The 72,089-nt window shown below is 40.7% G+C and overlaps 2 protein-coding genes across 3 annotated transcripts; one reads left to right on the top strand and one right to left on the bottom strand.

The window, feature by feature from the left end:
* The first annotated feature begins 16,194 nt into the window (after nt 1-16,194).
* On the top strand, nt 16,195-27,196 carry LOC141616901 (putative LRR receptor-like serine/threonine-protein kinase At1g53430). 2 transcript variants are annotated; one of them, XM_074434063.1, is made up of 24 exons: nt 16,195-17,223; nt 18,371-18,545; nt 18,731-18,802; nt 18,904-18,960; nt 19,090-19,161; nt 19,232-19,303; nt 19,405-19,476; nt 19,552-19,623; nt 21,351-21,422; nt 21,530-21,601; nt 21,677-21,748; nt 21,853-21,924; nt 22,021-22,086; nt 22,168-22,227; nt 22,316-22,354; nt 22,452-22,501; nt 22,664-23,025; nt 23,715-23,913; nt 24,001-24,135; nt 24,255-24,367; nt 25,264-25,474; nt 25,562-25,799; nt 26,180-26,330; nt 26,500-27,196. In XM_074434063.1, exons 1-24 carry the CDS (start codon nt 17,121-17,123, stop codon nt 26,917-26,919), a joined length of 3,027 nt encoding a protein of 1,008 aa, XP_074290164.1. In that variant the 5' UTR covers nt 16,195-17,120; the 3' UTR covers nt 26,920-27,196. The 2 variants fall into 2 exon arrangements, with proteins under 2 accessions (XP_074290164.1, XP_074290162.1); XM_074434061.1 differs by having other exon boundaries at nt 18,920-18,988.
* A 2,976-nt stretch (nt 27,197-30,172) lies between these two features.
* LOC141616902 (uncharacterized) lies at nt 30,173-37,249 on the bottom strand. The gene is made up of 7 exons (XM_074434064.1): nt 35,929-37,249; nt 34,975-35,214; nt 34,489-34,578; nt 32,254-32,403; nt 32,021-32,145; nt 30,779-30,908; nt 30,173-30,467 (listed from the first exon to the last, which is right to left on the bottom strand). Exons 1-7 carry the CDS (start codon nt 36,526-36,528, stop codon nt 30,342-30,344), a joined length of 1,461 nt encoding a protein of 486 aa, XP_074290165.1. The 5' UTR covers nt 36,529-37,249; the 3' UTR covers nt 30,173-30,341.
* Nucleotides 37,250-72,089: the final 34,840 nt, after the last annotated feature.

Consider the following 72,089-nt stretch of genomic DNA (forward strand, 5'->3'; position numbering starts at 1 on the left):
TTAGTTTTGAATGAAATTTGCAAGAAATTTGAACTAAAAGAATGAAAGAAGATAGGTAATGAGTAGTGAATTCTATTTACGGACTCTTCACCGTCCGTAGGACAGTGACCCTCTGCAGCCCACACAAGGTGCCTACTCTCCCAGTCTCGGCCACGCAGAGCTCCTCTCGGTGACGACCCCCTCTCCCGATGTTGGCTCGTCTCGGGATCTCCTCCTCCTCGACGGCCTCCTCCTCGTGAAACTCAGCAGCCATCACCGCAGCGGTGAAGGCCTGCTCTAAAGCCTCCTCAACAACGGCAGCGTCTATCTCCATGGGAGTCCTCCCAGAAGAAGAAGCCTCATCACCTGCAACATTAAAGTAAATTCAGGGCGCGTCACATGACGACAAGCCTTTGTTAAGGGGTTTCGAGCCTTGAAGCCCCGAAAACACCCCTTTCCGGCCATCTTTGGTCATATTCCCGCCAACCCAATCACTCATGTGATAAATTGGGTCAAGTCAAGTCCAAGTCAAAACCTAGTTCCGAGTTCAAGTCGAAAATTCAAACATTTCGCTATAACGGCGATTATGCCCTAGAAAGGTGTCCTGAAAAGTTGTCACAAACCAAAATTCTGAGATGGTAGGAAGTTTACCCATCATCCAGGGATTCCAAATATCAAATTTCATCGCAAATGGGCAATCCTAAGGCCATTTTCGAAGCAATTTCTGTTTAGTCAGAAACGTCTCAAAATTCATTCAAAGGCTCAAAACTCGATGAAAATTCGAAGCAAACACATGGTTATGTTCCTAAAATCACCTACTATCCATTTCTAGCATCAATTTGGCAAAGCAAATCCATTTGGGGGAAAAGCCCCAAATTTTCGATCAAAAGGGTCGAAAACCCTAATTTTCGCGGCTCAAAATTCAACAAATGAAGACGATTAATGCAAGATTGGAACACATACCTCGATTAGTCATCTTTAAAGCAAGCTTTTGGATCAAACCTTGACGGAAATGGTGAAGATTTGAGAGAGAAATGCAAGAATTATATTTCGAAATAATGAAATACAATTCCTTCTGATTTCGCGTTTTTACGCAGAAATAGCCAATTTGGGGAAAAGACGCAGCAAGTGCTGCGCCTCTTCCTTGTGTTCCCTCCATACGGATTTTCAAAAATTCGTTATGAGTTCGTTATTTGTGGGCCCATCTTTGGTGCGCCTCTTCCTCAACGCTATTATATTCTTTTGGTCCGTTTCGATGATTTGCTTTCGTTCCGGCCCGCATTATATCCAGCGCAGCAGTATTTTGCAGTATTGCTCAAATCCTTTTATCCAGCGCAGCAGTATTTTGCAGTATTGCTCAAGATCATTATATCCGGCGCAGTAGTATTTTGCAGTACTGCTCATTCGAGATTTCTCCCACGACGATCAAGATGTTCCTAGTCGTCAATATTACCCAGTAAGAGTTTGTTTGAGACCGACGCAAGCAGATTCAACCTCAAGTTTCGCCAGAGTTCGCTTAAGACCGACGCAAGCGGATTCCCCAGCAGTTTCTACTGACGTCCTGCTGTTTTCAATAGTTCTTGTTTCCCCGCAGAGTTCGACCAAAGATCCCTGTGACCCCTAATGTCTTCAGACACCAAGTTACCTTCGGACCAAAGAGTTTTGCCGAAGCGTCTTCAGTCCCGCTTCACCCAGGGGTATCTCGGTATGGTCTCTTCTCATGGGCTGGCGAGCTTCCTTACGTAGTCTAATGGACTTTAAACGACCCTCCCCGATAGTCGACAGACTCTAAAATGTTCCCGACGACAGGTCCTTGGCTCAGACCCCTTGAGCCGCCTCGCGTCGCCATAGTCGTCAGGTTGTAATCTTCGATTGACCTGATGGCTATACTTTGACTTTCGCCTTGTCCAAGCCTCAGTCAAAGTGGGGGCTCTGTAGACACCTCGTTTCTGCACCTCCCGCAAACCACCCGGTGATGATTGGGCCGCATGTTCGATTCGCGGAACGATTTGTGACAGTTCGTAAGATTATCGTCAAGTGATTGCTCAAATATTAATGTCGACCTCATAGTTGTCATCTACGTCCTGATACGGTCGTTTTGGCAGTAATTAGAGTACATTCGGAGTCCGGGTCAAAAACCGTCTCCATTTTTCGATAAACTGTTAAATCCCGAGTCGGAATGTTCTGGAATGTTCCGGATATTTCTATTCCATATTTCATAAATTTTATCTTTTGGCAAATAATATCCCGTAAATATTCATAAGATAATCGAATTATTTCCGTCCTACCATAACTCAAACGCGGAAATCTTTCTTGACGGGGAGGAAACCTCACGGGAATAGACGCAGCAGGTGTTGCGCCTCTTCCAAGAGACGCAGTGGTTGCTGCGCCTCTTCCCAGGCCCTTCTTTGCATGATTTACGTATCTTTTTCATATCTTTCCGAGATTCACTTCCAAAGAGTCTCCGAAACCCTATTCCTCCGCGTGATTAGTATAAATAGGAGCCTTCGTTCCTCATATTTCTCACGCGAGTGTCCGCCCTTCTCTTCTCCCTTTGCATTCTAGACTTCGTTCTTACTAATTGGTGCCTACGTGCTTGGACTTCCGACCACGTAAGCTCGGATCTTTCCGGGTACCAGCCTCTCCGTTGCATGACCGACCAATTTGACCAACTATACTCAATCAACTTAAATTAATCAATCGTTTTCCTCTTACGAGGGCACTCTCTTTGCATTCGCGTCGAGCATCACTAATCGATATCTTAGTACATCTCGTTTCGCCAACATGTAAGTCTGAGGGTGTATAATCCCCTTTTATTTATTGTATTTTAATTATTGTATCATAATTGTAAGGTTTACGTCGAAAATACCTCATTAAAACCGATTTCTAAAACCGTCTTTAAAACCTTTTTTTACGGATTTTCAGAAGACTGACAGTCGAGAAAAGACGCAGCAATCTGCGCCTCTTGAAGGAGCGAGTTCTGCTGCGCCTCTTCGTGAGGCCGCATGCATTCTCGCTTCTTTTCTTCTTCTTCGTCCTCTGTAATCGTTCTTGTTCGTATTTGATTTGTATTTGTTTGTTCTTTAATTCTTCACATGATAGTTTAATAATCACATGTATATAATTCATCATTCATTAATATGTTTTAATCATCATAAATCCGACTTAAATCCCAAATAATCCAATATTTACGGGTTTTCGTCATTAAATTCAAACCCGGATTTTAGAGATTCAATTTAACCATATTGGGTTTCTGGGATTCGCCCTTGATATAGTTTTCGTTTGTTTATTCACATGTTTGTCGTATATTCGTTGTACATTCATCATGTTTAGACTAGTTAATTGATTTCAACAGAGGACTCATTCATTAACATCATTCAACCTTGTAATTAATTCGTTATATTCCGTCTCATCCGTGTTTTATCGCTTTTATGACCATCATTCACATGTAATTAATCTGTTAAACACTTCCATCCGAGTAAATAATTTTAATCCATCCTTAAATTTACCAATCGACATTAACGGTTTGCAGTTCCGGCTTCACAGCCAGAACTCACCCTTGGAACAGACGCAGCGTCTATTGCGCCTCTTCCGAGGGCGCAGATCTGCTGCGCTTGCTGTTCGAGATGGGTTACGCCTCGAACTCCTTTTTCGCCTTGACGTAATTAATTAGGCTACGTATTAATTAACTAATATCCGTATCATCACGCTAATTCCTGTTCGTTAATTTGTTATTTTTATTCTTTTAATCCGTTTTCTCAAATTATCCGTTTTAAAGGTATTTTCGACATAAATCGCCTATCCAATGTAATTATTGTAATTTTCATTATTATATTTCTTTTATTGTATTTCTTTTATTGTTTGTATGTTTCCACATGTAAATGAGCATTAAATCCAACTTCGACATCAATTGTATGCTAATTACGTGTTCACCGACTTAGTTAATTCTCACATGTTAGGATTAATCTATGGATGTTGCATTGCATGCATATAGCCGATGATATATCGAGTACGAATAAACTCCCTAATCATTAGTAGAGGCCGCTATCGAGGCGGGCGGGATTAGGTGTTCGATCAAAAGAGCTTCCTAATACGTACCCTCACCCCTTACTCCAGATCTCCGTGAGCACCCGTGTTCATTGGCATCCACGAGAGTCATTCTAGACATAGAATGCTAAGGGTAACGATTGCTTAGTGTTCATGTCACTACTTTGTGTCTTGACATGACACGAGGTACTCGAACGGTTCCAATTTCCCATAAAAATTGGTGGCGACTCCATACAAAATGCAAACGCTTGTTTTCGATCCTCACCAAGCGCCCCCGTGGGCGGCCCGCTGTCCACACAAAGGCTGATTTTTCAATCAGTGGGTAATTTCTTTCGGCGGGCAACAGTGTATGGCTGACAAAGTTGATTGGGTGTTGCTGCTTGTCTTCTTCTCTGATGATTACGGCACTGACCGTGGTCGAGGTAACTGCTATGTATAGATATAGTGTCTCCCCCAGCATCGGCCTGGACAGGGTCGGGAGAGTTTGAAGATGAGCTTTCAGTTGCCTGAAAGCTGTGCTCTGTTCCTCCCCCCAGCTGAAGTCTTTATTCCCCTTCAATACTTTGAAGAATGGGGTGCTTTTGTCGGCTGACCGAGAAATAAAGCGGGCAAGAGCCGCCATCCTCCCGGTCAGCATCATAACCTCTTTTCGATTCCTCGGCTCCGGCAGGTCCAGTATTGCTTGGACTTTCTCGGGATTGGCATCAATTCCCCTGGCGCTGACAAGTACGCCGAGGAACTTACCTGCCCGGACACCGAAGTTGCATTTCATTTGGTTAAGTTTCATCTTGTATTTTCTAAGTGAACAAAATGTCTCGCTCAAGTCGGCCAAGTGCTCGCCGTCAGACTTGCTTTTTACAATAGCATCGTCGACGTAAGCCTCGATGTTTCGCCCTTTTTGATCTTGAAACACTTTGTCCACCAGCCTAGTGTAAGTTGCGCCAGCGTTTTTCAAACCGAACGACATCATTTTATACATGTATGTGTCGTGTATGGTGATGAATGCGCACTTAGGCATGTCTTCTTCGGCCATGAATACCGATGGTACCCGAAAAGGCGTCGAGCGAAAGGCTCAAGATAGTGTAGCCTGCCGTTGCGTCTATTAAACTATCTATTCGAGGCAAGGGATAACAATCTTTAGGACATGCTTTATTAAGATTTGTAAAATCCACACACATCCTCCACCCCCCGATGACTTCCTCACCATTACAACATTTGCTAGCCACTCGGGGTAAGTACAAGGCATGATAAAGCCTGCCTCTAATAGTTTGTCTACCTCGGCCTTGATGGCCTCATCTTTCTCGGCCGAGGAGTTCCTCATCTTCTGCTTGACAGGGCGAGCGTTGGAGAGCACGTTCAGCTTGTGAATGATCACCTCTCGGCTCACTCCTGGCATCTCGGCGGCTGAGTACGCGAAGACGTCTTTGTTCTTCCTCAGCAGGTCTAGGAGATCGGCTCGATTTTGGCTCCGGCCGACACCGACGATTACGGTGCGTCCCGGGTCAATTTCCACTTGCTCGGTCTCGGCCCCCTCGACCATGCAGACGTTGTTGGTGCTCATCGATCACCCTCCGCCGTCGTAAGGATGGGCTCTTCCCCTTCTCTGATTTCTTCGCCACTTTGAGAGACTGCATGTTACACCCTCTGGCAGATATTTGGACATTGACAATTTCGTCTTTCTCGTCCTTTGAGACGAGCTTTTGTGCCTCCCCCCGGTCCGAGACATACATCAATGTCAGGGCCCGGATGGACATTACAGCATCGGCCTCGCTCAAAGTGACTCGGCCTATAAGAACGTTGTAGGCAGACGAACCATCAATGACCACGAACTCAGACCAAACATTTTTGGCCGTATCCTCCTGGCCAAACATCACCGGCAACTTGATTGATCCCAGGGGTACCAGGCCGGCCCCCGAGAAGCTGTATAGTGGGTTGGTACAGGGGCTCAGGTCCTCAATCTTCAGACCGAGATTGAGGAAGCATTCCCTGAACATGATGTTTGTGTAGGCGCCTGTATCAATTAGGCACCTCTTAACCAAGTGGTTGGCTATGTCAAGGTGGACCACCAGCGGGTCGCTGTGTGGGGCTACGACTCCTTCGTAGTCTTTCTTTCCGATGGTTATATCGGGGACGGTGGAAGCGGGGATCGCTGTGGTGGGCACAAAGTTGATGGCTTGGTAAAGCTCATTTAGGTGCCGTTTGTGCCCATTAGCTGACCCTCTGTTCTCGTTACCTCCGATAACCACCGGATCACTCCTATCCTCCGGAACACCGATTTCCTATTCGCCCGTCGGAGCTCGATTCCGCAGCCGAGCTATATACTTGCTGAGGGCCCCCTTTCGGATCAGCTCCTCGATGGCGTTCTTCAGATGCCGACAGTCGTCGGTCTTATGGCCGGGCTGGCCGTGGTAATCACAAAATTGGCTTGCGTCGCCCTCCGCCTTTGTCTTGGGGGGCCTTGCCCACTTCTGCCCTTCATTCTTGCTCAGGGCAAAGACCTCGGCCGGTGATTTGACCAGGGGGGTGAGACCGTGGTACCGCTTCTGGGTGTATGGTCCCGAACTCCCCCCGGCGCCTGCCGAGTTCTGTTTCCGGTTAGATCTTTCAGGTTGTGACCGATTATTGTCACGGCGACCTTCGTCAGTGTTCTCCCGGCGGCTCCTCCTCTCTGGTTGCCCAGCTTCGCTGTGGCCTACCCAGGTCTTGTGGTAGTCCTCCACCTTTATGGCTCGGTCGGCCATCTTTCTGGCGGAGGCTAGAGTGAGGTCTTCGCACTTGATGAGCTCATTTTTGAAATCGCCCCTCGGCAGGCCTTTCATCAGTGCGAAGGCCGCCAGTTCGGGGTTTAGCTCACGAATCTGCTGAACCTTAGCGTCGAACCTCTTGACGTAGCTCCGGAGGGACTCGTCATCCCCCTGTCGGATAGTCAGGAGATCCGATGTCTCCACGGCCCTTCGCTTGTTGCAAGCGTACTGGGCTATGAAATTATCCCTGAGGTCGGCATAACAGTACACCGAGCCATTAGGTAGCCCTTTGTACCAACTCTGGGCCATCTCGTGCAGGGTTGTTGGGAAAACTCGGCACCATATCTCATCAGGCTGCTCCCATACCGACATGTAAGACTCGAAAGCCTCGGCGTGGTCGGTTGGGTCACTGTCCCCTTTGTACGACAGGGACGGCAGCTTCAACTTGGTCGGCACCGGGACTTCGAGGACGTAGTCATGGAGGGGCTGTCTGACCACGTGCCGAATGACACGCGGCGATCGGCTCCTCGCATTCCTAGTCCGGCTTCTCTCCCCGTAGCGGGAAGGGCTTCTTGTTATCCGACTCTGGTGAGTCGGGCTCCTTTCTTCGTTTCTTCGGGGGTGGCCTCGTTGTTGCCGCGGCGACGCTGTCCTCCCGCGAGGTGGGGATGGACTTTGGTCTGCCACTGACACCACGGGCACCGCCGGCGTCCTTGCATGCTCAGCTCCTTGTATTGCTCCGTTCAAGTTGATCGGAGTCACTTTATGGGCCCTGGTCACTGCGGGTGTCTTGCGTCACCGTCGTTGCGGCGGGGGTGATCGGCGATTACCCATCAGGTCCGGAGGAGCAGCTTCTCGGTTTGGCTGCATCGACCACATGTCCCATGCGGTGACATGGCCGTGCGGGCGCGGTGTTTCGGTATTATTGGCATCCTGTACGCGGTTGAATTACTCGGCGGTGGGGATCGCCCAATCTAAGTGTGGATCGTGTCATCCTGATAGAATGCGGTTTCGTCAGTCACGATTGCTTCTTGTTGTTTCGACATCTTCTTAGCTTGTTGGGTGGGTTTTTTTTTTTTTTTAAGGGATTTGACTAGCTTTTAGTATGGCTTTCCCACAGACGGCGCCAATTGTTCCGGGTGTGATTACGGAGCAGATTTGTTACCACGTAAGCTTGTAGAATGATGACTTTGCTTGACTCTTCCTTTCGGCCTCTCCTGAAACAATGAACAAACTGAGGGCTCGGCTTGGTACCGAGCGAACTCACTCCGATGCTCAAGTCAGTAAACTTAAAGGGATTAAGTTGTATGTTACTTGGCACAAAGTATATTGTAGAGAGATAAGGGAGTTTATACCAGATTAGTATGTTTAATCGATTATTTTCGGATCCTTTCCTCAATGAGGGTTGAGGAGTATTTATAGTCTTTCACCTTTTGTCACGTAGTGGCCAAGTGGCAGAGCAGGTGGAAAGACTGTTCTACCCTCGGCCGAGGGACCCATGGCAGGCCGGAGGGCCCTGTTGACTCCATGCCGAGGGGTCTTGGATGTGAGTACGCGGATGTGTATCCCGGCTGGCTGATTGACCAGCCGAGACCCAAGGGACAGGCCGACAGGCTGCGTCGGCTAGGCTGTCCAAGGTGTTGACTTGCTTTGGATATCTTTGACCTTGCTCAATATGTTGACTCGGTCAGCGGGTCCAGAATATGCCCCATCACATTGCATTTTAGCTAATGAAGTATGCCCTAATCTAGCATGTAGTAATTCAACTTTAACATGCTGGTTACATTTGGTAACATTGGAACAACTACAATTATTTAGTATAGGTGGAGCAATTTTATTAGAAATTCTAGTAGGAGATGCCTTAGCATGAGACTTCAACTTGTACATGCCCCTTTCTTGTAAACCAACTGCCACTTGACAGCTAGAAAAAGGGTCATGTATCACACAACGATCCACAAAAAAATGGATCAGTAATCCAGAAGTAGCTAGTAATTTGCCAACAGAGAGCAGATTGTGCTTAAAAACAGGCACATAAAGAGCATTGGATAACACAATGCCATTATCCAAATGTATATCTCCAGATTGTGTGACAGTTTGCATAGAACCATCAGGTAAGCCTATTTTAATAGGTATAGCTAGATTATGCAGATGAGAAAATAATGCAGAATTTCCTGTCATATGATCAGTGGCTCCAGAATCTATAATCCAATCAATAGGGGATATAGCATGGAAAGATTGAGCCAAAGTAATACCTGCAAAATTGACTGGCACATCAGAACTATCAATAGGATTATCCTGTCTTGCTTGAGCCATGAACATCATTTGATTATAAAAGGTCGTCAACAACTCAGGATCAAACTGGACAGGAACACCAGATGCACCAGGAGCTTGCTGAGAAGAACAACCAGGAACAGACTGATGAGAGGCACCAGGAACAGGAACATAACCAGAAGAAGACTGATAACCCCTAGAATTTGAAGCCATATGTTGTGCTGGAGTATTAGCAGGTCTGGCTTGAGAATTACTAGAGACATTTCCTAAAAACCTGGCCATAAACCGTTCCCTAAGTGCAGGATGCTTCACAAAACAAGTATCAATGGTGTGTCCTTTCTTCTGACAAGCTGTACACCAACGCTCATCAACTTTAGGCTTCTTAGAATCCTTAGGATCTCTCTTCCAAACATTCCAAGGTGCTTACTAGCGAGCCATGATTTCGTAAGAATTCATAGCACTAGCATCTTGAGATGAATTCAAAACATTTGAGATTAACTTCTGACTTTCAACCTGCTGAACGATTGCATAAACCTTGTTGATAGGAGGAACGGGATCCATGGACAGAATGTTGGTGCGTAGATTCTCATAGGCATCACCTAATCCCATGAGAAAGTTAATCACCTTCTCTCTGGTGATAATTTCAAGCAATTTCTTGTATAGATTGCAAGTGTACTTCGCCATAGCTCCACAATCACACTCAGGGATCTCTTCTAACTCCTCAATATCATCCCAATGTCGTTTGAGTTTGTTAAAATACTCAACAACAGACAGATTTTCCTGAGATGTATTCCTCAACTCTTTCTTGAGTTGATACAGCAGCGGAGCATTTGACTGGCCATATCTCTCACAGATATCAATCCATAACAGTCTGGCAGATTTACAGGCCATAAAACCTTCTCTAAGTTGTGGAGAAATGGAATTGATTAACCAGCAGCGAATCATATTGTCACACCTCAACCATTGAGCATACTTTGGTGAAGTTATACCAGGATTTGGAACAGCGCCAGTGATAAAACCGCGTTTGTTCTTCGTGTTCAACGCCATCATCACACCTCTACCCCAGGAGAGGAAATTATTACCAGAGAAAAGTGTAGCAGTAAGTGTCATATTCGCATTATCAGAATTAGACAGGAAAGCAGGATCATCATAAAGATTGCTATATGAAGCGTCGCCATAAATTTGCTCATCAGTCGCCATTTTTGAGAATTTTTGAGCTTTGTTTTGAACAGATTTTGATTAAGGATAACAAAATAAGAGGAAAAACGAAGGATTTGTGAAGAAAAAACAAAGAGAAACAACGATCAAAGACGATTATGCGGAAGAATGATGAATCAGTATGCAGAGACAGGCGATTAAACCTGCTCTGATACCATGTGAAAAGGTATCAGTTGAGATGATAACATCATATATACAGAAATGTAGTTGGACGCCATTGTTGAGCTTCAAAGCTTTTACAGAAATGTAGAGAATTATAGAGAAAAGCAAAGGTAAATAAAAGTGAGTATTGTATTGAATTAATTATGTAAGTTGTACAAGTGTTGGTATATATATACACAAATGAACTAACAAACTATTCCTAACAAACTCTGTAACAAACTCAGTCAAAGTTTGTTACAAGTAGTCAAAGTTAGTTACAGCCTCTAGAAAGATCTAGAAACATCTATCAAAATATCTGGACTGATGAAGGTGGCTGCATCTTGACATTATACAGAATGGAGCTCGAGTCTTGACCTTGATGCTGCTGGTGGTATGTTGCTGCCAGAGTGCCTGATTCACACTGGAATAGAACGTTGCGCATAAAAGGGGGATACTTCTATAATTTTTGCAACCCACTGCAGATTATAGTATTAGAAACCTATCAATTCCGAGAATTGAATTGAAGAGTTGCATCAGACAGTGAAGTTTGTGTAGAGTTACCATATGCTGAAATCATATTTGTGCAGAATGCATAACTTTGTGGAACCTCGGTACTACAACGATACTTCATACAACATTTCTTATTTCATGCGACCAGTTTATGGCGATCTATAATTTCATTACTAATTATGTTTCCATTACGTTTTTTTTTCTTTTTGTCCGCAGAGGTTCATTAGTATCGGCAGGCAGTGTTGTTTGCTTGTTAAGAGGCTCCATTGATTTCATCAGATATCTTACTGGGAACGGTACTTGATGTGTCGTAATTTTATATTATTTTCACCCTTCTTTTAGCTCGATTTTACATGACAATTGCACTTTATAAAATGATTTTATGAGCTAATTCCGTGTTCTAGGTGTTTTGCATACATTATTGTGTTTTTGTAGAAAATGAAGCAATTGTCAGATTTTTCCTATCATTATGGCATTCACCGAGAATCACGAGGCTACTTGAGAGGAGTCTTGGCCATGGAAGGAAGGAGCTATTTTGATGCTGATATTAGCTAAACAGCTAAGCGAGGCGATGAATACAAACTGGCAAAACAATTAAGGACTTCAAGCTCAGACTCAAAATCTCCAAGTCCACAAAATAAAAACGAAGCCGTCCAAAATAAAATGAAAGCCAAATATTGAATAATGTTGACAAGACCATCATTTTACAAATGATAAAATAAAGAAGTATATTCGTAGAAGTTAGTGCATTGAACATCAAGTCTTGAAGCATTCAATTTGATGATGTTACATTGAAGGATTTTTACGAGCAAAACGCATGCAACATTTACATGGGTGAAGAGTTATTCTGATAATTACAACATGAAACATCTCAAATTAATTCTTTAATTCATGAAACATTCTTTATTTGAAGAAACTTCATGCACTAAAAGCACAAAACCGTAGGAATAATTTTATATGTAATGTTTTTATATTAATTATTTGTTCTAAACGTACATGTATAATTAAATTTGAAAGCTCAAATATAATGGAGGTGATTTGCTTTTGAGAAGTAAGAAAAACATAGAGACATAGACATCAAATAATAAAATAATTAGTTCCAAATTAAATTCTATCCATTCTCTCATTATTTACATCAATTACCTTTATTATATTTTAATATTGTTTATGCTATTATTTGACCAATTTAAATATTGCTACCATGTTCATATTTATTCATCTTATTGTTGTTAGTCTACTCATAATTATGTGTGAGTAATTTCTTAATCTAGGGGAGGGGAAGCCATGTTTGATTAGCCATTTACACATGTTGAATTAGAGAATTATATTATCAAATTGTTGCTTATAATACATGCTTGTTTCATATTGTTAATCTTTGATTGTTGGCCATAATCGTTGATTAATTTGTTATTCATTTCCTAAGAGCGAAAGTCGGGAATTGAATTAGGCAAAGTATGTTTTAATAGTTCGATCTAATTTGTGCGAGAGCTCGTTAGTAATCGTTCTATGGTTGGGTAATAGACCGAGAGGAAATTGCTAATAACCTAAACAACATTTGATTTTATGTTCGTCTTATTTGACATCAATTTATGCTAATCTACATGTGTGACCCCATTCCCCCTAGATCCTTATTCATAATTGTTTACAACTTATTTTTCATCATTGCTTTTACTTTAATCAAATCAAACCAAACCAAATCGTGACCGACCTTGATAGAATTCTACTCATAGCTTGTCATATTGCATCCACCGTCTCCCTGAGATCGACCCCTACTTCCCTAACTACATTCATTTGTTGTTAGCTATGCCTAGGGTATTTTATCTTTGTTAGGTACGCGATAAGCCTACCAGTACTCAACTACTCATCATCGACTTCATTGTTATATTAAAATTTCAATGATATTCTCTTAGATTTCAACACATATTTGTGGGCTCAAAACGTCACTCCCCCGCAGGCATGGCATACCAACAATGTTACTTGAGTTCGCAACTTTGAGAAATTTGACTAATATATTATATTTCATGTTATATAATTATGAAATAGGCTGAAGAGGCAAAAGTGGCAATGTTGGGGCTGATAATTGTAGCAAGGCAGATGGAGGTTTGTTCATTAATTAGAAATATTGTAGCAAGGCAGATGGAGGTTCGTCTATTAATTAGAAATCGAGTTCCAACAGCTGATCCAAATGCTTATTAGAGCACAAAGTACCACGGGAAATTAAGTGTAGATAATTATGTGAACAAACTCAACAATCCTAATTTCTATCATATTCTATCGCCGTGTTGGTGTACAAACGAGATTAATAAACATACTTCCATACAAATTTTACAAATTATACTCATATATACTCCATATGAAAGCTTGGTTAATTGTACCACTCGACATTAATAATAATACAACTTGAAACCTAGATAAAGAATTTGTAGTATTATACCCAAGATCGAGTACAAGCGTGAGTATTCTGCTCGATGTTGATCGATTCAGTGCATAGAACTATTAACTTTTATGAATTTATCAATAGTAGTATTTCATTCGCTTGAAAAATTTGATGAATGATAAAAGATAACATAATGTGAAGGATTATTTGTTGACCATGGAGATTAGAGATAGAAATAAGTAAGAATAGATTTTTTGAGCTATTAAAGTAATTAGACAGTAATCCAAAACCCAAAAAAAGTATCATAGAGAATAAAACTCTTTGCATATCGTATAAGATCAGATACAACTTGAGTAGAAAATCGTAAACTAATGACCATGAGCTTTGTATCATTATAATATAACATGTTAATTTTAAAATATATAAATTATGACTTAGAAAACTTTAGTTCATGCTAATTATGCCAATAAAAATCAACCAATTTGGTAATTCTTAATAGATTACAATTTCAGAATTTTTGTGGGCATGCAAACAACCACACTTTTTCCCCATTATATACGGTGTATATCAATCATCATTGTAAGCCTTTCAAGAAAAAAATGAATGGTTTATGACCGTTAAAATATTGAGAAGATAAAAAATTTTATAATCTTATAATTCTATATATTTTAACCTCCTTACCTTTATTAACCACTCTTACCCAATTATGTACGAATCCATTTTATAATTGTGTTAGTGTAAAACCACCTTATACAAGACTTACTCTAGGTTACAAGTGAAAGTGTATGGAATAAGACTATAGGAGATTAAAAAAAAATATGTACTTTAACAAACCAACATGTATATATTTCCATTATAAAAACATGTATAAACATCTGTTGTTACTTGTTATACACCAATTATTTGTCTACCTACGTTTCATATTGTTCAAGTCCATTTCGTTGATCACGTTACTAGAAACGTGAGGATAGTGAAATTATTAATTAGATAGAATTTGTTTTAAATAGATAAATAAATACAATTATTGGGGATAATTGTATATAATAATATTTGAAAATTTTAATTAGGAGGATAAAAAAAAAAAATTGGAGTCTCTATGTCAAATTAAGTATATTTAGAATTATTTTTTACAATTTTGATTTATGGTTGACTTTCCTATGTTGTTTTTTAAAAATAATTCAACAAACAATTTTGTTTAGTAATACTAATTGAAAAACTAAGAGAGAGACCTACAGCCTTATACCGTGAAGAGTATCTAACCTGTTACAAAAATGGTATAGTGCAGCTAATACATAAAGGGATTCTAACTTTTCTGATGTCCGACTTTCCGTTATTGGTTAGTTTTCCTTAAGACGAATAGTATCATTTCACTCGAGAATATAAGACAACACATCTTAAGTAGGGCGTTTGCCGTACAGATTCATAACATAACTTTAAACAAGTGAAGATTTATCAATTTGTTACTAATATATATCGTTCACTTTTGTAGGATTCAGTGCGTTGAGAATTGGTAACTACACCCTATATATACGCAAGAGTGGTACTCTTTCCGTTTCAATAATTTAATTGTTTTTTTTTATTAAAATAGCTCTCACAAGTAAGAAAAAAGACAAATAAATGAGTAGGACAAAAGGGTTATATAATTAATTCTTCATAAGTTGGGTCAATGGTGAATTGGTGATGAGTGACGATATTGAGTTCTTTATGTTTTTATTGGAGTAAGTTTGAGAATAAAGCGATTTTTTGCCAACTGAATAAAAAACTATTATATTCTTCACAAATACATTAGATTTTAAAAACCTGAAAAGAAAAATAATACAAAATAGAATTTGGCATGGCCATTAGTTATTTACTCAAGAGAAGAAAAAATCTCTAAGTACACAAAATCTATAATGAAAAAAATTTGATCTTAATGTTTTTTATTCCACAACAATTAAAAGAGAGTCAAATTTGAAACCCGTGCAACGCACGGGCACAAAATCTAGTATATAATATTGGATAGTTTTTTCGATTTGATTTAATGCATATATGTAATATATTTATATATAAATATATAATCCTCTTAAAATTGCATGTCTAAGTAGTAAAAGTAATTTCGTCAATAAAGAAAAGAATGGTAGTAACATTGATATAGTTATATGATAGTAATCACTCATTTGAATAGTAAAAGTAACAATATTATCAACGAGATTAGTGAAAGTGGTAGAAACAACAACGGGAGTAGTGAAATAATCAATATTAATGCAGCAATAGTGAAAGTAACAATAATTACGGCGGGAGTAGTGAAATTATCAATATTAATGCACGTAAAGAGTGACAAGAACAATAATTACGGCGGGAGTAGTGAAAGTAACAATGATTACGGGCAAGTAGTGAAATGTTATTACTATTGTTTCATTAATAAGAGTAAAATATTAATAGCGGGAGTGGTGAATTTGTCTCAAAATTTATTTCATCGTAATTTTAGGATATGTCATAGAAAAGTATATTAATGATAAATTTATGGGTTATGCAAATATTTAGTGAAAAAAAATAATGATAAGTAGATGTAGCCCGGGCGAAGCCGAACACCAATACTAGTTTGGAAAAATAGTAAACCAATCTTTTGATCCAAGGCCCGATCAATATACGTTCATAAGCTTAAAAAATGAAGGGTGCTGATTTTTGCAGTACACATTTTACTCATCTCAGTACACAGTTGACAGTTATACCCCTCTCATTTTCCCTCTCTAATGTATTCTCTCTAATTTTACACATCAATTCTTCTCTAATTTCACATCATCCTATTTTCGGTTACTCTTGTCCTCGCTACGACAGAGGGTCGCCGGCGCCAGGTTGCAGGTGGGTGGGTTACGGTGGTTGGTTGCTTGTGTACTACTATCAGAGTATTGCACTGTAAGTATACTACACAAGAGTACTTCATTAAAAAAATAAAAAAAGAAAGAAAAACAAACCCATTATCAAGGAATAATAATAGTGTACTGCACAATGGAGAAGGAAAAAAACATAAATCTACCACACAAACTGCTATCGTAAACTACTTAGTCTAAACCACAAATAGCACCACCACTGGCGGCCACTTGCACCGGATACTGGCCAACTTTCGTCGGCCAACCAACAACGTAACCATAGTCAAACAACCACGGTATCTTTCAAACCTATCCCTTCTGAGTTCTGATCCCGAGTTTCCGCAACGAAACACCTACAATACCAATAGCACCGCCATCGCCGAACCACCACCAACATCACCATCGGCGCGCCCTGCCCATGTCTCCGGCGACATACAAGTAGATGATGTACAACGTAGTACATAATTTATAATGATTAACGAATAAATCATTAATTAATTTTAACATAAACCCTAACTAAAAACAAAACTATAACAAAAAGTCGATTTAATTATTAATAATGGACTAATGAATTAAATACCTTCTCTATATTCGAATTATTGTTCATAATTAAAGAATGGATTTAGCAATAGAGATAAGTTAGAGAGAATTAGGTTTGAACGGTTTTTAGTCAAGTGTAGACAAATGGAAAGTTTGAGGTAAAAAGTATTGTAATGAGTAAAAATTGTACTGCGAAAATAAATTACGAAAATGAATTACTAGTAGCTTACCATTAATGTGGCTCTAAGATCTGTTTGCTTCAAAAGAAGACTTAAGGCAGTACTTGGTATAATATAGTCAAATCCTGCGTCATTTAAAAATTTTAAAGGAGGAATTTAAAAACACCCCCATCAGCTTCACAAAATCACAACTTCTCCAGCGCGTTAAAAATTGTGTGTGAAATGGAAACAAAATGAAAGGAAGCTCGATCCAAGAGTAGCAACAATGGCGGTGTCATTTCAACCTCACTTTCTTCTCATAAATATGTTCATATTGTTGGTCAATAAATTTGGATCTAATTACGCCCAACTTATTCCTCAACATGAAGGTATGTATAAGTATTATGTAACTCCTCTTCATTCCCACTTAATATTATTATTACTCCTCCCTCTCAATCATTTGTTTACGATTGATTCTTTCTGGTAAAGAATAAAAAAATAAGAGGGACACTATCTGTTTTCAGCTTGTGTTTTCAGCTTGTGACGGATAGTGTCCGTCTTTAATGAGAATTTGTTAGCACCAAAAAAAAAAAATGAGAATTTGTGAATAAATAATGAGAGTTTTTTTTATGACTTTACCAATTAGATTAGATGACATCTGTTGAAACTCACTAACTACTATTGTTAGGTAGGTTGTTTGGTTACCCCAAATCACATGAATTGACTTACATGTTGGGAATTAAGTTATTATAGAGAATAAAGGTAGTTACAGTAAATTAATTTAGTGACATAGTTGATCACATGTCAGTTAACCACCATTGAAGTGAGTGATATGACGTTGACGTTGACTTTGACATTGGTGGATAGTAAACCACTGAGCCTAACTCATCATAGCTCAAGTGTTTGAACCAACTCTGAAACATGTAACATGACCTTTAGCTCCCGCTTTATACTTCAGTGGAGAGTAGAGAGGCCTCTCCTTCTCAAAGTTACTGAGAGACCATTCGACTTTTTGAAATCAAAATGACACCTAAAGTAACAGAGGAATGCAAAAAAAAAAAAAAAAAAACATGGTTTTGCAATAACTCAGTGAGTGAGAGACTGTTTCTTACAAATTTTTGTATATTTGAGTGGGCAATCTGTCTTCACTTGATTGTAGGTGAATCGGCTGTTTACATAAATTAACTTTCTGAGGGTTGTCAAAGGTAGCTGGTACATAGATGTTTATATGACTGTTACGGCCGACATTTGACAAGACTAGTCAGACCAGTACAGTCCATTAGGGGTATATGACCGACATAAAACAGGCCGCTATTAATTGTGACGTGGGACAAGCCACTGCATCATAGTACCCAACTGCGATCTAATACCATGTCCACAGCTCACGTGTGGGTGGGTTATGTCTTTCCCCAGCATGAGAAATTTGTGGTCTAATTTCTACAGTTTTTGTAGTTTGCACTCTTTTGTTCCAACATGTTTACAAGTAATGCTACTGTGCCAACATTTGTTTTAACAGTCTTACCTCTTGCTTGACAGTGGAATCTCTGAAAATTATATCCAACAAATTGAAAAATACATATTGGAGTGTCAGCCAAACTTCTTGCAGTGATGGAGGTCGCAGTTTTAACAAAACATTTGGTGCCTACATTCTTAGCAATGTCACCTGTGACTGTTCTTTTAAACGAAACACTGTTTGCCATGTTACACACATGTATGTTCCCGTACTTTTGCAGTTTTATCCTCTATACTTTACAGTGAACTCAGACAGGTGCTTTATACCGAGTATTACATTTTCATTTGGATGCTTCTCACTCTTTTCCTTGATGAAAGTTGCTTCACTTTCATGTGGCTTATTGATTATTTTTCCCTCTGTTGGATTTTCCTTCCGGGTTACAGTCAGTTGAAGGGTCTCAATCTTACCGGAGATTTTCCCGAGGAATTCAGGAACCTTAATTATTTGCAAGAAATGTAAGTAATCAAGTGTTCTACTAGCCGGTCGTTGTGGATATACGTCATTTCTCCCTGGTTGATTTATGGAACTATTAACTAAACTGCTAGACATTGACAAGGTTCATCTATTCTCAGCGATCTCGCCATAAACTATATTTCTGGAAGGATTCCCAAAGGTCTATCAAATATTCCACTTGTCATCTTGTATGTTTATCTTCCACTTGCATTGTAATCTGAATAGGTGCCTTTTAATATGTTTTGAGAGGTTGTCTACTAGGTGTAATGTGTTTCTGTATGAACTACAGGTCGCTGATGGGGAATCGTATCACTGGTCCAATTCCGGATGAAATTGGGAAGATACCCACTCTTGAACAATTGTAAGTATGCACTACATTCTGTTTTTTCATCACTATTTTGTCTCTAATTATTCTGTATTGACTTTTTCAGGATCTTGGAGGACAACAAATTTGAAGGACCAATTCCAAAGAGTCTTGGGAGTTTAAAAAACCTTCAGAGCATGTAAATTACATTTTAAGTTAAATGTTGATTATAGACCAGTTTAACTCAAAACACATTGGTACTTATACATCAGTATTTCCTATTCCTATTCCTACATACAGGGTGCTCGCTTCAAACTTCTTCAATGGGACTTTACCTGATACACTAGTCAATCTAAAGAACTTGACTGAACTGTAAGTCACCCTTGCTTTGATGGGAATTTCATCACTCTCCGTTTCTTACTGCTATATATTGTGTATTACTTACAGAAGGATTAATGGAAACAAGATATCTGGGAAAATACCAAGTTTTATTGGCAGTTTGACCAACCTTACTTCGCTGTGAGATTTCTTAATTTGACTGCTCATCAAACATTTTGTTAGTGTAGAGAATATATCAAATATATGCCAAATATTCATGGAGATACCATATCTCGTACATATCATAGTTATTATTTTGTAGTATATTATTAGGGTGTAATATCTTTTATATTAGTTATCTTTCCTATTATCATGCCTAGAATTCTTAGTCTAGGGTTACGACTTCCTTCATTGTTGTATATCTATATATACGTTGTATCTGTAATTATGAAACTTATGCAATTCAACTCAATGAAATTCAATCTTTCATAATTCTATCATGGTATCAGAGCCTCGTGCTCTAGATAGAGGGTAACACCTCGGAGTAGATCCTTAGGCCAAAACCACCCACCCAAAACCGAATTTCGCTTGGCCTACACCTACCCCCCTTTCCGCTGCCACCAACTCAGAATTGCATCCAACCCACGCCCAAAATCATAGCCAAAACCCTCTTGACCAGTACCTGCTTGGTACAAACCGTCATCACAACCATAAATACGGTACATTGTTGTCTCAAGCTTTACTTATTCAAACCCACAACATTGTTCACGAAAAAGGACAAACCCATCCCTAATTTCGGTATTGGTAAATCTCAAAGTTTGACCTGCTCTTCCGCTCCTTCATTCTGCTGGAGACAACCTCTCAATGATCACCTCTTATGAAAACCCTACATGCATCTCTAAAATCACAACCAATTGCTTAAACCATTCTTAACACTACTAAGTTACCTGCTTTACCCTACGTACCATAAAATTTTATGGTACACTACCATCAACACCTCCTCTTTACAATTTTGTATACTTCTCCAAGCATTTTTATTTGAACTTTCACAACTCCTAGACAAAATACCAACCACCAAAAAAAAAAAAAAAAAAAAAAAAAAAAAAAAAATCCAACCAATTTCTCGTACCAACCAAAATTCCTTGCATTTTCTTAATTTTTTTTAAAAAAAAAAAAAAAAAAAAACAATCCTCTTCACAAACGGTATCACTGGTTCCGTCTTCACCAACCACGTTGAGAATAAATCACCGCCGCTCTCGCTACGCCAATACAACCGGAATATCCTTCATCTCGTCATAACCTCGTCACCACCGGACCATCATTGTCTCCTATTCCAGCAAAACCACATGTCAACCTTGACTCACCTTCCCTGCAATCCGTTCAACAACCATAGCACCCAGCAAGTTAGCCCACCAGGCCACCATCTTCACATTAATGATTAACCTTTCTTAAACCTTGCCGCATCATAACTCCCATGAGCTCAAACCATACCAATTTACCGTCATTGCCACAGTTCACCAAATTGCTCCAGTACAGGTTCCTTTTCGTCTTTTACTTATCAAGATTGGTCTTACCCTTCGGACGTCCATCTTGCGGGGGCGTGTAGAGAATATATCAAATATATGCCAAATATTCATGGAGATACCATATCTCGTACATATCATAGTTATTATTTTGTAGTATATTATTAGGGTGTAATATCTTTTATATTAGTTATCTTTCCTATTATCATGCCTAGAATTCTTAGTCTAGGGTTACGACTTCCTTCATTGTTGTATATCTATATATACGTTGTATCTGTAATTATGAAACTTATGCAATTCAACTCAATGAAATTCAATCTTTCATAATTCTATCAGTTAGAACCTCATTTGAGCCTTCTGCTTATGACTTTGTTTCATGCTAGCCTTTTTGTTTACATCTTACAGGGATATGCAAGGCACTTCTATGGAGGGTCCGATTCCATCTACCTTTTCTTCTCTAAAAAATTTGCAAATTTTGTGAGTGCAAAACTACTACCACATTCCTGTTTTTCATTTCTAAGTATTTGGCTTTCAGATCTATATTGGAAAGTTATGAATCCTGATGAGTTTACTCTAATGTTCAGGAGAATTTCAGATCTCAATGCAAAAAGTATATCTTTCCCAAACCTAACTGACATGGCAAATTTACAATATCTGTGAGTCAATGTTGCATGATTGCATAATATATTTTTTCATGGGTCAATGTCTGAACTTGTGTAGTTTGTTTTCAGTGTACTGAGGAACTGCTCAATAACAGGTCAAATCCCTGATTATATGCAAAACTTTCTGAATTTGAAGCTCCTGTGAGTAATTTTCTTGTCTGTCGTGGATTATAGCCAACCTTTCGTTGAAATTGTGTCTTGCGATCGTAAATGCTTACTGCTCCAAATCTATATGTGCATTGCAGAGATCTGAGCTATAATCAGTTAAGTGGTCCAATTCCAGAAACAATGCAAAGTATGCCCCGTTTAGCATACCTGTAAGTCAATCTGCACTTAATGAGCCAATGAGCAAAATATGGAGTAATTATTTACCAATTGACTGTCGTAAGGATATTTTGATTTTACTAATATAGGTTCCTTACAAACAATTCATTTTCTGGAGCATTGCCAAGTTGGATATTATACAGCAAGCAGAAGTTGTAAGTAAATTACTGTCTGTAAAAACAGCAGGTTTATTATACAAGGCAAATTTTACAAGGCTACTTTCTTGCCTGTTGCAGTGATGTATCGTATAACAATTTCACTGGCTCATCTCCTGCTAGTTGTCAGCAATCAAATGTGTAAGATTATACTTTGACAAAAAAAGTGTACTTCATTACACCAAGTTTTGTTCTTTATCTTTGCATTAATCTCTTTTTTCATTAACAGGAATTTTGTTGCTAGCTATTCGTCTGCAAAGAGCAATTCGTAAGCTATCTTCACCATTAATTTTGTTTTTGAAATTGTCGAGTAGTAATCATCGCTTTAAAAATTTTCTTTCTGGAAATGAAATATGTTTCTGCAGAGTTAGCTGGTGCTTGATGAAGGATCTTCCTTGCTCCCAAAAGCCCCAATGTAAGAACATAACTGACACCATCATTCTTGTACTCCACAAAACCACTCTAAAAAGTTAATGTTTTAGTAACTATATTATAAAATTGGTTAAAAGAACGCAATGTAGCGAATGTATTTGCAATGTAGCGTCCTTTGTCACAGTCCTTCGAATTTTTTTTGCAGATCATTCTTTGTTTATTAATTGTGGTGGAAGCAAGATGACTTTCGAAAGAAATAAGTATGAAGAAGATACAACTCCTGGTGGCCCTTCAAATTTTTATTCATCAGGAGAACAGTGGGCTTACAGTAGCACAGGAGCTTTTCTTTATAGCGACAAGGCTAACTTCTTGGCTATGGACACATCTGATGCTAATGTGACCGGTATTTACCAAACAGCTCGTTTGGCACCGCTTTCCCTCAAGTATTATGGCCTTTGTTTGCTACAAGGTAGTTACACAGTGAAGCTTCACTTTGCTGAGATAATATATTCTGCTGATCAGACTTTTAGTAGTCTTGGAAGACGCTTTTTTGATGTTTCAATTCAGGTAAATTTTACTCCTATTCCACATACTTTTACTTGAGATTTTGAGATTTGAGACTTAAGGTGTAAATGAGCGCCTTTGAGCTCCAGGCCGGATGAGCAAGCTTCGATGGTTTTGACTCTTGAGATTACCTTGGATGTTTAAGTTCAAGATCGGGCTTGATACGAACCTCGTCAAACCTAAAATATGAACCTCAAGATCGGACAGAAAAATATGAAACGCGGATCTGGGATCAAAATTGTTTCGATTCATTATTTTCTTTCATATTTTCGTATATCAAAATATTTATAAAAATAACATATAAATTAAATTATATCATTACAAATTATTAAAGATTAATACAATTTAAAACAAGCTCTACTGATCCGAGTCTTACTAAGCTTGAGCTTGTTTGTGTCAAGCTAAACTCGGATTCTTGAGATTTGTTTGACTGAATTCAAACTGAGCTTTGACGGAACCAATTTTGATGGCTTTTCAAGGGAATTTATCTCACTTGCACCCATATTTGAGACTGATAGTTAACCTTTTGAGCTTCAAAAGTACCCCTTATAAATTTGTAACCATAACACTTTTGAATTTTGCTGAGCTACTTTTGAAGCTGGTGAGGATAAATTTTGAATTATTTCATACAATGATGTCTCCAATATTTTGCCCTTGATCTTATTTTCTTTGTTGTTATTGTGACATTACAGGGGAATGTAGTGCTGAAGGATTTCGATATTGCGGCGTCAGCTGGAGGTGTTCATAAGCCTATCATCAAAGAGTTCAATGATGTCTATGTGAATGGCAGCACACTCGAGGTCTACTTATACTGGAGTGGGCGAGGAACGACTGCTGTTCCTTTCAGGGGCGCATATGGACCACTTATCTCAGGGATTACAGTGACACCCAGTTACCCAATCTTCCATGTCCAATCTATATTTATTCTTATTTTGTTGCCTGACTTATGTTTATAAACTCCCTTTCATTACATTGCAGACTTTAAAATTGAAAAGGGATTGTCAGCTCTAGCCATTGCTGGGATTGTGCTTGCTTCGTGTGCCGTTCTTGTTTTAGCTCTGTCAATTCTCAGGGTGACAGGCTACTTAGGAGGAAAAAAGGACGAAAATGAAGGTTAGTATGTGAAATTTAGTCATAGGTTGATGCGTTAACTGACTACTGTAGATCTGCTCAAACAGAAATTGCCAGAAGTTTTTTCAAATTTATTTGGAGATATAATTCAAACATTGCAGAGTTTCGAAGACTAGGGACCGGTTATTTCTCGTTAAGGCAGATCAAAGCTGCAACAGACAACTTTAGTTACAGCAACAAAATAGGTGAAGGAGGTTTTGGCCCTGTTTATAAGGTACACTTTACTTCGTTTTCTCACCCTAGGTTTTACTGATGGGGAGATGACATTACAATAGCTTTAGTGTATTAAAAAAAAAAACAGTTCCATGGTTATGCAAATATGTCTTGACTCTGTTTGCTTATCACAATGACTGCGTTTGCTTATCTGTAGCAGTCATGACTAGGTTTTTGCATTTTTATTAGTTTAAGCCTTAAGGCTTTGGTGAAGTGGTGGCGGGGGTAAGTGGAGGCCAGAGCCTCGAGAAAATTTTAAATAATTACTCCCTCCGTCCCGGTCATTTGTTAACTATTCCATTTTAGGGTGTTGCATTCATTTGTTTACCTTTCGATATTGAGAATGCTTTTAATGGGTTATTTGATATCCACTTGTCTCATTGTCCACTTGTCATCAACTAACAATAACCATAAATGGCCACCTCCTCTCTCCTTGATCTTTGTGTCAAAAGCAAAGGTAAACAAATGACCGGGATGGAGGGAGTAGTATGTAAGAAATTTCAAGAAACTAATATTTTACTCCCGCTTTTTTTTTTTTTTTCTTTTGCAATGGTCTTTCTGACTCTTGTAAACTAGTCTTCTCACCCCAGGTTTTACTGATGGGGGACATGACATTACAATAGCTTTAGCGTAAAAAGAAAACAAATGGTTATGCAAATATGTCTTGACTCTCTGTTCTAGATAGCTATGTGACTGTTTGCTTATCTGTAGTTGTCATGACTAGTTTTTGCATTTTTATTAGCTCAAGGCTTTCATGAACTGGTGGGGGCAAGTAGAGGCCACAGCCCCGGGAAAATTTTAAATAGTTACTCCTAGTATATAAGAAATTTCAAGGAACTAATATGTTACTCCCGCTATTTTTTGTAATTGTCTTTCTGACTCTTGTCATTGGTCCAGGGTGTACTGCCAGATGGCAAGGTAATCGCTGTTAAACAACTGTCCTCGAAATCAAAGCAAGGGAACCGTGAATTTCTCAATGAGATAGGAATGATTTCTGCCTTGCAACACCCAAATCTTGTAAAGCTACATGGATGTTGCATTGAAGGGAAAGAGTTGCTTCTTGTATATGAATACATGGAAAACAACTCGCTTGCTCGTGCACTTTTTGGCAAGTGTCTCTTTACGCCTTATAGAAAGTTGAAATTTGATCCTCAATGGACGGTAAATCAAACAATTGTAAATTTGACATGTGCAGGCAAAAATGATCAAAAGTTGGACCTTGTCTGGCGAACAAGGAAGAAAATATGCTTAGGGATAGCAAGGGGGTTAGCTTATCTTCATGAAGAATCGAGGCTGAAGATCGTTCACAGGGACATTAAGGCAACTAATGTATTACTTGATGAGGACCTCAATGCTAAAATATCAGACTTTGGTCTGGCTAAGCTTGACGAAGAAGAAAACACTCATATAAGTACTAGAATTGCCGGAACAATGTGAGTTATCCTTGCTTTTTTCTAGCCCTTGTGGCTTGTACATGTCCGTAGAATACGACTACTTTCATTTGTTGGAGCAAAAGACTCGATACTCTAGCTTTGGAATATTATGTAGTAAAGAATATGACCCATCAAAACTAGTTGCCCTCTTACATGATCAATTAGCAGTTGGTCAATGCAGTTCTCAAGTCAATTTCATGATGGTTCATGTGTTTCGTTGTCGTAAGACACTAAATCATATTCCCCGCCTTATCCTGCCGTAGTATGTAGCGCGTGAGACATTGTGATAATGTTCTGGTTCTTGTATGTTTTTGTACTAGGTTTACTGACACAGTAGTTTGCCCTATTTTCTTATGATTTGAAATGGGTCTCTTCTTCAGAGGATACATGGCTCCCGAGTATGCTATGAGAGGATACCTGACCGACAAGGCAGATGTTTACAGCTATGGAGTTGTCGTCCTTGAGATTGTGAGTGGAACGAGCAATACTAGCTATAAGCCAAAGGAAGAGTTTGTCTACCTTCTTGACTGGGTATTTTCCTGCTTACCTTTTGTTTATAGCACATTGGTATCTTTGCGTACTTATTATTTGGTGGTACTATGACGAATTGACGATCTGGTGTTTTCACTGTCACGGCCTCAACCATATCGATTTATTTAACATCATTTCCTAACCTTGTTTTCTATATGTTATTGTGAAGGCCTATGTCTTACAAGAACAAGGTAACCTTCTAGAGCTTGTGGACCCAGCTTTAGGCCGAAGTTACTCAGAAGAAGAGGCGCTAAGATTTCTAAACCTAGCATTACTGTGTACCAACCCATCTCCGTCTCTTAGGCCTCCGATGTCTTCAGTCGTGAGTATGATCGATGGTAAAATCCCGGTGCAAGCCCCAACTGTCAAGCGAAGTGGGACGAATGAGGAACTAAGGTTCAGAGCGTTTGAGAGAATGTCGCAAGATGGTAACTCTTATTATTCAATAAGCACACAATCTAGCCAAGCCCAAGGGAGCACTGTGCTGGATGCTCCATGGGCTGATTCTTCGGGTTCCGGGCAAGGCAAAGATGAGACTCGAGATTATTCACGTACAAGTTCAAACAAATTGCTTCCAGATACCATCTAGATTAAAAGATCGCCCAGATCATCTAGAGGATCTTTCATGTACAACTTACAGAATTAATTAAAAAGTGAATTCATCGAGTATAAACTGCTCTAAACCCATAATTTTAGACTAGTATAGTCTCTTAGCATTGGATGCATGATATATTTTTAGTTTTTATTTTTAGGGTATTATAGATTTTCAATTGAAATTAATTGGAAAATTTGAATAGTATTATGAAATGTGTATTAAATGAATCTATTTTTTTACCACGCAGTAAATGATTTCACTTTATAAAAAATTTCGAATTACTTTATTACACATTTTATTTGTCCCAAAGTTAATAATGCTCCCTTTTATTCAATAGGTTCTTTATATTTGTCTTTTGTGCCTTCTTTAGGAAAAACACATGAAAATGGATAGTGTATAGATTATGTCAAGCAAATTAACTTCAAATGGAATATTGAATGAATCTATTGAACATGCCAAATATGTTTTTCAAGTGGAAAAGTTCATGTGTCCTTCAGAAGGATCATCCTTGGATCATCCTTCTTACACCTAAACCTTTAAAGATAAGGAGTACGACACGCTAATTAATTAACCCTCTTTGTGCCAAATTTGTTCACAATTTTTATCAACCTTAATTCAAAAATTGTGAAAAGATTCTGAATTTTTTATCAAACCAAAGTAATAGATATTCGCACGACACGCTGTAATGCCTAATCTAATACTCCCTCCACACAACTGTTTTCAATTCATTTCAATAAAATACTACTCACATATATTAGAAAAATGGGGTAAATACAGTTGTGCGGAAGGCAAAATTTACTTTTTACTACCTTTCATCCAAACCAAAGGTAACAGTTGCTTTATCACACTTGTCGAGACACGTTTTAAAACGTGAATATCTTTAGTTGCACATTATTAAAAATTATAAAAATTTGATATTCTTATAGCATTCATAACGGTAAATCAAACAATATCTCACATGACTATTTTATTTTATAAATTAAGAATAATATCAAAGCTTTCTTACGACCATGAATAGTGCCAAAAAGCGAGTGTTACCTTTGGTTTGGATGAGAAGGAATAATAGGCCCTTTTTTTTGGCTTTTTAGAGCTAAATCGAATGAATGGAGTAAAGCTAAATCGAATCGAATGAGTGAGTAATCGAATCGAATCGAATGGAGTCGAATCGAACTAAAGCGATTGAGTGAACATAATAATAATAATAATAATAATAATAATAATAATAATAATAATAATAATAATAATAATAATAATAATAATAATACTAATAATAATAATAATAATAATAATAATAATAATAATAATAATAATAATAATAATAATAATAATAATAATTAATAATAATAATAATAATAATAATAATAATAATAATTATTATTATTATTATATTTATTATTATTAATACTATTACATTAATGTTACTCCCTCTTATTCACAATAAACCTCCCATTTTATTTTGACATAAAAATTAAGAAAACAGACTACCCCACCATATAAATAAATTTGGACCACATAAATACACCACCCCACCATACAATTAAATTTGGACCACACAAACACTTACCAAAAAAGGAAATAGGGAAGTTATTGTGAATAGACGGAAAAAGAAATAGGGAAGTTTATATTGAATAGGAGGGAGTATTACTATTATTATATTACAATTATTACTATTATTACTACTACAAATATTATTATTATTATTGTTATTATTATTATTATTATTATTATTATTATTATTAGAAGAAGAAGAAGAAGAAGAAGAAGAAGAAGAAGAAGAAGAAGAAGAAGAAGAAGAAGAATACTAATAATAATATATATACTAATAATTATATTAATTTGAGTGTTTAGGTAGCCACCACAAACCACCTTCTATCCTAATTAGATGGAATAATGGAGCACCAATTTGCCAAATTGTTGTTCAAAGCCTAGCTCGTGTAAGTATCATACTAATTTGAGTGATTCGGTAATCACCAAGAACCACCATCAATCTTAATTTAATTAATTAAATAAGTAAAAGTTAACAAATCCTAATTTTATCTTCAACAAACAAATAAATTTTGAATGATTAATTAAAAATCAACAAATAATATTAATAATTGATAAAAAAAAAAGTAAAATACTTTATTAATTGTTAAATTGGAATCAATCTTTTGAGTCATTTGAGAAATTAGAATAAGTATTAGGAAAAATGATGATTTAAGAGTTCATTTGGTTGGGTTTTAGGTAAAAAAAGGGTACTAAATGGAATGCTTAAGAAAAAAAGTATGTGAAAAAATAAAGTTCGTATTTGAAAAAAAAAACGTATTTATAATAAAAGTAATATTTTTAATAATAATAGTAGTTTATTAAAATTAATAGTAGCAATGTTATTAATAATATTATAATTAATTAATATTCATATTCATATTAATAAGAGTATTAGTAATTGTATTATTTATATTAATATCGATATTATTGATTGTAGTAATCACAATATTCATTATAATAATAATAATAATAATTGTGATGATGAATTAATTAATAACAATAATAAAAATATTAATAATATTGTTATAACAATTATAATATAATGATAAATAAATAAATATTAAAATATTAATAAAATCTTAGATAAGTAGAAATGAAATGTCTACAACTTAGTGAAAATAATCGAATCGAATGAAGTGAGTGAAATGAAATAATGAATGAAGTTCAAGAATCAAGTGGTGAAAATAAAATGTTTAAAAAAAACATGGCCATAGTCCCACTTAATACATTCAAATCAAATATTGTATTAGACAGTGTCCTAGGTTTTTTAATGTTAGGCAGAAAATTTTGGTGGATACGATAATTTTTTTGTAGATAGGAGATGGTCATCTAGTAAGCGTTTACGCACATTGTACCAATTCTCAGACTCGGAACTCAAAAGCATACTAATGCAAGTTATATTGCTTGTCCCTTCGATTTTGTTGTTTTAGTCATTTCTAGGGAACAAATGTTGTAAAGACTTCAAATGAAGCTTTTTTCAAGTACCTTGTCATTGGCTTCATATTTTGCATTAACAAAAACAGTTGTCAAGGACCCCAGGTATGGTAAGGATTAGTTTACAAATAATTAAAATTTCATCTGAGATTGAACTTCCCATGTAAACCCTTTACATCGGAAAAAAATATTTTACTAAATAGTCAGTCATGAAAACATTATGATCACAAGTCGAAACGATTGCTTAAGCAAAATTTCAAAATCCAGGGAGATTGCATCGAGTAAATTCCTGAACACTAAAAGGGAGATTTATAATTGTAATATGTAAGATGAGAGGGTTATCCCAAAATTTCAGAATCCAGACAAGCAGGATTATAAGAGGCTACATACATATTCACAGGTGGACTGGGGAGGTATGTTTACAAGTGAGATTATATACATTGAGGGCCTTGAGGCTAAAACTCGATACCGCTGTTCAATTGCACAGAGAAGGCCGGTCTTCCGACATTGTTGAGCGGAGTCTCCACTCTCAGTACTACGCCGGTATTACCAACATTCCCGTTCCATTTAGACCTGCCAAGCTGAAAGTGTTTTGGGCAAAGGGCACAAACAAATTAAATTAGTCACAGTTTTATCGATACAAATACAACTGAGATGGTCTTGTATTAATATAACGCGAGACCAACCCAGTGCAATAAAAATCACCTCCCGCATACACATGAACCAACTAAAAACTGAAATCAAGGGAATAACTATCTCATATTAAGAATCAGTCTAATTATTCATAATATGAGAATTTGTTATGTTATCGATATTAGCTATCAATTCTGACCATCATCTAAAGGAATGTTAAATAAAGGGAGGGTAGAAAAAAAAACATTGAGAAACTTACTGATACAGATGCATATGCTGAGGGATATGTGGAGCATGAACATCCATAGATCAGACTCAACTGCTCCTTCACAGAGTGAATAAGTTCTGCTCTTACTCCTGGATCACTTCCGCCAATAGTGGGGCATAGACTAAAATACAAATTAAATAATAAGGTGTATGCAAACGAGCAAAAAAGTACCATCTCTATGCTCAAAAGACATGTTAATCTTCAAAACTACTACTCCAGTACTCCGTACATCATTATGGCTTCCACCTTAAGTGAAAAGTTTTATTTGGTGTGAAAGGAGTCAGAAGGGACTACTACAAAGGAAAACGGTATTTAACCCTACAACCTACAAACCAGAGAAGTACCCTACTGTTCATCCCAAACTCTTATTAGTCCATGTGAAACACAAATAGTGTAACTTGAAAACTTCATATACTTAACTGCTGTCCTGCTGCCTCTTATCAGAGAAGTAGGTTATCTACCTCTACTCTATGTTTTTTTTTTTCGGTTTTCTGCTTCAATGCTCCCCCTACTTTGCCCAAATCACCCCCTAATTATTCTGCTTCTTCCTTGGTTGCCTTATATTTCGCCTTCCCAATTTTCTAGTCGCACTCCACATCAGCAACCACCCACAAAAGATTAATCATAAACACTAATCACAGGAATAATCAAACAGGATGAATGAAACCATTAGGATAGAATCCACTCATTAACCAGTGTCCAGTGATGCTCTACAATGAAATTTTTTTCCAAATTCATCGTAAGCATTTTAGCTTTTTATTTCTTATGTTAAGGAGACAGGCAGAATAACTAAAGGGTACTCCCTCTATCATATTTATATTGGCTGGCTTAGACTTTAATGGTCAACTCTGACTGCTATTTTCTACAAGTATATGCAGATACACCTTCTACGAAAGATAACTTGTTAATACGGAGTAGTTGTTTTGATAAATCAAACATGACAAATTTGATATTGTACCACTATATATATGTATGTTTGGAGAGATTCATGGTGAAAGTTGACCATCAAAGTCAGAGGCAATATAACTATAGAAGTGCGATGGAGAGTAGTAGCACATAAAGTTGCAAGCATATTCAGCCACAATAAAGAGCAACCCATAAACCAAGTTCAAATACCTCCCCTACCCTTTATTATTGTTCCAGCCTTATACCTCCATTCTTACAACAAACAAGGAACCCGTACGGAAATGAGAACTGGTGATGAGGCTTAGAGGATAGAATATTCATACTTACTTAAACTGGATAGTTGGTCTCACCAAAAGACCTGAGCGTTTCCAAGCCAAATCTTGCGTAAAACCAAGTGCAAGTGATTTATCAGGCCATTGTACCATAGGAGTAACTCGCGTTCCCCATTTATTCTGAGAACATATGAAAATGAAGCACAATCTCTCAAAAAAGAATCATCTTACAAGCACCAAACATTATCATTAAGCCCCACAGGCCTGTAACAGAGTCTGCAATCCTACCTTACAAGAAAAGCTGAACCTCATCTCCCCGGGATACTGACCCTGAACTTGAAGAAGGCCACCACAGATAGGAAGGAAGGCACTAGTATTTAAGCCTTCCCCTGCCACATAAGTGAGCTGCCCATTTGGAAATTGCACGTCCATGAATGACTGCAAGCCGCCCAATCCACACAGGAATAGTGTTACGGTCTCATGAATGAAGAGAGTACATTGTATATTAGCATCGGTCATCATAACTATGCAAATAAACGATCAAATCATAACTCCTACCTTTCTATACTCATCCAAAACTCCTGCCTTTTCCATATCCCATTTCTAATACTTATCCTTGTTAAAAAAAAAAATTAAAATTGTACCATTGAATATTTACTGCAAACCTCCTACCAAAAGTCTGTTATAGGCAAACAAAAAAAAAGATCTTTCATGATTGACATCAGCCGGAAAATATCTTTTTTCGCTAAAATCGTCTTTTGGTAGGAGGTTTATAAAAGGTGCTGCAGTAGTTAATCAAGCACATCCTTAGTGATTGGAGCAACAAAACATATTTTTTTTAACACACAGATTTAATCAAGCCAGCTGCCAATGAACAAGTGAGCAGGAAAATTAGGCCCTTGCTCTTTCATATAAGCACCTTACTCAATCACATACAACATTTCCAATTATACCCCTTCCATTTTTCACTCCTATTTTACACCCCCCCCCCCCCCCCTCCTTTTACCACTCCCCACACCACCACCTCCTCCTCCTACCACTACTCACCATGGACCCACACCTCTACCACCACCCCTGATGACGTATGATGGATCAACTGAGAAGAACCGAAGGGCATTGGTTAATTTTTTACTACTCTGATTGATCAAAAAATCCAAATTAAATAGCCCATTGTTCCCATATGCATGTGATGGCTAACTTTCAGAACAAATCAATTTGATGTACTCTGTTTATCACTTTGGGAATGTCACCACAAATCACTTCCTCAAAAAAAGACCAATTAAAAGAAGATTTAACCCTAATTATATAAAAAATACGATTCAATTAACTTGGTCCAATTAAGAATCTTATAATTTATTGATAAAACGAAGAGAAGTACTGATTGTAAAAGAGAATTAGAAATCTTAATTGGTAAAATTTGAAGGAATTAAATTAGGTTTTTAGTGAAAATAAAAAAGAAGGGAGAATTTATAGTTACAATTTGAGGTGAGGGGTATTGTTTGGAAATTTTATGGAAATAAGTATGTGAAAGAGTAAGATGCATATGTGAAAAAGCAATTACGGAAATTTATCCAGATCCTTGGTAACATACTAGTTGAACTGAATATCTACGCTTACAGAAGTTGACTCAACCTGATCAAATCTATCCATAATTCAACAACATTCCGCTCTGAACTGAATATTCACGCTTACAGAAGTCAAATTCCATATGGCAATGGCAGATTTTCGAAGGGCCAGACAGGGGTCAGATCCCCTTGACAGTTGACATCAAAGAAAAACTAGATATGTAACATATCCGGCGTATATAGTTGATTGACCCTGATTCGCTAAAAGTTAGCTGGTTTTACGGTAAAAATAAGATCCTTCAGTAATAACCAAGAATCACCTAATCTTTTAAACAGTGTAGCTCCCTCCTTTCATCAAAATCCTTGGACATCAGTATTCCCATCAACTCAAACAAGTGATATCACAATAACTGTATCTACAATAATCTCTCTTGATATTCACAAATAACCATCCTGTTGTGATTCTATTATTCAAAGAATCCATAATAGAAAGCATATTCTAAGTTCTAACCTTAGATAAGTGGCGAAAAAAGGATATAGCATTCTGCATGCATACACAGTTACACATCAAGCATGGAAAAAATGTGAGCCGTTAGCCCGTTACCTATACTTGCTTGTCACTTGGCCTCTATTAAGCTAAATGCCTAAACCTAAGCACCAAACCACATGCCAGTAAACTCTTTGAAATGTTAATAGCTGAAGAGAACTTCCCTCATTACCCCCCTTCCCGCAATTTACACCTAAAAAGGCTATAAGCAGGAAGTTTTAAAAAATGTGCTTTTGTATAGTCGCTAGCCAGAAATACAGCGAGTAATTGAGAATGATGTTCAACAGTAATTGTTAATTTGTTACCGGGCAATAGCTAAATAAGTTCATCATTGTCATATAGAGTTCACTCAAGATAGAACACAAATAAACTTTCAATCTTTATTCTGAACAAAACATCTGTTTGACTTACACAAGCAAAAGGATTGAGACAAATCATCGACATCACAAGCCACCTTCTATGCTTTGACCAAACTGCCGGACAGATGGAATGTAAGCCATTCTAGAAACAATGAAACAAAAGGTTAGTACAAGTTTATATGACCAAAAAAAAATTAACTGATTGGCATAGAATAAACATAGGTCCACATGCACATGCCAGAAGCAAATGTATATTAGTAAACAAAACTTTCAGAACCTTTAGACATATGAGATGCTACAAAGTAACCTGCCCAAAAAGTGTTATCAACAACAAGAAGAGAGCCTTAGACGCAGTCGGCTAACATGAATCATCAATTACAACCGTCAACATGTAACATAATGAAAAGAAAAAAGAATTTTAGGAGGAAAAAAGGGAAAACACGATAAATAGTCAATAATTAAAAAAATGAGATCCCATATTATAATAATAAAAGTGTTAAAATTTCGTTGTTGAAACTTATTTCAGCGAGGGATATACCTTTTTGTCATAGCCGTACCAAAGCAAATGTCTCTTTGACAAATGAATTGGCAAGAGAAAAGTTGTATCACGGATAAAAAGTAGAGGTCCAAGCTGGACAAGGAATAGAGATGAATTCTCAGTCCCTGATGTTGAGCCTCCACTAGATGCTTCAAGTCTCCATAAATCTCCACGTGCAACAATAGAATTTTGTACATCACGGGATCTACTGTCGTATGCCGATGTTATGTTGACAGACCCCTACAAAAATTAGCCGATAGTCGAGTCATTAGACTAGATGAAAAGACAAATGTCGGGAACAAGGAAGCAAACCACCTTGATTAATCAGAAGACACTGAGCTCCACCAAGTCCGTTACGGAAACGAACAATTAAGTAAAAGCGAGGAAGAAGTGTCAAATAAGGCATCATAAAACATCATCTTCCAAGATATAATATTCTAAGAGAAACAACGACAATTAGAAACAGAAGACAATACCAAGTTTTAAGATATATGGTTTCTAAAACCAAGTGTAATTGCATTTCTTATTTTAATATAATTCACATAAGGGTGTGAGATGATTACACCCTTTTGAGCCAAATTTTACAGCTCAATTGGACGGTGGTGGATTAACGTATTTAACTCCAAACAAGAAACTGGAATCAACTTAGGAAAGACTCGAGGCTAAGCTAATAACATGTACTTCAAACGAGAACAAGGAAAAAAAAAAAAAAAACATGCCCCCACAAAAGCCTAACCCATAACACAACAATACAATCATTTCAAGTAATCAAAAGAACATTTTAATCAGTACTACTGCAGCTTAGACTGTCATAACAAACTACCTGAAAGAAGTTGAAAACTTGAAACAAATAAAATAAGGGGAAAAGCAAATATCGTGTACAGATACAACTGCATAAATAAGTAGAAAATACGAACTCATAATCTTCATAAAATATAATTCTCAAAAGTATACCTGTGATTTGCCAAATAGACTAGCAATCTTCAAATTAAACCCTGAAACATCGTCGTTGCCACCACCACCACTATCACCCTCGTTCTCCCCAAGCCTTAAATCCCCCAACTGCTCAGCCAAAGACCCCAAATCCTCCCTAATTAAAATGCTCATATCAGTCCCAGGCCCACCAACACCATTCCCCCCACCATGAACAACCTTAACCATCCCTTTATCACTCTCACCACCACCACCACCGCCCAAAAACGGCACGATTGATACCACCCCCATTACCTGTTGAACCAAACCATTAAAGAACCCACCAAACTCAGCCCCAGCTTGGCCAATCCTATTCCCAATGTCAACAATTGGGTTGTTGTGGTATCCATTTAAACTCCCATTAATTGGGGTAAAAATGAACTCCCTAGGGAAGATGTTTTGAGCAAAATCGACATCGAAAAGAGGGGGTTTAGGAGGGTTTGGTAATGGTGGCCATGGAAATGAAGGTGGGCTAATGTGTGAATGAATTAAACCTGAAAACCCTTGTGCAAGCTTATCAGCCAAATCTAAACCATGCCTTTGCACCTCTTCCCACGCCTCAAACGACCTCTCTACCGACATTCTACACCAAGATGTAACCTTTCTTTCACTTTGTCCTTAACTTTCACACAAAAATCAAGTGACAAGTAATCAACAAGGCTAAAACTAGGGTTCCTACCCTTCAAACTTATAAAATAGAAACTAAAACTATAATCACTTCCCAAGATGCAAACTTTCTTCTATTTTCACTCAAATTAACATCGAATTAACCTTCAAATCATTGATACAACCCAAAATTCATCCAAAGATTTAAACTTTCTTCGAATCCTCTACCCAAATACTCCTATTGAGTACCAAGAGGAATGAAATTATTGTATTTGAGCTCCAAAAATTGAAAAAATCCAACTTTTCAAGCAAATTAGGCTCGAAATAATTACCTTTTGTACTATCCTTTACCCTATTACTAAAAACCCATAAAATTTTACAAGATAATGAGTAAACAAACCTGCTTCAAATCTGGGTTTTCTTCATCAAAGTTACACTAAACTACCCAACAAAAAAAAAAGAAAAACCGAGATAAGGGAGTGAGTTATGAGTGATGGGTGGGTTGGTGATGAAATTGATGATCAAACAAAAAAATAAACTAAGGGAACAGATGAAGAGATTTTGAGAGGAAAGAAGAATTGCCACGATTGTGAGAAATGGGTTTTTGTGGACAAAAATGGGACTTATTTTCGTCACCTTAAAATCTAGGATTTCATTTATATTATTATTTTATGGGATTTTTTACAAGGTAACCCTTAGCTTTTTCGAATTCTATAAGGTAACCCTCTATTTAATGAATCTCACACTAATAACCCTCTACTTCCTAAAAAGTAATTAGCGTGACATTAAGGTTTAATTCCGTCAACCTTTAACGTTAAGTGATGATATGTTATGTTGACATGGCAATGGGGGGTTGAATCACTGATGACTAAGCAATGAGATGGAGATAGAACAAAAACAAAACCCAAGCTCCCAAATTATGATCATCGATCATTTCAGAAACCCCAACACCCTTTCACATACCTCATCCCCCCTGTTCCATTTTCAAAACCTTTCACCCTTAATCTGCCAAACTAGGGTTTCTGAACCCGCAATTCATCGTCTAATCAAACCCAAAATTTATCGATTCTTTCATCAATCACTTGCATTCTTCATCCTTCATTTGTGGTTTTTCAGGTATTCATCTTTCTCCTTTTATTTTTGTTTGTTATTAACACAATATTGTTTAATTTTGTATAATCTGATGTAGTTTTTTGTTATCGTGGCTAATCAAATAGAGTTAAGCCATTAGTTCCAGAGGAAGCATCAACTGTTTCATGACCATGAAGACACTGCCCAAATAAAACCTTGTAACTATATTCACCACCTGGTAAATGCAAAGGCAATTAGTATAAAGATGTTTACTTTTCAAATAACCAGTAGTTAATTGCTTGAGTTCATGCTTTGAAATTCATAATTTGATTGGGGAAGTAGCATAGGTAGATGAAGTGCTCGGTAATTTGGTATAAAGATGCTTACTTTTCACATAATCAGTATGTTTGGATGCAGTAAAGTGAGGCAATTTGGGAAATTAACTAAGGTGGTCCATGTCACCAACTTAACAGCCACATCACCAAGTTAACAGCCAAAATTAACGGATTGCAAATTTAAGGTTATGCTTATTAGTTTATATAGAGTATAGGGTTATTAGTGTGAGATTCATTAAATAGAGGGTTACCTTATAGGAATCGAAAAAACTAAGGGTTACCTTGTAGAAAATCCCTTATTTTATTATTAAAAAAAGAAAAGGGAAATCTAGGATAGAAATACCTAAATTATAGGGTTTTTTTATATGGTAACCCTTAACTTTTACAAATCCGGGAAAGTGGTGATTTAGGCCCCGTTCTTTCTGGCTTATTTTCACCATTTGATTCAGTTCAAATTGATTGATTCACTCCATTCATTGATTGATTCGATTCGATTTACTCCATTTAGTTGATTCGGTTTAGTTCACTCCATTCGATTGATTCAACTGGGTTCGATTAAAGTTGAGTTCCATTAAATTCAGCTTATTTCAGCTTTACTAATTTAAATAATAGTTATTATTAATTTTGTTAACAATAATACTATTTTTTTAATATTAATATTATTTATTATTTATTATTATTATAATTATAATTAATAATATTGTTAATAATTTATTTATTTATTTATTTATTTATTTATTATTATTATTATTATTATTATTATTATTATTATTATTATTATTATTATTGTCGTTGTTATTATAATTATTATTGGTATTATTATTAAAATTCATAACATTTATTGGTATTATTATTAAAATTCATAACATTTATTATTACGGTTTTTCTAACCTATGCCCACTAGGCATAGGATAAGAAACTAAAATAGGAAAGTATTAAATGTATTTTTTTGTGAAGAAAAGTAAAAGTGATGAGATATTACAATTTCCCATGAAAATCTCATTTAATACTTTCCTTTTTTGGTTTATTATCCTATGCCTAGTGGGCATAGGTTAGAAAAACCCTTATTATTAATATTATTAATGAGGCACACCGAACCGACTTGACTCACTTGCCAATACGGGGTCTTACAAGTCAACACGCTTGCCAACATGGTTACAAATTCGCTTGGTACCCTACGAATCACAAATCGTTAAAAGCGAATTCTATCAAGTTGATTACTGAAAATACATGCAACACATTTTCTATAAGCGAATCGCGAATCGGTAAGGCGTATTCATAGCGAATATGGTAACCGTGCTTGCCAAACCATCATTTGAGGTACACATAAAACCTATAAATATCTCACTATTCACCAATCAATGGTAAAAACTTATCACCAACAACTTCCTCTCTCTAGAAGTAAGACTACTCGAGCTACTACAAGAGGGCACAGAGACCTTAGCTTCAAGCAAGGTCCCGACTATCCACCATTATCGTAAGGCATCAGAGAAGGACCTTTTGCATACCCTCTGAGGCCTTTGTTACGCGTGAAAGATCCATCCGAAGAGAGCAAGCATAGGCTTGAGTGTTTACCAGGACCTGAATTCGAGCAACGCTTACTTGAGTGTTTTTATTCTAAACAATTATTTTACTAATATCATTATTAATATGACCTTATTATTTATTATTGTTATTAAAAATATTATTAGTAGAAAAATACTATTTTTTCATTATTATAATTTATGATTATTCATATATAATATTATAATTTTTTCCTTATAAATATTAATTTTAGTATTACTATTATACTATGAATATTAATATATTATAGTTGATAATAACAATAATATTGAATACTATTATTATTATTATTATTATTATTATTATTATTATTATTATTATTATTATTATTATTATTATTATTATTATTAATATGATTATTTGATTCAATTCACTTCATTGATTCGATTCGATTGATTGATTCTGGGCTCCATTGATTGATTCGATTCAGTTCACTCCATTGATTGATTCGATTCGATTCAGCTCCATTGATTCGATTCGATTCATTGATTGATTCAGCTCCATCATTGATTGATTCAAACTCTAAAAAGTCAGAAAGAACAGGGCCTTAGCCTCATAACTTCTTACAATTGTGAAATTAAGCCCCGTAACTCTTAATTGGAGTAATTTAGCCCCAATACTTAGGCCATGTTCTTTCTGGCTTATTTTCAGCTCATTTCAGTTCAGCTCAATTTGTATTGATTCGATTCAGCTCGATTCAATTCATTTCACTTATTGATTGATTTGGCTCACTTATTCGATTGATTCAGCTCAGCTCGGCTCCATTCAATTCATTTCGGCTCACTTGATTCACTCCACTAAATCCAGCCAATTTCAATTTTGCGAATCTTAAACTTAATAGTTTTTAGTAATATTATTAATATTATATATTTATTATTATTATTATTGTTATTATTATTATTGTTATTGTTGTTATTATAATATTAATTATTATTATAATTATTATTATTATTATTATTATTGTTATTTTTATTATTGTTGTTATTATTATTATTATTATTATTATTATTATTATTATTATTATTATTATTATTATTATTATTATTATTATTATTATTATTATTATTATTATCATCATCATCATTAATTTATTATTAATTAATCATCCTCATTATTGTTATTATTATGAATATTATGGTTATTAAAATCAATAATATTCATATTAATATAATTAATACTATTACTATTATTATTATTATTATTATTATTAATATGAATATGAATATTAATTAATAATAATATTATTAATAACATTGTTAATGTTAATATTACTATTATTAATACCTTTTTCATATACGAACTTTACTCTTTCACATAAACTTTTTCATAACGTTCTATTTTGTACCCTTTTCACCTAAAAATGAACCAAGTGAGCTCTTAAATCAATATTTTTCCCTAAAACTGAATTTAATTGCTCAAATGACTTCAAACTTACAAGATGGATTCTAATTTATCAAATAATAAATTAATTTACTTGTTATTAGTTATTAATATCATTTGTTGAGTTTTAATTAATCAACCAAATTTGATTTATTTGTTAAAGATGAAATTAGGGTCTGTCAATTTTTATTTATCTAATTAATTAAATTAAGATTGTTGGTGCTTCGTGATGACTACCTAATCAGTCAAATTAGGATGATAAACGGCTAGACTTTGGACATCAATCTAGCAAAACGGTGCTCAATTATTTCACCTAATTAGATTTATGGTGAAACGTGGTTCATGATGGCTACCTAGTTAATCATCATCATCATCATCATCATCATCATCATCATCATCATCATCATCATCATCATCATCATCATCATCATCATCATCATCATCATCATCATCATCATCATCATCATCATCATCATCATCATTATTATTATTATTATTATTATTATTGATGGGGCATATTCTGCACCCGCTGACCGAGCCAACACATTGAGCAAGGTCAAAGCCAAAAGACAGTAAGTCAACGTATTAGACAGCCTAACCGACGCAGCCTGTCGGCCTGTCACTTGGGTCTCGGTCTCGGCATCTAGTCGGCCGAGAGGCATATCCGTGTACTCGCATCCAGTCCCCTCGGCATGGAGTCAACCAGCCCAGCCGGCCTGCCATGGGTCCCTCGGCCGAGGGTAGAACAGTCTTTCCACCTGCTAGCCACTTGGCCACTACGTGACAAAAGGTGAAAGTCTATAAATACTCCACTTCTCTCATTGAGAAAAGGATCCCAAAACTAACCGAAAATCTGGTATAAACTCCCTTATCTCTCTATAAAATACTTTGCCAAGTTAACATACAACTTATCTCTTTAAGTTTACTGACTTGAGCGTCGGAGTGAGTACGCTCGGTACCAAGCCGAGCCCTCAGTTTGTTCATTCTTACAGGAGAGAGCGAAAGGAAGGGACAAGCAAAGACATCATTCTACAAGCTTACGTGGTCATAATCCTGCTCCGGAATTACACCCGGAACAATTGGCGCCGTCTGTGGGGATAGATACTAAAAGCTAGTCACCTCCCTTACAAAAAAAAAAAAAAAAAAAACAAAACAAAACCACTCAAAGAGCTAAGAAGATGTCAAAACAACAAGAAATAATTGTGAGTGACGAAACTGCATTCTACCAGGATGACGCGTTCCCTCATTCTCGAGATCGGGCAGTCCCACCGCCGAGTCATTGAGCCGGTGAAGTACGGGATGCAATAGAGCCGAAACACCGCCGCCGACCGGCCAAGTCACCATCATGGGACATGTGGTCGATGCGGCCAAATTAAAGCTATTCCTGGACCCGATGGGTGGTACGCGGTTACCCCGTCACGACGACGACGGGGCGGCGGCGCCTCCACAGTGACCGGGGCCCATAAAGTGACTCCGAACAACTTGACCGGAGTAATACAAGGAGCTGGGCATGCTAGGACGCTGGCGGAGCCCGTGGTGCGAGTGTGGCAAACCAAAGTCCTTCCCCCACTCGCGGGAGGACGGCGCGCCGGCAAGCAACAACGAGGCCCGCCCGAAGAAATGAAAGAAGTCCGACTCTCCAAAGTCGGACAACAAGAAGCCCTTCCCCCGAGATGGAGAGAAGCCAGGACTAAGGTTGCGAGGAGCCGATCCCCGCGTGTCATTCGACACGTGGTCGACACCCCTCAAAGTGCCTATGTCCTCAAGTCTCGTGCCGACCAAACCGAAGTGCCGCCCTATCATACAAAGGGGATAGCGACCCAACCGACCATGCCGAGGTTTTCGAGTCGTACATGTCGGTATGGGAGCAGCCTGATGAGGTATGGTGCCGAGTCTTCCCAACGACCCTGCATGGGATGGCCCATAGTTGGTACAAGGGGCCGCCTAATGGCTCGGTGATATCGTTATGCCGACTCCGAGAGACAACTTCATAGCCCAAAGACGCTTGCAACAAGAGAAGGGCCGTGGAAACATCGATCTCCTCACTATCCGACGCGGGGAGGACGAGTCTCTCCGAAGCTACGTGAAGAGGTTCAACGCAAAAGTTCAGCAGATCCGTGAGCCGAACACCGAATCGGGCGCCTTCGCAGATCGATGAAAGGCCTCCCGAAAGGCGAGTTCAAAAACGAGCTGATCAAGTGCGAGGACCTCAACCTAGACACCGCCAGAAAGATGGCCGACCGAGCCATAAAGGTAGTGGACTATCCCAAGACCTGGGTAGGCCACAGTGAAGCTGGGCACCCAGAGAGGAGGAGCCGTCGGGACAACGTAGATGAAGGACGCCGTGACGGGAATCGGTCATGGCCTGAGAGATTTAATAGGAAACAGAACTCGGCGGGCGCCGGGGGGAGTTCGGGACCATACACCCGTAAGCGTAACAGCAGCCTCACCCCCCTGGTCAAATCACCGGGCCGAGGTCTTTGCCCTAAGCAAGAATGAAGGGCGAAATGGGCAAGGCCCCCCAAGGCGAGGGGGACGGCGACCTTAGCCGATTTGCGATTACCACGGCCAAGCGGCCATAAGACCGACAACCGTCGGCATCCGAGAACGCCATCGAGGAGCTAATCCGAAAGGGGGCCCTCAGCAAGTATGTAGCCGGAGGCCCGAAACAAGCTCCGACGGGGCGAATAGAAAATCGTATTCCGGCGAATGGGAGTGATCCAGGTTGTCATCGGGGGAACGAGAACGGTGGGTCAGCTAATGGGCACAAACGGAACTCGAATGAGCTATACCAAGCCATCAACTTTGTGCCCAAAACAGCGATCCCCTCCACAATCCCCGATATAACCATTGGGAATAAGGACTACGAGGGAGTCGTCGCTCCGCACAACGACCCGCTTGTAGTCCACCTAGACATAGCCAACCACTTGGTCAAAAGGTGCCCGATTGACACAGGCGCCTACACAAACATCATGTTCAGGGAGTACTTTCTCAATCTCGGTCTGAAGATTGAAGACCCGAGCCCTCGCACCAACCCGCTATCTGACTTCTCCGGGCCGGCCTGGTACCCCGGGGTCAATCAAAGCTACGGTGATGTTTGGCAAGCCGATGCGCCAAGAATGTTTTATCCGAGTTCGTGGTCATTGATGGTTCGTCCGCCTACAATGTTCTCATAGGCCGAGTCACTTTGAGCGAGGCCGATGCAGTGATGTCCATCCGGGCCCGGACATTGATGTATGTCTCGGACCGGGGGAAGCGCAAAAGCTCGTCTCAAAGGACGAAAGAGACGAAATAGTCAATGTCCAAGTATCCCGCCGGGGGTGCAACATGCAATCCCTCAAAGTGGCGAAAAATCGAGAGAAAGGGAAGAGCCCATCCTTACAAAGCAGGAGGGTGATCCGATGCACACCAACGTCGGCATGGTCGAAGGAGCCGAGACCGAGGAAGTGGAAATTGACCCGGGCGCACCGTAATCGTCGGTGTCGGCCGGAGCCAAAATTCGAGCCGATCTCCTAGACCTGCCGAGGAAGAACAAAGATGTCTTCGCATACTCGGCCGAGATGCCCGGGCGTGAGCGGGAGGTGATCGTTCACAAGCCGAACGTATTCTCCACCGCCGCCTGTCAAGCGAAGATGAGGAACTCCTCGGCCGAGAAGGATGAGGCCATCAAAGTCGAAGTAGATAAACTATTAGAGGCGGGCTTTATCATGCCTTGATTTACCCCGAGTGGCTAGCCAATGTTGTATTGGTGAGGAAATCGTCGGGCGTGGAGGATGTGTGTTGATTTTACAAATCTTAATAAAGCGTGCCCTAAAGATTGTTATCCCTTGCCTCGAATAGATAGTTTAATTGACGCAACGGCAGGCTACACCATGCTAAGCCTGCTAGACGCCTTCTCGGGTATCATCGGTGTTTATGGTCAAGAAGACATGCCTAAGTGTGCATTCATCACCGTAACGGCACATACATGTATAAAATGATGCCGTTCGGTTTGAAGAACGCTGGCGCAACTTACACTAGGCTGGTGGACAAAGTGTTTCAAGATCAAAAAGGGCAAAACATCGAGGCTTACGTCGACGATGCTATTGCAAAAACCAAGTCTGACAGCGAGCACTTGGCCGATTTGAGCGAGACATTTTGTTCACTAAGGAAATATAAGATGAAGCTTAACCCAATGAAATGCAACTTCGGTGTCCGGGCCGCAAGTTCCTCGGCGTGCTTGCCAGTGTCGGGGAATTGATGCCAATCCGAGAGAAAGTCCAAGCAATACTAGACTGCCGGAGCGAGAAATCGAAAAGAGGTTATGATCTTTGACTGTAGGATGGCGGCCCTCGCCCGCTTCATCTCTCGGTCGGCCGACAAGAGCACTCCGTTCTTTAAAGTGCTAAAAGGGAATAAAGACTTTAGCCGGGGAGGAACAGAGCACGCTGTGCAATCGAAAGCTCACCTTCCGACACTACCGACCCTCGGTCATCCGACTGGGGAGACGCTATATCTATACTTAGCAGATTACCTCGGCCACGGCCGCGTGCCGTAATCGTCGGGAAGAAAACAAAAGAACACCCAATCTACTTTATCACCATACACTGCCGCCGAAAGATATTATCCACTTATCGAAAAAGCAGCCCTCGCCGTCATCGTTGACGCAAGGAAACTGAAACCCTACTTCGACGCGCATCCCGTGACGGTCTTAACCGACCAGCCATTGGAGAAAGCGTTAGAAAAATTCAAAAAATCCGGCAGACTTATCAAATGGGCAGTGGAGCTCTCCGCTTTGGCATTCGACAAGCCGAGACCTTCGATAAAGGGGCAAGCACTTGCGGACTTCCCGGCCGAGTGCACATATCAAGAAGAATCACATCCGGCGTATGGGAAGTGTATACCGACGGGTCCTCCACGGCGAACACTCAGAGCCGGCATCCTTATCACTAGCCCTAACGGGGACGAGTTTGAGTACGCCTTGAAGTTTACCTTCTCGGCCTCAAACAACGAATCCGAATATGAGGCGGTGATAATGGGAGTCGAGTTAGCTAGAGTCGCCGGGCGGAGCATATTGTGTTAAAGACAGATTCACTCTTAGTGACTAATCAAATCAGAGGAGAGTATGAGGCTCGAGACGACGGGATGGTGAGGTACCTGGAAAGGGTAAAAGCCGACACCGCAAAATTGAAATCTTTCCAAATACAGTGCATCCCTGTGTCCGAGAACAACCGAGCCGACGCTCTCTCAAAACTTGCGATTCAAGCATCAAGAATGTCGGTCGAACCGTGCTGGTGGATATCAGAAATGCTAAAAGCATCACTGAGACCGTCGGCATGGTGGGCGACATCGAAGCCGAGACGACGTGGATGACTCCGATAATGAAATACAAACTAACAAAAGAGTTACCGGAGGACCGCAGTCTCTCTCAGAAGATAAGAAGGATCGCCGCAAGGTACTTGGTGTTCGAAGGAGAATTGTATAGAAGGTCCGTAATAAGACCACTTTTGAAATGTGTCGGCCCAGCCGACGCGGAGCTAATACTGACAGAGATTCACGAAGGCATCTGTGGACACCACATGGGGGCGAGAACGCTAGCCCACAAAGCTCTCCGAGCCGGCTACTTCTGGCCTACCATGCTGAAAGATTCCAGGGCAAAAACCAAGAAGTGCAAGAATTGTCAGATGCATGCTCCGGTAATACATGCACCTTCCCGAGACCTGCAACCAGTACTTAGTCCCCTACCATTTGCACAATGGGGGATGGATTTACTAGGACCATTTCCGACGGCCTCCGGAGGAAGGAAGTACCTGATCGTCGCCGTTGACTATTTCACCAAATTGGTCGAGGTGTCATGACTCGCCAAGACCACGGCGGCCGTAAGAAAGGTGATTTGGGAGAACATCATAACTCGTTTTGGGTTACCCCAAGTCATGGTATTTGACCACGGCCGAGAGTTTTGGAGTGACATGGTGATGAACCGGCCGGAAGAGCTCGGTATCAAATTCGCATACTCCTCGTCGCCACCCTCGAGCAATGGGCGGCGGAGGCGCCTAATAAAACAATATTGAACGGGTTGAAAAAGAAGGTTTAAGATCTAAAGGGAAGATGGGTTGATGAACTACCGCGCCCCGTGGTCACTTCGAACCACGGAAAAAGAAGCAACAGTGGTACAGTCCATTCCACCTAGTCTATGGGTCCGAGGCCGTCCCGCTAATGAAGAAAGCGGTGCCGACATTTAGAACGCAAACCTTTGACCCGGTCGAAAATGAGGAAGGCCTGAGAGCCTCCCTAGACCGGGTCGAAGAAAGTCGAGATACGGCACGGCTCAACTTGGCAAAAAGATATCAAAACCGAATGAGAAGAGCATACAACCGTAGGGTCCATAAAAGGGACTTAAGAGTAGGAGATCTAGTCCTAAGAAAGTCGACCGCAACAAACAAAGGAAACATCCATGGTAAAATGACGGCCAACTGGGAAGGACCCTACAAAGTGGTTGAAGAAATGAGGCCGGGGACGACGGGACGACAGACATGGAGGAGTGCCTCTAATGAGCCACCGGAACACAGACAACCTTAGAAAATACTTCATATAGCGGCGGAGGTGTCCGAGACCGTTGTGGGCACCCCAACGCGTGATTATATCTAATGAAGAGTGATCCAAGTTTTCCATCAAAATGAAGAGTCCCCTCCGTAGTCGTATCAAGGTAGACGCCACGGCCAAAGCCGGCGATCACCGCAATGGCGATTGATACTCGCGAAAGTGACCAACATGCTTAGTAGACGCCGGGGCAAATCACTACAAATGCATTGATACTCGCGAAAGCGACCAACATGCTTAAGAACGTATGAGTACGATTGAGAACGCAATCTGATCGCCCCGGCCAATCCGGGAGTGGCAGAGGAAGAGATCAATATGTCTATTGATACGAACGCTGTCGAGCCGTAAACTCGATTGCCTCGGCCAAAGCCGGGAGTGACGGGGAACAACGACCGATACGCTAACATGTTCACAACGGCAGTTGGGAAGCGCAAATCTGACCGCCTCGGCTAAGACCGGGAGTGGAGGAGGAAGCGACCGACATGCCAACATGTTTAAAAACGTTTAAGTACAGTTGAGATACGCAATCTAACTGCCTCGGCAAGGTCGAAGGTAAAAACGAAAAAGCGCTCAATATGTTAAAAACGTAAGAAGACAATTTAATGGAGGATGAGACCAAAAGCCTCGGTCAAGCCGAAGGAAAATAGACAAACTTTATTAAAAATGTTTACAGGTGGGGCAAAACAAAGTCGACGGCCGTCCCCATAGGGATAGCCTAAACACAACCTACCAAAGTTTAACAAAAAAAAAAGAAGAACAACAAAAGATTGCAGACATAAAGATTTGAAGCGCCAAAAGGATGGCAGGGAGGAAAGGCTCAATAGTTGGCCCCCGAATAGCTGAAACTATCCGAAGGGCCGGGTGAATCAGGTGACGACCGCCCGTCTCCCTATGCTTGTTGCTGCTCGCCACCGGCAGCAGTAGCAGCATCACCAACGGTGGGCGGCCCAGAAGAAAGCTTGGCAGCTTCACTTGCCTTTGCCCTCTCGGCCTCCTCTCTCGGCCTCCTTCACCTTAGCATCCCGGCCGCCTTCTCCGCAGCCTCCGAGCGGCCTTCGCGCGCCTTCGCCTCATCCGCGGCCCTTGCCTCGCAGCAGCGGCCTTCTCATCCGAAGCGGTCAAAATCTTGCCACGGAAGGAGCCTTCAGAACGAGCTCTTTAATTGCATCCCTGGTAGCATCTTGACTTGGTCCCGATCGGGCACACATGTCGGGATGATGACGGTCTTCGCGTCTCAATGTCCTTCTCCCCTCGAGCAAGGATAGCCTTTGTGTTCTTATGCTCCTTCGCCTCGGCCAGATGCAGGGACTTCCATCTTTCCTCTCGCTCAACCATGGTATTATAACCGCCCGAAGTTTGTCTCTCTCCTCCCGCGCCTTAGCGGCGTCGGCCTCCGCAGCCTCAACCTTGGCTCTCTCGGCTAGGACCGCCTTCTCAGCGTCCTCCCTAAGCTTTCGCTCGGCGAGGAAGTCCTTCATGGCGGCCTGGAAGTCCTCCTTCGACCTCTCGGCCTCCTTCTTAGCAACGACAAGCTCGAGGCTAAGCCGTTCAAGCGCAGGCGGCTCGAGCCATGACCTTTTCTTGCTCCATAATATGAGCGCCGCTAGTTCACCCCACTTCACCTGACCTCTTGGACAACCTTTATGCCTTCCGCCGTAAGCGAGCGGGGAAACCTTCGGGATGAGGAGTCGACGGTGACATTTCTATCGCCCGTCCGCACAGTCGCTTCTCCAATTGCGTTCGGTGAGAACGACAACGGTGGCGGCGGCGATCTACAAAAAAATCCAGACAAAGAATCCATGTCAACATTCATCGACATATCAGAAAGCCTGTCATCAGGGACGCCTAGAGAACCTGCTAAATCCGAGCCATGGGTTAGATCCGTACCGGTCCTAGCCTTCTTGGGCAGAGGGCCTGACCGACCCTTCTCTTTCCCTCGCCTCGAATAAATAAAGAAGAGACAGCGTCTTTTCCTTCCTCTTATTTGAAGGAGGAGGACCCTCCACAACGGTGACCTCCTCTTCAACATCGACGACCACCTGCTCCTTTTGGACTACGGGGATTGAAGATTGAGCTGGAGTTGACGCCGTTGCCGCCGTAGACGTTGTTTTTGGTCTCCGGCGCGGCACGTTACCGCCGATCTCCGCTCGATCCCCCGCCACATCCATTGCCTTAATCGCCTGCTCTATAAGCTCGTGCGGGGCCGGTCTGCGATCACGTGGCGCGGCCTTAGGATGCAGCTCAACAACTCTCCCGCCCTGGTCGAGTCCCAACCTTTTTAGGATAGAGACGGAGAGATCCTGGCCTAATCGATCTGCAAGAAACAAAGCAAGAGTTAAGTAAAAGAAGTAAACCGGGGCAAATACAGAAGCATAAAAAGCAAAAGTGGGCCTCACACTGACCCCACTCACCCTGGCCGAGGGCCGGTATGAGGCCGACGTGGCAAAGCAGCTCGTCTTGAAGAATGATCTGCGTCGGGGGCATCCATCCCTTCGGCGTGCCATCCTTCTCAGCCTCGAACAGGCTCATTGCCCGCTCTTCGTCCTCCTTAAGATAGACCTTCTTGGCGTCCATCTGTGGACAGCGGGCCGCCCACGGGGGCGCTTGGTGAGGATCGAAAACAAGCGTTTGCATTTTGTATGGAGTCGCCACCAATTTTTATGGGAAATTGGAACCGTTCGAGTACCTCGTGTCATGTCAAGACACAAAGTAGTGACACGAACACTAAGCAATCGTTACCCTTAGCATTCTATGTCTAGAATGACTCTCGTGGATGCCAATGAACACGGGTGCTCACGGAGATCTGGAGTAAGGGGTGAGGGTACGTATTAGGAAGCTCTTTTGATCGAACACCTAATCCCGCCCGCCTCGATAGCGGCCTCTACTAATGATTAGGGAAGTTATTTATACTCGATATATCGTCGGCTATATGCATGCAATGCAACATCCAAGTTTTAATCCTAACATGTGAGAATTAGACTAAGTCGGTTAACACGTAATTAGCATACAATTGATGTCAAAGTTGGATTTAATGTTGATTTACATGTGGAAACATACAAACAATAAAAGCAGTACAATAACGATAAATTACAATAACGGAAATTACAATAATTACATTGGAATAGGCGATTTATGTCGAAAATACCTTTAAAACGGATAATTTGAGAAAACGAATAAAAGAATAAAGTACGAACAGGAATTAGCGTGATAATACGGATATTAGTTAATTACGAAAGCTAATTAATTAGACTATGTCAAGGCAGAAAAGGAGTTCAGAGGCAGAACTCATCCTGGAACAGGCGCAGCAGGACTACGCCCTCTGGAAGAGGCGCAGCAGACGCTGCGTCTGTTCCAAGGGTGAATTCTGGCTGTGAAGCCGGAACTGCAAATCGTTAATGTTAATTGGTAAATTTAATGATTGATTAGAATTATTTACTCGGATGGAAGTGGTTTAACAGATTAATTACATATGAATGACGGTCATAAAAGCGATAAAACATGGATGAGACGGAATATAACGAATCAATTACATGATGAAGCGACGTTAATGAATGAGTCCTCTGTTGAAATCAATTAACTAGTCTAAACATGATGAATATACAACGAATATACGACAAACATGTGAATAAACAAGCGAAAACTATATCAATGGCGAATTCCAGAAACCCAATATGAACAAATTGAATCTCTGAAATCCGGGTTTGAATTTAATGACGAAAACCCGTAAATATGGATTATTTAGGATTTAAGTCGGACTTTTGATGATTAAAACATATTAATGAGTGATGAATTATATACATGTGATTATATGCTATGATGACGAATTAACAAACAAACATATGAAAACAAATAAGAAAGACGGAATACAGAGGACGAAGAAGAAGAAAAGAAGCAGGAACTGCGGCAGCCTCACGAAGAGGCGCAGCAGAATCGCGCTCCTTCAAGAGGCGCAGCAGTTGCTGCGTCTTTTCTCGACGTCTGTCTACTGGAAATCCACAAAAACAGAGTTTTAAAGCACGGTTTTAGAAATCGGTTTTAATGGTGTATTCGACATAAATCTTACAATGATGATACGATAAGAATAAATACAATAAACAAATAGGGATTATACACCCTCAGACTTACATGTTGACGGAACGAGATGAACTAAGATATCGACTAGTGATGCTCGACGCGAATGCAAAGAGAGTGCCCTCGTAAGAGGAAAACGATTGATTAATTAAGTTTGATTAGAGTGTAGTTGGTCAAATTGGTCGGTCATGCAACGGAGAGGCTGGTACCCGGAAAGATCCGAGCTTACGTGGTCGGAAGTCCAAGAACGTAGGCGCCAATTAGTAAGAACGAAGTCTAGAATGCAAAGGGAGAAGAGAAGGGCGGACACTCGCGTGAGAAATATGAGGAACGAAGGCTCCTATTTATACTAATCACACGACGGAATTAGGGTTTCGGAGACTCTTTGGAAGTGAATCTCGGAAAGATATGAAAAAGATACGTAAATCATGCAAAGAAGGGCCTGGGAAGAGGCGCAGCAGCCACTGCGTCTCTTGGAAGAGGCGCAAAGACTTTCGTTGCGTCTATTCCCAGGAGGTTTCCTCCTCTTTGAAGAAAGATTTCCGCGTTTGAGTTATGGTAGGACGGAAATAATTCGATTATCTTATGAATATTACGGGATATTATTTGCCAAAAGATAAAATTTATGAAATATGGAATAGAAATATCCGGAACATTCCAGAACATTCCGACTCGGGATTTAACAATTATCGAGAAAATGGAGACGTTTTTTGACCCGGACTCGAATGTACTCTAATTATCGCCAAAACGACCGTATCGGGACGTAGATGACAACTATGAGGTCGACATTAATATTTGAGCAATCACTTGACGATAATCTTACGAATTGTCACAAATCGTTCCGCGAATCGAACATGCGGCCCAATCATCACCGGGTGGTTTGCGGGAGGTGCATAAACGAGGTGTCTACAGAGCCCCCACTTTGACCGAGGCTTGGACAAGGCGAAAGTCAAAGTATAGCCATCAGTCAATCAAGATTACAACCGACGACTATGGCGACGCGAGGCGCTCAAGGGGTCCGAGCCAAGGACCTATCGTCGGGAACATTTTAGAGTCCGTCGACTATCGGGGAGGGTCGTTTAAAGTCCATTAGACTACGTAAGGAAGCTCGCCAGCCATGAGAAGAGACCATACCCGAGATACCCCGGGTGAAGCGGATCAAGACGCTTCGACAAAACTCTTTGGTCCGAAGATAACTTGGTGTCTCAAGACATTAGGGTCACAGGAACTTTGGTCGAACTCATGGGAAACAAGAACTATTGAAAAAAAGCAGACGTCGCAGAAATCGCTGGGGAATCCGCTGCGTCGGTCTTAAGCGAACTCGCGAAACTTGAGGTTGAATCGCTTGCATCGGTCTCAAACAAACTTATGGGTAATATTGACGACTAGGAACATCTTGATCGTCGTGGGAGAAATCTCGAATGAGCAAGCACCGCAAAATACTATCGCACGGATATAATGATCTTGAGCAATATTTTGCAACATAATGCTTTGGATAAAAGGATTTGAGCAATATGCAACATAATGTGCGCTACTGGATATAATGCGGGTTTTAAACGAAAGAAAATCATCGAAACGGACCAAAAGAATATAATAGCGTTGAGGAAGAGGCGCACCAAAGATGGGCCCACAAATAACGAACTCATAACGAATTTTTGAAAATCCGTATGGAGGGAACACAAGGAAGAGGCGCAGAAGAGCTGCATCTCTTGGAAGAGGCGCAAGACTTGTCGTTGCGTCTTTTCCCAAATTGGCTATTTCGCGTAAAAACGCGAAATCGAAGGAATTGTATTTCATTATTTGAAACATAATTCTTGCATTTCTCTCTCAAATCTTCACCATTTCCGTCAAGGTTTGATCCAAAAGCTTGCTTTAAAGATGACTAATCGAGGTATGTGTTCCAATCTTGCATTAATCGTCTTCATTTGTTGAATTTTGAGCCGCGAAAATTAGGGTTTTCGACCCTTTTGATCGAAAATTTGGGGCTTTTCCCCCAAATGGATTTGCTTTGCCAAATTGATGCTAGAAATGGATAGTAGGTGATGTTAGGAACATAACCATGTGTTTGCTTCGAATTTTCATCGAGTTTTGAGCCTTTGAATGAATTTTGAGACTCGCTTTTCTGCCTAAACCGTAAATTGCTTCCAAAATGGCCTTAGGATTGCCCATTGGCGATGAAATTTGATATTTGGAATCCCTGGATGATGGGTAAACTTCCTACCATCTCAGAATTTTGGTTTGTGACAACTTTTTCAGGACACCTTTCTAGGGCATAATCGCCGTTATAGCGGAATGCTGCCGAATTTTCGACTTGAACTCGGAACTCGGTTTTGACTTGGACTTGACTTGACCCAATTTATCACATGAGTGATTGGGTTGGCGGGAATATGGCCAAAGATGGCCGGAAAGGGGTGTTTTTGGGCTTCAAGGCTCGAAACCCCTTAACAAAGGCTTGTCGTCATGTGACGCGGCCTGAATTTGCTTTAATGTTGCAGGTGATGAGGCTTCTTCTTCCGGGAGGACTCCCATGGAGATAGACGCTGCTTGTTGTTGAGGAGGCTTTAGAGCGAGTGCCTTCACCGCCGCGGTGATGGTCGCCGAGTTTCACGAGGAGGAGGCCGTCGAAGAGGAGGAGATCCCGAGACGAGCCAACATCGGGAGAGGGGTCGTCACCGAGGGAAGCTCTGCGTGGCCGAGACCGGGAGAGTAGGCACCTTGTGTGGGCTGCGCAGAGGGTCACCCGTCCTACAGACGGTGAAGAGTCCGGTAAATAGGAATTCACTACTCATTACCTATCCTCTTTCATTCTTTTAGTTCAAATTTCTTGCAAATTTCATTCAAAACTAAAGATAGCTTTGTTTCAAATCATGATAGGAGGTCGGGAACATCAGGTCGTTCTCGGGTTACACGACAGCGATGGAGCACTACGAGCGGCTGTCGGCGGAGGAGAGGGCCATGATCGAGCGTGGAGCATTCGGTCCCTCCGGTTCGTGTCCTGGAGGGATATCGTGAAGAGGAAGTTGCGGGCTAACCTTAGCCCGGTCCGCGCTTTCTTGGATCGGTTCTCGGGATACGACTTCCACGTTTCACCTGCCTTTCGGTGAGGTGGGAGTTACTTTGGAGGATTACGGCATGATTTCTGGTCTGCCGTGTGGGACCGAGGAGATGGTGTGGCCGGAGACTGCTATGAGGGCGGATTCGGCCGAGGCGAGGAGGTTGATCGGCTGGAACTTGTCGCCGAAGGCTGTTGCGATCGGGTTTGGTACCCAGCACCTCACGTTCGAGACTACTTTGCGGGGAAGACCCTGAGTCGGTGACGATCGATGGGAGGGAGACGGCTCCTCCTCCCGCACGGTGAGCAGAGGGCTCGCCCGTGGCTTTGGTGGTTTCGTCTTCGATTTACCTCGGAGACAAGGGCGAGAGGTTGTCGACGAAGCTTCTTCCTTTCTTTTCGACCGAGTTCCCTAGGACGTTGGGACCGGGTCATCGCTGGTTTTTCTTGTCCTCATCCGCTTTATGAGGGCCATGGTTCGTCCGGAGTTGATGGAGAAAGGGACTTCTCCAGGCGCTGTCGGACCTGGGCTACTGCTGGAGGTATGAACCTTCCTTTTAATAGCAAATTCCTTTCTTTATCGAACCACGAAAGATCGTTCTTGATTATTCTGTTTTACAGGCATGGGTGTACTTCTACTTCCCGAGTCTCGCGCCGAAGAGGACGGAGCCGTTGGAGAAGGCCTATCCCGTGGTGAGGGATTGGGTGATGTGCCGGACGAAGAGCAAGCGTTCTTCTCACAATGTCTACCGGCGGGACGTGAACGCCCTTCAGCTGAGCAGCGTGAGTATCCCATTTATATACACTTGTATTTCTTTATCCTTTGCCTTCACTTGATCATCGGAATGATCTCTGCCTTTATATTGTCGCAGTGGGTGCCCAGACCTTGGGCGGAGTACGCTAGAGCGCCTCCTTTTGTTGCTGAGGTCCTTCGACCTAGGAGCCCGAGTCGGCCATCGTTGAGGACGTCGATGGATCCCTGTGTGGTATCCGGGCGAGCGTTTGGCTCGTCGGTGCTCTCGGGACGCGTTGACGGTTCCCGTCGATCCTCCGAGGACGATGTTCGTGGAGCCTTCGAGGCCGAGAGAGGAGGCGGACTGGCCGGGTGCCAGTGGTGACGACCTTCTTCTCCCCGGTGAGGACTACTCGGCGTTCCTTTACGGGAGGTGGATCGCCGTAGTGGTGAGTATCTTTTACTTTTCCTTGATTTGATTTTGAGAATTACGACGAAAGATCATCGATTAATGAGAGTTATTTGTCTTTGCAGGAGGTCGAGGCGGCGGGCATCGATCCCCCAGCGTACCCCGAGACTCTTGAGTACACTGACGCGACCGGGAGGACGACGATTTCCGAGCTGCGTGACTTTGACGTAGCTGTGACGGATGCTGGCCTAGACGACTGGCAGCATCTGATTCGGAGGGTGAGCCTCCAGCTTATATACCTTTCGTGTGAGAACACATTTGATTGAACTTGTTGAATTTACTGAGAATTTCTCTTGAAATGTAGGTCGCGCCATCTCGCTTCGTGGCACTATGGAGGGTGGCCAACCGGCTGCGAGCTACTGCCATCGAGGCACTCGTCGGTGGTCGAGGTCGTCAGGTATGAACCTCATTTGATTTTTGATTTTGGTTTTGATTTGGCTTGAATTGATTGACATGAGCCAATTTGTTGCTGTTTACAGGCTGACCGCGAGCTGGAGCGAGAGTTGGCCCAGTCCCGGGAGGAGACGGCTCGCTTGTTGAGGGAGCTCGAGTTTCGGGATGCCGAGAATGCCGTTCTTGCGGCAAGAGTTGCTGAGTTGGAGGGCGCCCAGCGGTAGTTTTGTGTAGTTTTGTAGACTTGTACATTTGGACTTCTGATTTGAACATTTTTGGACTTTGTTTCGGGGCGCAAGCCCCCAGTTTGCTTGGACTTTTGAACTTTGTTCGGGGCGCAAGCCCCCAGTTTGCTTGTACATTTGTATATACGATGGCCTGAGTGCCTTTGCTGCTGGGTTGTGTTGCTTGTACCTGCAGGTTAGTTCTTGAACAGGTTTGGTAGACAACGGTTTACGCCGTCATGCTGCCGAAATTTACATAGAAATCACACAAAACATACATTTTTAATACACATATGGCTTTAATTAGCGCAAAATGAGACTCAAAAGGATACGAAAAATGCAAAAATTTGGCCGGAAATGACCGGACGGTAGGGAGGGTTACCCCCTAAAAAAAGAAAAAAGAGAAATCTACAAGTGTAGAAATGAAATGTTGAAATTTGTTAAAAATGAAAACAAAAGAAAATTTTTCAAAAAAGGAAATGAAATTTATTTCCTAAAAATAAATAAATTTATTTACTAAAAATGAATAAATGAAATAAAAAGAATCAAGTGTGATGAAAATGGCGAAGGTATCGATGTCGCCTCGAAATGCGCGCCCGCGAATTTAGGAAACTTGAAACATGGTAAACTGCTCGTATTTACCAAAATAAAACCCCGCAGGAATAGGAAATCGTGCGTTTATAGAATTAGGAAAGATCCAAACGCGGAAATCACGTAAAGTGAGCTTGGGAAGAGGCGCAAAGATGAGCCGCGTCCCTTTGAAGAGGCGCAAGAGGCCGCGCTTTGTTCCCGTGCTTGTCCGTTCGACGGATTTTTGGAAACAAAGAATTAGTATAAATAGAAGCGTCGATGGAGTTTTAATTCACATAAATCTTCCGTCTTTTCTTCGTCTATTAACATAAAATTCCCAAAATAAATTTTCAAGAGAAAATCATCATGAATACTTTGGAGATCCGCTTGAAGGAATGGACTAATGAATTTTCGAATATTGAGAAGCATGACATGGGTGCTTATAACTTTGGGTCTTTATTGAGTTTGAAACTCATCAAAATTGTAAAGCCGTTCTTGGATGCTTGCCTTGACTATTGGGACCCGAATTATCATGTTTTCGCGTTCCCGGGAGGTGACATTTGTCCTTTTAGGAAGAAATAGCCGCTATTGGTGGGTGGGATCCCGAACACTTACCTGCCATTCCTTCCACTTCACAAGGGTATAAGAGCAAATTCAGAGACTTGCTTGGACTGACCAGACTTGAGGTGGATCGCTTAGTTACCCCGAAAGGCGTGAGAATGTTGGACTTTATTGATCGATTCATCAACAGGGCCGACCCTACTGTTTCCTATGTTGCCAGGAGGAGAGCATTCGGCTTTTGTTTGCTGCATGTGTACGTCTTCCAAGGGCATGTTGATGAAGACTTGAGAGGTGATCCTCGTCTTTTGGGTCTTATCGAGCAAATGGAGTCGCGCAGAGCCCAGCCTTGTTTATGCTTAGGGGAGATTATCTTAGGCTTGGATAATAGGAAATCCAACCGCGATCTGCCAATTTTGGGGAGTCCCGTCATCTTACAGGTAAAAGACACCTTTTTTTTTTTTTTTTTTTTTTTTTTTTTTTTTTTTTTTTTTTTTTTTTTTTGTTTTCTTTTTTTTTTTTTTTTTTTTTTTTTTTTTTTTTTTTTTTTTTTTTTTTTTTTTTTTTTTTTTTTTTTTTTTTTTTTTTTTTGTTCGGTGTCTAATACCTTCTTTTGGTAGGTTTGGCTTATGGAACGGCTCCGACTGCTCGAACCCCCAGTTCATGCACTTTTCTATCATTCCCGTATGATTGCGATGAGGACGCGGTTGTACATGGTGGACTTCACCCGGGTCTGCGATTATTGGAAGAACAAGCTGAAGAGTGATGATGGCCCGTTGGTTAGGTGGATCGTACCGTGGTGGCACCTCAAGTCTGCACACCGGAGTGTCTTCTTTGGATCCTACTAGGTCCGTGCGCATTCCGGATCGGAGTTCATGGTATGCATCTTTCCGGAAAGATTGATGAGGCAAGTCGGGTTGAAGCAGACGATCCCTAGGCTTGACACCGTCCCGCAGACTGCTATAGCGCTTACCACAGAGAGCCGAAGAGAGTGGGCTATTAAATGGGCCCAAAGAAACATGTGGTTCTTGAGCTTCTCCGCCAATGCTTTATGGGTGTCGGATTCCTACCTGATGTGGAGAAAGGCTGCAACTTCGGAAGAGCGTGAGAGACTGAGGAAACGCGAACCTATCGACTACAAGGTGCGCGAGGGAGAGAAAGAGAAGGAGAAGCATCTGACAGAGGGAGAAGAAGAAGCCGGGCTTCAGGTCATTCGCCCTTCAAAGAAATCAAAGACTACTCCTGTCGCGGAAATGGTGGTTGGCAAGAATGGAAGAGTCAGGCCTCGAGAAAGACCGTTGGTGATTAGGTCTGAAGTGGTGCATGAGCGCCGGCCGAGGTCGTGACAAGAAGTATGACAAGAATGACAAGGGCAAGGGGAAGATGGAGGAATAGCCCGAGTCTTTATTTATTATTTGATTATTATTATTATTGTTGTAATAAAAAGGAGGGATTTTTAGAATCCTAGCCTATTCTATTTTTATTATGTATCGTATTATTATTATTTAGAATTTGAATGGAATAAAAAAGGTTGAATGGTTATGAAACCGTTGTGGTTTTCTTTTATTATTCTTGTCGAATTTCAAATGCAATGCAAATGTCCTTCTATTTATATTTTAGATATAATGGGTTGAATCTTGTGAAGGATTGCCTACGTATTCACTTAAAAAAAGCGAAATCAAACCCTTGCGCGTAGTTCGAGAAAATGTAAAAGAATAATTGTTCTAAGCAAGAGCTTGTAATGAACATAGAAAATAAGCATGAGCTTTTGCTTGTTCTCAAGGTGCGAATTTAGTTTATTTGATGATATGAGGATGGCAAATTTGTCAAAATGCAAGAGCATGGTGACACTTAGCTTATTTCAGCTTGGCCAGGGGCCGTTTATCTAGTGCCACAAGAGCGACACATGGGTTTACGCGAGGCGCGTGTTTGTCCTATTCTAGGCATAGTATCGTTTTAATTGGTCAAGGTTTGTGGGATTTGAAAACTCATTCCCATCTAGGTCTGTGATTCTAACCGCACCCCCGGGAGTATGGATTTGACTAGATATGGTCCTGCCCAATTAGGTTTGAATTTTCCCTTGGGTCGATTGGTAAAAGAGCTCTAACCGATTTGAGTACCAAGTCTCCTTCTTTGATGTTTCTTGGCCTAACCCTTTTGTTGAAAGCTCGTTTGATACGTGCTTGATATGTTTGGACGTTATGTAAGGCGCGTAGCCGACTTTCATCCAGGAGGATGAGTTCTTCATATCTATCCTTCTTCCAATCGGCTTCAGGGATTTGGCTTTCGAGTAGAATACGCAAGGATGGTATTTCTAGTTCGACTGGTTGTACGGCCTCCATGCCGTAGGTCAAATAGAAAGGAGTAGCCCCAGTGGGCGTCCTGACTGATGTACGATACCCCCATAAAGCAAAGGGTATCTTGCTTGGCCAATCTCTATAGTTGTCAGTCATTTTCTTGAGAATTGTGACAACGTTCTTGTTTGCCGCCTCTACCGCCGTTAGTCTGTGGTCTATAGGGCGAAGAGTGGTGATGCTTAATCTTGTATTTGGCTAGCAATTGCTCGGTTTCAGCTTGGAAGTGTGACCCATTATCACTAATGATCTCATGTGGACAACCATATCGACAGATGATGTTGTTTTGTATGAACTTTGCCACATTTTTAGCCGTAAGACCAGTGTAGGAAGCCGCTTCTACCCATTTGGTGAAGTAGTCAATTGCCACTAGAATGAAACAGTGACCTCCCGTTCCGGCTGGGGTTATCTTCCCGATTATGTCAATTCCCCATGCAGAAAATGGCCAAGGAGATGTCATCGTATAGAGCAATGAGGGAGGGACATGTTGTACATTCTCGAAGATTTGACAATTATGGCAATGTCTTACGTATTTGATACAATCAGATTCCATTGTGGTCCAATAATATCCTAAACGTGTGATTTTATTTGCCATCATGGGCCCACTCATGTGGGGACCGCATTCTCCGTCGTGGACTTCTTCCATCACCTTTCGTGCCTGTGAATGATCGAGGCAACGTAGGACTACACCAAGAGGTGTTCTTTTGTATAATTCTCCTTGCATCAGAATGTATTGGGAAGCTAGTAGGCGTATAGCACGTTGTCCCCTCTTGTCCATATCCGAAGGATAGGTACCATTGAGCTTAAAGTTCAAGATTGCTTGGAACCAGGGTTCCTGCGTGATTTCCTCTTCATTGGTGATTTGGTGGACATAAGCCGGTTCTGACCGTCGTTCGATGCACAAAGGCATGTCCATCATGTGGTCCGCATATTTATCAAAGATGCAAGTTTCGCAAGAGCGTCTGCAAATTGATTTTCTTCCCGAGGTAGGTGTAAGTAGGTTACGTGATCAAAGAATTGGGCCACTTGGTCTATCCTAGCTTGATAGGGTGCAAGGCTCTCACTTCGGATTTTCCAAGATCCTGTAACTTGGTTGATGATTAGTGATGAGTCTCCATGTACTCGGAGGTTTTTGATGCCTAAGCTTATCGCCGCTTGTTGTCCAATGAGACAAGCTTCATACCTGCGGCGTTATTTGTCACCTCGAAGTCGAGTTTGACAAGAATCGTGTATGCTCACCTTCGGGAGAAATGAGCAACACTCCTATTCCGAATCCTCTTAAGTTTGATGCTCCGTCAAAGTACAGATCCCAGGAGTCTACATCTGTTTGAAGTATATCCTCGTCGGGAAATGACCAAGTATCTATGGTCTCTGTAAGGCGTCATTGATAGGATTTTCTCGCAAAGAATTCGGCGACGGCGCGACCTTTTATAACTTTCAGTGGCACATATTTGAGGTCGAATTTCGAGAGCATCGAGTCCACCTTGCCAGACGTCCGTTGAGGACGGGTTTCTCGAAGAGGTATTTGATGGGATCCATTTTGGAGTATATCTTGACGGAGTAGCTAAGCATGTAGTGACGTAGCTTCTTCGTTGCCCACACAAGAGCGAGGCATGTCTTTTCGAGTTGTGAGTATTTGCACTCATATTCCAAGAACTTCTTACTTAGGTAGTAAATTGCTCTTTCTTCACTTTCTACAGTTTGAGCCAAAGATAGCACCCATGGCGGTTTCGATTCATCGTGAGATATAAACCAAGAGGTTGATCTTGTTGTGGCGGCATGAGCACCGGTGGTTTAGCCAATATCTCCTTGATTCGGTCGAATGCCTTTTGACAATCATCATCCCACATGGTGTGGTCTGTTTTCTTGAGTTTCTTGAAGATAGGCTCACAAATCATTGTAAGTTTCGATATGAATCGACTTATGTATTGTACCTTTCCTAGGAATCCTCGACTTTTTTTGTTTGGGGTTGTGGCATTTCGATCGAGCTTTGATTTTGGAAGGATCTATTTCTATTCCTCTTTGACTAACCACGTATCCCAGAGTTTGCCGATGTCACCCCGAATGTGCATTTCCGAGGATTGAGCCTCATGTTGTACTTTCGTAGCCTTGCGAAGAATTTGCGAAGATTCGCAATATGTCCCTCTCTTTCTTTGGATTTGACGATCATGTCATCTACGTATACCTCAACTTCTTTGTGCATCATGTCATGTAAGAGTGTAGTTGCGGTGCGTTGGTATGTAGCTCCGGCGTTGATTAATCCAAACGGCATTCATCAGATATAGCAATAAGTTCCGTTGGGTGACGAATGCGGTCTTATGCATATCTTCCATGGCCATTTTGATTTGGTTATAACCCGCATATCCATCCATGAAGGATAGTAATGCGTGGTCTGTAGTATTGTCCACTAATATGTCGATATGAGGTAGAGGAAAGTCATCCTTTGGACTCGCTTTGTTCAGATCCCTAAAGTCAACACAAACACGGATCCTCCCATCCTTTTTGGGTACGGGTACTATGTTGGCTACCCAATATGAATACTCGGAAACTTTGATGAACCCGGCTTTGAATTGCTTGTCAACTTCTTCCTTAATCTTTAGGGCCCATTCCGTTCTCATTCGTCGAAGCTTCGTTTCACAGTTTGAAACCTGGCTTAATCGGAATCCTATGTTCGGCAATATCCCCTGTCGATCCTCGGCATGTCTTTGTAGGACCAAGCGAAAACGTCTTTGAATTCATTTAGGAGGTCTATGAAATCGGCCCTTTCGGTAGAGCTCAAGGTAGTCCCTATCCTAAGTTCTTGGGGTTCTAGTTCGGTTCCTACGTTGATGGGTTCGGTATCTTCTATTACTGGTCCCCCTTCCCCTTCCTGTAATATTTCTTTGGCTACGTAGGGAGGTATTTCGGTCAAGTCTGGGTCTTGGTCATCCTCAGTATCATCATAAACAGAATTGCACTCGAAAGAACACAGAGAGTAAGCAGAACCTGATTTATTCATATTAAGATTTGAGTAAAGTTGAAACAAATGAGCCAACTGATCCATGGTCGGTGGCGGCAAAGGAAGAATGGGGCATTTCCCGAACTACCGTGACTACTCGAGGCTAAGCTAGGAGAAACAAAGGGAGTGGGGGTGACAACAGGGGTAGATTCTCTAATGACTCCTCTAGACTCCGACTCTGACTCCGACTCCGACTCCGACTCGAACTCGTCGTCTTCTGGTTCTCCTTTGAACATCTATCCTTCTCCAGTAGTGAGCTTGAAGAGTCTTCCTTGGTTGTTGGTCCATTTGATTGATTTTCTCCATCCTTTCTGTTGCTTTGTGTCGGTTTCTGTGATCAATGCGGTGGGGTTGAAGCGATCGTCCTGAAGTATCATAGTAATGATCTCATCCTGCGCGGCCCTAATGAATCGGTCCTCTCCAAATAATAGGCTAACAGCTTGTTCGTCTAAGCAAGGTGCTTGACGGGTTTTGACGGTAGGAACCGTTTCGGGAGGAATGAAGTAGCAATCGTGAAAGATCTCGATTCCGGCTAGCTTCCTCTCAAGATAATGCCAAGGTTCGGGAAATCCGTGAAAGAGTTCTGAACTTCCTTCTTGAACGAAGTACCCATTTAGAGTGGGGAGATATGGCCTCATTTGGACTCCCACGTGCTTGCGATTTTGGACTTGAGAGAGCATCTCAAGAACTTCTTCTTTTGTGGGTTTATACCCTAGCCCAAGTGGTATCCTTGTCGAGTTGCCTTCCTTGTATGGTGCGAAAGTATTCTTCCGAATTGGGTTCAAAGGCATTCCAGGGAAGTATCCCTGGGATTTGAGTATGTGATTGACCACTAAGTTGGAGTAGGGATTATAATATAGAGGTGCCAACTCACTTTCTATGACGTTCACACTTTGGAAGCCCCCAAGTTCGTATATGGGATCCGCAAGGACTTGATTGTTTGATTGTTTCTCGATTATTGCCTTGATGGGTGACGAGGTGATCGTCACTACTTTGCCATTTAGTGGGATCTTGATCTTTTGGTGGAGGGTGGATGTTACCGCTTTGGAAGCATGAATCCAAGGCCTTCCCAAAAGTATATTGAATGAAGCTTCGATGTCCACTATTTGGAAGTTAACCTTCCGTTCGATTGGTCCCGTGGCTATGGTTAGGTTAGCAAGTCCAACCACTTTTCGTCGTGTACCGTCATATGCACGTACACCTTGATTGGTGGGAGTCCAATCCGACTCTTTCATGCCTAGCTTGTATGCCGTTTTGAGGGGTATGACGTTGACCGCGGAGCCATCATCTACCAAAGTCATTGGCACATTCTTCTTTAGACAAATGACGGTGATGTGTAGAGCAAGGTTGTGACTAGCGCCAAAAGGTGGCAAGTCTTCGTCCGAGAAAGTAATAGGATTACTTAGCTTAGGTGATTCTTGGAAGACCAAGTTGACTACATCTTCAGGAGTGGAGTTATGTGCTACATTTAGCTTGGCCAAAGCTTGCAGTAAAGCTTGGCGATGTGGAAATGAGCTTGCCACTAGTTGCCAGACTGAAAGATCAGCCTTGGTCTTTTGTAATTGCTTGAGCAAATGATCGGTGGGGTCATCTTCGTTGTAATTTGGTGTGATGACATTGGTTGGACCGTTTTGAGTAGTGCTTTGATATGGGCGACCCGAACGAGTTAGGCGATCCACATCTTGGTCTTCACCATTTTGGACTATTTCCTTGACTAAGGAGTTTTCAATGAGATATTCGTCTTCATCATCATCGGCCCAAACCCCATTGACCGCAGCTAGTTCCTTCATTCTCATGATATCATTTTCTAGTCGTATGATTTGATCGACTAGTTTATCGACCACGGCGACTACTTCTTGCATAGTGGCATTTTGAGAGAAGATCAATGGTACGCGTTCCTTAGGTATTGCATTAGGATTGCGTAAGGTCGTTACCATGTTTTCTAGTTCCCACACTTGTCTATCCACGTTCCTTGCCCATGTGATGAAGTCGGAAATGGTAGGGGAGATAGTAGAGTAGAACCCCTCTTTCTCAATTGCATGAATTTCATTCTCGGTGGGAGAAATGAGGTGTGAGCAATCTAAGGTAGATTCATCACTTGTAATCACTAGAACTCCAAGAGGATTCTGAGTGTTGTTGGGTTTACCTCCTGGTGGTATTGGGAGTCGACCATCTTCGATCATATCTTGAAGCACGTGTTTCAACTTGTAGCATTTTTCCGTGTCGTGCCCTTTGCCCCTATGGTATTCAAGAGGGAATTTTCATCCCAGAATTTGGACTTCTTTTCGGGTTCGGGAGTAGGTCCAATGGGTTGGAGTTTACCTTGTTTCATTAGCCTTTTTAGAGCGTTGGAGTACGTATCCCCAAGGTTTGTGAATTTCCTTGGTGGGGTAGTTTTCTTGGATGGCTCGAGAAGGTTAACTTCGTCGGTCTTGCTAGTAGAGCCGTATGAACGACTTGTGGACCCTTGATATCCTCGACCTACCGTTTTGGACAAGAGTCCTTTGCGGATGTCATCTTCAATTCGTGTCCCTAGTACGGTTAAGTCCTTGAAAGTCTTGATGTTTTGATATCTCAAATGGTTGGCATAGATAGGTTTGAGATTATCCACGAACTTTTCCACAAGAGTAGCCTCATCCGGGCGTTCAACTAGTTGAGTGCTAGTCTTCCTCCACCTACTTAGGAAGTCGGTGAATCCTTCTTTGTCATTTTGGGTAAGAACCTCTAGAGTACGCATGTTGACTTGGATCTCGGCATTATCCGCATATTGTTTCGAGAATTCGATCGTGGCGTCCTCCCAAGTAGCGACCTTCTTGTGACCTAAAGTGTAGAACCATTGCTTCGGAATGGTGTCAAGAGATGAAGGAAAGATCCTTAAGAACATCTCGGGTTTGATGCCTTTGATAGACATGTAATCCTTGAAGGCACGGATGTGGTTCAAAGGGTTCTCATGTCCTTTGAACTTAGGGATATCCGTCATGCTAAAGTTAGTTGGCAATTTGGAATTGACGGCTTCATATTTGCGATTATTTTCCCTATAAATGTCATCCCCCTTAAGGTACATCAATTGCTCCTCTAGGTATTGGAGTCTTTTCTCAGCTGCAGTCGTCCCCATGATAGGATTCTCATCTTTAGACTCGTCATCGGAAAAACGTAGTACTTCACCTTTAGGGGGAGGCAACCTCCCCTCTACATCAAAGATACGGCCTTCGATAAGTTCAAGGCGGTCATAGGTTTGTTCTTGAGTGATTTGCATTTGGGCTAGCGCGGCTAGGATTCGATCACTATTCTCTTGAAGTTGCTGGAGATTTGTTTCATCGCTTGATCCGGGCATCTTGGAAACTGGATAAGAGATCGCGATTTAATCAAAACACGATCGACCATTTCGACACACTTGCTAAAAGAAGAAAAGTTTTGACTCATGAAGTGGGTGTGTGCCACTTGTGTTGAGTGAGTTTTGAAGAAAGACAAGGTCTTTGAAAATGTGTGTCCTAGTCAACTGTAGTGTAGTTGTAGGAGTGGACTCGAAGTGAGGTTTTGAAATGGGCTTGTGGCCCGAATTTTGACATAGTTTCGACTGGATTTTGCGCTAATTGAAGGCCTATTTTTTTTTCGAAATTCTTTAAAAAGAATTTTGATTTTTTGAAAATTCGTCATGGTTTTGTTTAGAAATGGTGATCACGTAGGGTTTACACATTTATACAAGCATTATAACGGGATGCTGAGTGCATTTAGAAGGGTTTTGGTTTAAAGGGTGGGTTGCCATACCGAACCATCAAACCCGAAGTCTGTGGAGAGGCTCGTGCCAAACAAGAGTAAGGCCGATTCCTAGTCCATTTCCTCAAGTAGTGAAGGCCCTTGATACAAACAAGAGTAAGCATCATGGTATGGATGACGTCAATCGCTATCCATCCTTAGGCCCAAATAAGAATTAGGACCGTTTAGACGGGACGATTGGTCGAATGGGTTGGGTTGGGCCTAGGAAGGCCGAATAAACGATCTAGGAAGATCGAGTTATGAAAACCGACAATTGTCTTGTACAAATTTATTCCCTAACCTTGTTCTAGTTTCACCCTAGCTACACGTAAGTGTATATCCCCAGTGGAGTCGCCAAACTGTGGACAGCGGGCCGCCCACGGGGGCGCTTGGTGAGGATCGAAAACAAGCGTTTGCATTTTGTATGGAGTCGCCACCAATTTTTATGGGAAATTGGAACCGTTCGAGTACCTCGTGTCATGTCAAGACACAAAGTAGTGACACGAACACTAAGAAATTGTTACCCTTAGCATTCTATGTCTAGAATGACTCTCGTGGATGCCAATGAACACGGGTGCTCACGGAGATCTGGAGTAAGGGGTGAGGGTACGTATTAGGAAGCTCTTTTGATCGAACACCTAATCCCGCCCGCCTCGATAGCGGCCTCTACTAATGATTAGGGAAGTTATTTATACTCGATATATCGTCGGCTATATGCATGCAATGCAACATCCAAGTTTTAATCCTAACATGTGAGAATTAGACTAAGTCGGTTAACACGTAATTAGCATACAATTGATGTCGAAGTTGGATTTAATGTTGATTTACATGTGGAAACATCCAAACAATAAAAGCAGTACAATAACGATAAATTACAATAACGGAAATTACAATAATTACATTGGAATAGGCGATTTATGTCGAAAATACCTTTAAAACGGATAATTTGAGAAAACGAATAAAAGAATAAAGTACGAACAGGAATTAGCGTGATAATACGGATATTAGTTAATTACGAAAGCTAATTAATTAGACTATGTCAAGGCAGAAAAGGAGTTCAGAGGCAGAACTCATCCTGGAACAGGCGCAGCAGGACTGCGCCCTCTGGAAGAGGCGCAGCAGACGCTGCGTCTGTTCCAAGGGTGAATTCTGGCTGTGAAGCCGGAACTGCAAATCGTTAATGTTAATTGGTAAATTTAATGATTGATTAGAATTATTTACTCGGATGGAAGTGGTTTAACAGATTAATTACATATGAATGACGGTCATAAAAGCGATAAAACATGGATGAGACGGAATATAACGAATCAATTACATGATGAAGCGACGTTAATGAATGAGTCCTCTGTTGAAATCAATTAACTAGTCTAAACATGATGAATATACAACGAATATACGACAAACATGTGAATAAACAAGCGAAAACTATATCAATGGCGAATTCCAGAAACCCAATATGAACAAATTGAATCTCTGAAATCCGGGTTTGAATTTAATGACGAAAACCCGTAAATATGGATTATTTAGGATTTAAGTCGGACTTTTGATGATTAAAACATATTAATGAGTGATGAATTATATACATGTGATTATATGCTATGATGACGAATTAACAAACAAACATATGAAAACAAATAAGAAAGACGGAATACGAGGATTTAAGAAGAAGAAAAGAAGCGAGAAGCTGCGGCGGCCTCACGAAGAGGCGCAACAGAATCGCGCTCCTTCAAGAGCGCGCAGCGATTCTTTGCGTCTTTTCTCGACGTCATCTCACTGAAATCCACAAAAACAGAGTTTTAAAGCACGGTTTTAGAAATCGGTTTTAATGGTGTATTCGACATAAATCTTACAATGATGATACGATAAGAATAAATACAATAAACAAATAGGGATTATACACCCTCAGACTTACATGTTGACGGAACGAGATGAACTAAGATATCGACTAGTGATGCTCGACGCGAATGCAAAGAGAGTGCCCTCGTAAGAGGAAAACGATTGATTAATTAAGTTGATTAGAGTGTAGTTGGTCAAATTGGTCGGTCATGCAACGGAGAGGTGGTACCGAAAGATCCGAGCTTACGTGGTCGGAAGTCCAAGCACGTAGGCGCCAATTAGTAAGAACGAAGTCTAGAGTGCAAAGGGAGAAGAGAAGGGCGGACACTCGCGTGAGAAATATGAGGAACGAAGGCTCCTATTTATACTAATCACACGACGGAATTAGGGTTTCGGAGACTCTTTGGAAGTGAATCTCGGAAAGATATGAAAAAGATACGTAAATCATGCAAAGAAGGGCATGGGAAGAGGCGCGAGCCACTGCGTCTCTTGGAAGAGGCGCAAAGACTGCTGCGTCTATTCCCGGAGGTTTCCTCTATTTGAAGAAAGATTTCGCGTTTGAGTTATGGTAGGACGGAAATAATTCGATTATCTTATGAATATTACGGGATATTATTTGCCAAAAGATAAAATTTATGAAATATGGAATAGAAATATCCGGAACATTCCAGAACATTCCGACTCGGGATTTAACAGTTATCAGAAAATGGAGACGTTTTTTGACCCGGACTCCGAATGTACTCTAATTACTGCCAAAACGACCGTATCAGGACGTAGATGACAACTATGAGGTCGACATTAATATTTGAGCAATCACTTGACGATAATCTTACGAACTGTCACAAATCGTTCCGCGAATCGAACATGCGGCCCAATCATCACCGGGTGGTTTGCGGGAGGTGCAGAAACGAGGTGTCTACACCATCTTAAGCTTATTCCGGGAGACATATCTATCATGCTCCCCCTGATTCTCACACTGCAAGTTGACGCGGCTCTGGAAGGACCGGGGCAGTGGATAGTCCTCCGGCACCTCAACATATACCCACCGCCCCTTCCAATCCTTGCAAGAGGTAAGCTTAGAGACGGTCACGTAACCCGGCTCCGTCTGCACGCTGTACCACCCCGAGCCGCCTAGGGTAGTCCGAGAAGATGATGACGCGGCGGAACGGGTTAACCGTTGGGACCTCCCCCTTAAAGAGACAAAGCCACACGAAGCCAATAATAGTCCTAATGGCCAACGGATGCAGTTGCGCCACGGCGACGTTCATGGCTTTGATTATGGCGGCGACGTGTTCATTAAGAGGAAATCGGAGCCCATACTCCAGATGTTTGATGTACACGCTGATACAGCCTTCGGGAGGGCAACAGACTGCCCGATCACCCTCAGGGACAACAATTCTATACCCCCTGCCGAAGGAGTAATGGTCTTCAAAAAGATCAGGACCGGAACAACTAGCGAACTTATTCGTCCAAACACGATCAGGATTGATCGAGCAGGCATCGCCGTGCCACGAATAACGCGGCCTCTCTTCGTCATCATCATCATCAATACCCTCCAAAAATCTCTCATCAATTTCAGGAGAAGGAGACTTGGGGCCCCCGAACCCTATCGGGGTGACAACCAGTGGCTCCTGCTCATCAGGATGCGACGGTTCGCCCCCCGGCGCAGAGGTACTAGGCATAGCATCAGCAGAAGACATGGTGACAACAATTATTTAAACAAGTAAAAAGTTGGGAAAAAATTTGTTTGTTTACCTTGGAAGAAAGTGTTACGCCGAGTAACGCTTTGAAGACTAGAGAGAAATTTCTTCGAAAAAGCTAAGAGAGAGGAAATTTTTTGAGAAAATGAAGTTTGATGGCCAAAATGAGGGGATAACTGCTCTATTTATAGAGCAAAACCCATTCAGTGGACCAATCAGAGCAAAGCCCATGAAGCGTCCACCAATCAGCACCAAGCCACGTGTCAAGCATGCAGCCACGGAATGTCAATCGACATACAGTAACAAATCTTCTTCGACACGCTCCTTGGTATCTACTTGCTAACGGCCGGTGATCAACCAAGCTTGGCAAAGACCGGCCGGGGCAATCAAAAGCACACGGCACTCTCAACCTTGGTCTCGGCCAACGCCATTTTCTTTTCCACATTGGATGTCCATTACACAACCATGTGGAGGGGGATATGGTACGGCCGAAGCAGTAACCAAGCCGAGGAAGAAGCCGAGGAAGAAGCTCAACATGCGCAGAATACGCTCAACACTCATCGAAGGTCCATACCACGGCATAGACTACGCTGGGGGGCAAATTGATGGGGCATATTTGCACCCGACCGAGTCAACATATTGAGCAAGGTCAAAGCCAAAAAAAGACAAGTCAATGTATTAGACGACCTAACCGAGCATTGCACAGTCGGCTGTCACTGGGTCTCGGTCTCGCAACTAGCGGGCCGAGAGGCATATCCGCGTACTCACATCCAGTCCCCTCGGCATGGAGTCAACCAGACCTGCCGGCCCGGCTGCCATGGGTCCCTCGGCCGAGGGTAGAACGATCTTTTCCACCTGCTAGCCACTTGGCCACTTGGCTACCACGTGACAAAAGGTGAAAGTCTATAAATACTCCACTTCTCTCATTGAGAAAAGGATCCCAAAAACTAACCGAAATTCTGGTATAAACTCCCTTATCTCTCTACAATATACTTTGCCAAGTTAACACACAACTTATCTCTTTAAGTTTACTGACTTGAGCGTCGGAGTGAGTACGCTCGGTACCAAGCCGAGCCCTCAGTTTGTTCATCTTTACAGGAGAGAGCGAAAGGAAGAGACAAGCAAAACGACGTTATTCTACAAGCTTACGTGGTCATAAATCCTGCTCCGGAATTACACCCGGAACAATTATTATTATTATTATTATTATTATTATTATTATTATTATTATTATTATTATTATTATTATTATTATTATTATTATTATTATTATTATTATTATTATTATTATTATTATTATTATTATTATTATTATTATTATTATTATTATTATTATTATTATTATTATTATTATTATTATTATTATTATTATTATTATTATTATTATTATTATTATTATTATTATTATTATTATTATTATTATTATTATTATTATTATTATTATTATTATTATTATTATTATTATTATTATTATTATTATTATTATTAAGTATTAAGTATTAATATTAATATCAATATATTAATATTAATATTATTAATTGATTCAATTCGGACCTCAATCAGCTTAGTTGATTCATTTCACTCCATTGATTCGATTGATTGATTCAGCTCCATTCGATTCGATTAGCTCGATTCAATTCAACTCAGCTCCATTCGATTCGATTCGATTGATTCGATTCATTCCGTTCAATTCGATTCGATTCTCTAAAAAGCGGAAAGAACAGGGCCTTATACATAAAGTGAAATTTGGCCCCAATTCAAATTGTATTTAATATCTCCCTTTGAAATCATTATCTCCTCAATTTCTCCTTAAAATAATAAGAAAAAAAAACTTGTACTCTCCATATACGTATTACAATTTCACATTTTCCGTACATAGTTGTTTCTTCATAACC

This window comes from Silene latifolia, chromosome X (assembly GCF_048544455.1).
Source record: "Silene latifolia isolate original U9 population chromosome X, ASM4854445v1, whole genome shotgun sequence".
Classification (NCBI taxonomy): domain Eukaryota; kingdom Viridiplantae; phylum Streptophyta; class Magnoliopsida; order Caryophyllales; family Caryophyllaceae; genus Silene; species Silene latifolia.

Bases quoted from the DNA above. Each gene is read 5' to 3' on its own strand.
- LOC141616902 (XM_074434064.1), bottom strand. From the start codon at position 36,528: ATGTCGGTAGAGAGGTCGTTTGAGGCGTGGGAAGAGGTGCAAAGGCAT. The intron at 34,579-34,974 runs GTATATCCCTCG...CATTGTTTCTAG, and splicing joins GGTACGGCTATGACAAAAAG to AATGGCTTACATTCCATCTG. The intron at 32,404-34,488 runs GTAAGTCAAACA...GGCGGCTTGCAG, and splicing joins GTCTCAATCCTTTTGCTTGT to TCATTCATGGACGTGCAATT.
- LOC141616901 (XM_074434061.1), top strand. From the start codon at position 17,121: ATGGCGGTGTCATTTCAACCTCACTTTCTTCTCATAAATATGTTCATA. The intron at 21,925-22,020 runs GTAAGTCAATCT...TTACTAATATAG, and splicing joins ATGCCCCGTTTAGCATACCT to GTTCCTTACAAACAATTCAT. The intron at 26,331-26,499 runs GTATTTTCCTGC...GTTATTGTGAAG, and splicing joins TTGTCTACCTTCTTGACTGG to GCCTATGTCTTACAAGAACA.